The sequence below is a fragment of the Triticum dicoccoides genome, chromosome 7B (assembly GCF_002162155.2).
Source record: "Triticum dicoccoides isolate Atlit2015 ecotype Zavitan chromosome 7B, WEW_v2.0, whole genome shotgun sequence".
In the NCBI taxonomy this organism is placed as follows: Eukaryota; Viridiplantae; Streptophyta; class Magnoliopsida; order Poales; family Poaceae; genus Triticum; species Triticum dicoccoides.
In genome coordinates, this window is record NC_041393.1 from 178,066,177 (window position 1) to 178,138,265 (window position 72,089).

The following is a 72,089-nucleotide window of genomic DNA, read 5'->3' on the forward strand; positions in this document are numbered from 1 at the left end:
CCGGCACTGAATGGGCTATGGTACACTGGTGGATGAGCAGTCTACTTGTTTCTAGGGGAGGTGGGAGGGGTAGATGCAGCCATAGAAGCAGATCCAGCAAGGTGGACGCCGCTGGCAGTGAATGGGCTCTGGTACGCCGGTGGATTAACAGTCTAGGGTTTCGAGAGGGGAGGGGAGAAAGGCCGATGAAGTACGGATGGCGTGATGTAAGATGCTCTGGTGCTGTGGAGTTAGTCGTTTTTGCGGGAGGGGGAGAGGAAATGGGGGTGCCGTGTAGTGGGGGTAACCGGAAGTTAATAAAGCAGCCCTGACCTATTATGTAGATGAGGGCGGTATTGTAACTGTTGGTCTCCGTGCACCAAGGACAAAAGGGGAGTTTCGCATGCTAAAGACTAAGGTGGCGGAAATTTTAGAAGGAGGCGGGAGATTTTGGCGCCCGAGGGATCGTTCGTATCCAGATTCAACTAATTTTGGACCGTGCTAGCGGGAAGGTCATGCTAGACTGTGTACACGGGGCACGCGTCAGCAGTTAATAACTGGTGTGAATTCCACCCTAGAAAAAAAGACAATAACTCGGGATGATGCACCTATAACTTGGACGTTCACACGGGCGCGGTCAATTGTACGGGTGTAGTGGCGCATTCACAAAAAAGGGATCAAACGCTCAGCCTATGTATTTCTCGTGTAAATAGATAATTTAGTGCCATTGGTTATTTACTTTAAACATAATGCATTGACGTGTTAGTGTAGAGGCGCAAATAAAGAAATGGATATTGTAGTCCGCTACTTAAAAGTGTTACCTCGTATGATTACATAGCCTCCATTTCATAAATTGCATACCCGTTGAATTCATATATGAATATTACATATATTACTTCATAATAGAACCTTAAATCATCCAAGACTAATGAATATTAATGCAAGAGTAACAATGGTGCATGTACATGATAGCTACATTGGTTGTTTGAAGAAACATCACTGTAACTTTGGCATGCACAACTGAAAAGGTTTATTTAAATAGAAAAAATGTGATATGTGAGTGTCCAATCTTTATAGCGTTGAATCTATATTTGTACCTTTGGCCACAATACGAAGTAGATATTGATTTATGTTCAAGCGATGCACGTCCACGATCACTAGATAGTGATACGTGAATGAATTGTGCAATCTCTCTCACATGCATACATATCTCATTTCCCTGTGGGCATCGAAATCACACACGCACACTTCATGTATTTCTCTCCCTCCGTCAAGGTTAGAATTCGTCTCTCTACCCCGTCCTACAAGTCTCTCACATAGAAACACACACGCTCTCTTTGTCTAACACGCCCACCCCTTTAATTCCGCCCACCCACAGCCACTAATGTCTCATCGTATAATAATGTCTCTCACACATATGCCTAAGGTTCACTCGAGTTCCGGAACCATATGAATACATACAATGGGATTCCAGCAGAGCACCTTTTGTTTTGAGATTTCGCTCTCTCTCTCTCTCTCTCTCACACACACACACACGCGTGTTGGTGTACAAAAAGAGGGGTACACTTTTCGTACCCCTATAACTGTGCATGGGTAGTTCGAGCCACGGACGCCACCACGCCAAGCAAGGCAAGGGAGGTAAGCCAAGGTAAGACCGAAGCTCGGAAAGAGCAGAACGACGCCAAGACCAAGACCACAAAGAGCAAAGAGGACGAAGCGGACTCCCCCGGCAAGATCCTTGCCGGGGGCGGTTTGAGCAAACCCGGCAAGGCCCTTGCCGTGGCAGCTCACCCCACACCTACGGAGAGATTCACCCTTGAGTCCACTGCCCCCATGGGGCAAGGATTCGGGAGACATCCCCGTGGTGGCATGCAGATCTTTGTGAAGACATTCAAGATCAAATTCACAATATAGAAGATGACAACCCCTGGCTGGATCCCAGCCATGGAGGACCACAAGTCCCCCGGCAGGAGCCTTGCCGGGGATGATAGCAGGCGCCACAGCAAGACCCTTGCCGGGGCCCCGACAAGACACTTGCCGGGGCTACGACGAGGCCCTTGCTAAAGGTACTCGTAGAGCCACCGTCAGGCCCGCGCCAATTCCAACACCTCCACCGCCGTTCACATGCGACTGCTGACCCAACCAGTTGGGCAAGCACCTGCGTGGCGGCAAGCAGATCTTCCTGGAGGCCCACCGCTGCGCCACCTCAGCTACCTGCCTGCCTACATGGCACCACAGGCACCGCTGGCCAGGGCGCATGTCAACGCGATCAGCGACGGACAAGACTGGGCTCTCCCCCGCCCCCGATAAAGTAGGGACACCTAAGCACGACGCATTAAATGCGCCTTGTCACGTAATGCGAGGGATAAACTCGTATCACTGTGCCCTTTCCACCTCCTGTGTGCCACTATAGTGGCCCCTTTCCCTATAAAAGGAGGCCCAGGGAGACTAGGAGAGGGATTCGGCTTTTTGGAGCTCTTGACGCCCCATTGCTAGCTCAGGAACACAGATAAACAAATCACCAAGACAGGAGTAGGGTTTTACGCATCCTCGTGGCCCGAACCTGGATAAAGAACTCATGTGCTACCTGTTTGATCCGCCCTTCTCACAACCCCGCGCCTCGCAACCGTAGTAGGGATTCTCGTGATCCCATAGGTGCCGTCCTTGCACCGACATCTTTGGCGCGCTAGGTAGGGGGCGCAGTTGTGAGAATCGGCTCTAGCAGTTAGCCCGGCGCTCCTTTGCCTTTGTGACCCTGGGAGGAGAAAGGAGGCCAGAAGATCTACGATCGAGCGACGGCAGACGGAAGATAAGATGCACTGAACCCTTGTTCGTACAACCCTTCTTATTTGACGTTATTTTCCCTCAGAGATGTCACGTCTTTGTATGGGAACCCTGCACGCCAGGGGGCTCTCCCAGGATCGGCAATGCCCTTGTCCTGTTTTGGGAGTGGCAGAGTAACCTTCCACGACCAACAACGCCCTCGGTTCTGATTTGAGTCAAGCTCGATAGTCCGAGCGGCCGCGTTTGGAACGGAAAGGTGGCTCGTCCGGCAGCACGTGCACTCGGCAGGCCTTGGGGATCCGTCCCCAAAATGCCGCTAAAGGCTTCCACGCCGGCAAGCCTACCTGATCGACGAGGGACACACATAACAAGAAGAATTGAATGGGGGAATAACATGCATGAAAGTTCAGAGTACTTTAAAGTTATATTAAATCACGTCATAGTTGCGGTTCTAACTAAAGATAAAACCTGTCTTGATCGGGAACCCGCAGCGGCGAAGAGGAACGGGATGATTAATCCCGGCGCTGGCCTTACACCCTCTTGATTTCGTTGATGCCGTCGGTGATGGGCTTGATGCGCTCTTTGAGCACCGTGAGGTCAACACCATCCGGCAAGCTCTTCATCGAGGCCGTGAAGTCGAGGTTGGGATTCCAGTGCACCACCTTCGTGAGGACCTTGGTCACGACCCTCCGGCAAAGTCGCCGGGCCTCCTCGGCCAGCGTGGCCATTCTGTTGGACTGAAGATAGCCCAAGGCTCCAAGGACGTCCTTGAAGAACTGGGTCAGCTTGGTGTTGACGGTCCCGCCACGCTCGGGGGCGTACCTCACATTTGGCATCCCCATGGTGGCCAATTGCAAGGTGACCCTGCCGGCGACGACCTCCAGATGGCTGATCCACCTGTTTTCGCCCACCACATATTCCTGGTGGGAGGCAGCCTCATTTGCCCGCAGCTGCTTCTCCTCCTCGAGGCTCCTAGTCAGGGTCTCCTCCCAAGCCCTGCTCTCCGACAGCATCTTCTCGAGGCCCTCCAGCTTTAGCTTGAGGTCTCTGATGGAGTTCCGCGCATCAGAGAGCTCCCCAGTCCTACTGATGACCGCTCCATGCGCCTCGACCAAGGCACGGTTGAGCGTGTTCTTCTCGCCGGACAACCTGAGGGCCTGCTCCTTCGGTTCATCCCGCCCTGCTTCCAGCTCCTTCACCTTGCCGGCGTGGGCTAGAGCTTGGGCATCGAGTGCCTCCTTGTACCTCTGCTCCAGTTCGCGGGTCCGATGCACGACAAGGGCCTCGAGCTCCTCATCCTTTCCACGGAGCGTTGCAGTAAGCTTCGCCTCACGCGCGGAGAGGTCCTCCTCCTGGGAATCCAGGGCGGCTTGATGCTGGTTTCGAGCGGCTTCGGCTGCGGCAGCCAGGTTCGCCGCCTTCTCCTGGGCCTTCTCAATGTCGGCCATTTTCATGGTAAGCTCCACATCGCGCTTGGCCAATTCCTCCTGAAAGGCCCTCTGCTCCTCGTGAGTCCGATGGAACCAGGTCTGCGTCTCAACGACGCGCGCCTTAAAGTCCACCTCCGCGTTGTCCACTACTGCCATCCTGGACTTGACCTTGTCCAGGCGGGCACGGTAGAGCGCTTGGAGCTTCTGGAGGTCGGCCCCCATGGTGCGGAAGAGCTGCTCTTCTGCGGAACCATCACCACCAACGCCCGGCTCGTCAACCACCTCAAGCCCGGTGGCGGCAAGCACTTCGCCGTCAAAAGCCTCTCCCTCGGCGGGCGCTCGGCTTGATGCCCCCGGGAGATGGACGAAAAGACCGTCGCCCACCTTTAGATATTTGCTGGGGCCCGAGGTTGAGGAGGAGGGAGGCTGGTCACCCTCCACCGCCTCCTCAGCAAAGGTCTTGCCGGCCTCGCCAGCAGGCCCACTACTGGCATCCTCGGCAGGGGCCCCGCCAGACGCATCGGCGGCACCCTTGGCGGCCTCCTCGGCGGCAACCCTGCTGGCCCCCGTCACTGCTTCCTCCGCTGTGCCCCCAACAATAGTGTTTGCATCCTCCAAGTCCGAGGAGGGAGGGCCTGGGTAAAGAGAAAGCAGAGATGAAGCACGGACGACTCACCGGTGCCAGACTGTGGAGCAGAGGTCCCCTCCCTGCCAGCATCCGGCGTGGTGACAGGATCACCAGCGCCCAAGTTCTCCTCCTCCTCCATGGGGGTGGGCTCCGCGTCTGGTGCCCTTGCCGGGGACGCCCCCCGCGGCGGCGTAGTTGACGGGTTGGTGTGTTGGGAGTAGCCCTCTGCAGCTCCTCCTGCTGCCGCTCCCCTCCTGCGAACCCGGCAAGATCAGCGTCATGGCATCGAGCACCTACCACATGTCGAACAAGAAGAGATTGATGGACTTACGCTGGGGGCTGCACCGGGGGATGCTGTCCGGGCTGCTCAGTACCACCAGCGGTGTCTCCAACACCCCAGCCAGGGACTGACTGCTCACCAGGGTCCTCGGCATCTTCACCCTCTTGGCCAACGTCTCTGTCTCCCTACAAAAGCAGAAATGGATCAAGACAAGCGATTCGGTACGGGGAGGTGGAAATGATAGTAAGGAACGGAGTACTTACTCGTCCTCCATCTCCTCCTCGTCCGCCAGTTTCCTTTTCCTCTCTGGGCTGAGAGGCCCGAGGTCAAAAGGGAGCTCCACGTCATCATCCGAGTCGACACCTGCCGGAGGAGGCGAAGAAAGCGGCGGGGTTCGTGTGCACCCAGATGAGGAAGGGGCCGTCCCCTTTTTCTTCTCAGCAGCCTTCGTCAGCCCCTTCGCTGCCGTGGCCCTCGTGTGGCGCCCGGACCCCTCCAGGGTCAACTGAGACTGCACAGTCCTGCCGGGCCGAACCGGCTCGCCAGAGCCAGCTCGCCGTAGGACTCGCCCTCTTCCCCTGGTCGGCATCGAGCCCGCCGCCACGTCCTCCTCCTCCGACGAATCGTCGGCCGTATCCTCGACAATCGGAGCTCCAGCATCAGCGCTGCTGACCTTCCCGGTGGCCACCGCCCACGGGGTGAGATGCTCCTCCTCCGCAGCCGTCGCGGCCTTGTCTTCCACGCCCCCGGCGCTGCCAGCCTCCGTGGCAAGCTGTGCCTCCCTGGCCCTGATGGCGATGTAGTCCAGCTCTGCCTGGGTGGTATCCATGACAAGCCGCCGCTCGGCGTCGGCATCGACGTATACCTCGGACAAGGAGTCGAAGAATTGCTGCACATCTGCGTCCGTCAGCTCCTTCCAGCTCGGGACAGGGCCGTGTGCGTTGCAGTCCGGCATCATAGCAATGATTTCGGACCCACGTGAGTTATTGCACAACGGGACCACCCCCGTTGGCAACTGGAAGAACGACCCCCTGACGGCCTTGCCGACCTTCGCGGCAGCTCTTGCGGCCTTGCCGGTCCGTTCGACCTCACCATCGCAACCCACGCCAAGCTGGAAGAGCCACTGACAGAAGTGGGCATGCGCCATCACCGTGAAATTGTGATCGAGGCCAGGGTGGAGCCGCATAATATCGGCCCGGTTTGTAAAAAGCCAGGCCGGCCTCCCCTTATCATGCAACGGGGCGATCCGGCGGCGAATGAAGTCCGCCCCGATCATCTCCAGAGTGAGACCAGCCCGGGTCAGCCGAAGGATCCTGGTGGTGGCGACAGTCAGCCTCTCGTCGGTGGCATCAACATCACCCCAATCGCTGCCGCGAACCGGTGGCACTCGACGGACCTTGCAGAATTTCAGCGGGTCTTCGTCTTCAATCCAGCACCACCGGCTACGCCATTCATCCCACCTCTCCTTCATGGCTCCCTCCGGGTATGCCCCTTCGGATCTTGGGATCCAGGCGACGCATCTGGAGACGGCGCCCCCAGGCTGGATTCGAGGGGAGAAATAATGGCGGAAGAGCGTCGTGTTGGGCTGCACTCCGGCAAAACCCTCACAAAGATGCGCAAAGAGGGCCAGGCAGGCCACCTCATTCGGAGTATTGTCCAAGAGACGAAAACCGAAGGTGTGCATAATGTCGCAGAAGAAATCGGAAAAAGGGGGGCATAGCCCGCAGGAAAAGTAATCAACAAAAAAGGGATATCGATTTGGAGCAGGATCAGCGCAAGCGGCAGGACGACGCGCGTCGCCGGATGCCCCGAACTATCTCCCGCTGTCTTCACTCCCCATAAGGGCTTGAAGGAGGCCCGGAGCTCATGAACACCAATCGATGAGGGGAGAAAGAAGGCGGACTTCGTCCGGTCCCCCGGCGGCTCCACGGTCCCGGAGCTCTTGGCTACCCCCTTGCCCTTGGCGGATTTGGGCGCCATGGCGGCCAAGAAATCTAGAGGATTGAGGAAGAGGGGTGGCGAAACAGCAACGGCGGGCGGCGGCAAAAGCTTAGGAGGGAAGGAAGGGAGGAAACAGCGGCTCTGAGATCGGAAAAAGTACGAGGGAAGAGGAGAAAGTGAGGAGCACGCCCACTGTTATTCCTTCTTATGGGGGAAGACGTGGGCCGCCTCCTTTCACATTAACTGCGACATGACGCATGCGCGCAGAGCTCAGCCTCACGCATGCCGCCCACGTCACACACGCCTCCCCACGCCGAGCCACGCGCGGGAGGTGTGGGAAGCGCGGCGCGCGAAGGAACTTACCGCGGTAAAAACTACCCCGCCTGCCCGCGCACCGTTTTTGGGCCTAGACCAACGACGCGATTACGCTCACGTGTGGACCAGGACCGGGGGATCCTGTCGGTGCACGGGCAGTTCGAGCCACGGACGCCACCACGCCAAGCAAGACAAGGGAGGTAAGCCAAGGTAAGACCGAAGCTCGGAAAGAGCAGAACGACGCCAAGACCAAGACCAGAAAGAGCAAAGAGGACGAAGCGGACTCCCCCGGCAAGATCCTTGCCGGGGGCGGTTTTAGCAAACCCGGCAAGGCCCTTGCCGTGGCAGCTCACCCCACACCTACGGAGAGATTCACCCTTGAGTCCACTGCCCCCATGGGGCAAGGATTCGGGAGACATCCCCGTGGTGGCATGCAGATCTTTGTGAAGACATTCAAGATCAAATTCACACTATAGAAGATGACAACCCCTGGCGGGATCCCAGCCAAGGAGGACCACAAGACCCCCGGCAGGAGCCTTGCCGGGGATGATAGCAGGCGCCACGGCAAGACCCTTGCCGGGGGCCCGACAAGACTCTTGCCGGGGCTACGGCGAGGCCCTTGCTAAAGGCACCCGTAGAGCCACCGTCAGGCCCATGCCAATTCCAAAACCTCCACCGCCGTTCGCATGCGACTGCTGACCCAACCAGTTGGGCAAGCACCTGCGTGGCGGCAAGCAGATCTTCGTGGAGGCCCACCGCTGCGCCACCTCAGCTACCTGCCTGCCTACATGGCACCACAGGCACCGCCGGCCAGGGCGTGTGTCAACGCGATCGGCGATGGACAAGACTAGGCTCTCCCCCGCCCCCGATAAAGTAGGGACACCTAAGCACGACGCATTAAATGCGCCTTATCACTTAATGCGAGGGATAAACTCGTATCATTGTGCCCTTTCCACCTCCTGTGTGCCACTATAGCGGCCCCTTTCCCTATAAAAGGAGGCCCAGGGCGACCAGGAGAGGGATTCGGCTTTTTGGAGCTCTTGACGCCCCATTGCTAGCTCAGGAACACAGATAAACAAATCACCAAGACAGGAGTAGGGTTTTACGCATCCTCACGGCCCGAACCTGGATAAAGAACTCGTGTGCTACCTGTTTGATCCTCCCTTCTCACAACCCCGCGCCTCGCAACCGTAGTAGGGATTCTCGTGATCCCATAGGTGTCGTGCTCGCACCGATAGCGCGCACATTGTTTCTCTCTTCATTTTTTCCGGCACTTGCATGCACACCGTTTGTTTATCTTCATGATGCTTTAAGTATGCCTCACACAAATGCTATCTAGCTATTGATATCTACTACACAACCTTCTTCTTGTAGACGTTGTTGGGCCTGCAAGTGCACAGGTTTGTAGGACAGTAGCAAATTTCCCTCAAGTGGATGACCTAAGGTTTATCGATCCGTAGGAGGTGTAGGATGAAGATGGTCACTCTCAAACAACCCTGCAACCAAATAACAAAGAGTCTCTTGTGTCCCCAACACACCCAATACAATGGTAAATTGTATAGGTGCACTAGTTCGGCGAAGAGATGGTGATACAAGTGCAAAATAGATAGTAGATATAGGTATTTGTAATCTGAAATAATAAAAACAGCAAGGTAACAATTTTCTTTTCCATCATACTCACGAAAGATATTAAAAAGATGAAGCGTATGAGACAAACTTAACTCCATTTTTTTTGTAGTTCTCTTTTATAAACTACATTAGTGATAAACCAAGAAACAAAAAGATTCGATTGCAAGATCTAAAGATATACCTTCAAGCGCTAACCTCCCAGGCAATGGCGCCACAAAAGAGCTTGATGTCTACTACACAACCTTCTTCTTGTAGACGTTGTTGGGCCTGCAAGTGCACAGGTTTGTAGGACAGTAGCAAATTTCCCTCAAGTGGATGACCTAAGGTTTATCAATCCGTAGGAGGCGTAGGATGAAGATGGTCTCTCCCTGCAACCAAATAACAAAATAGATAGTGATATGTGCACTAGTTCGGCGAAGAGATGGTGATACAAGTGCAAAATAGATAGTAGATATAGGTATTTGTAATCTGAAATAATAAAAACAGCAAGGTAACGAGTGGTAAAAGTGAGCGCAAACGGTATTGCAATGATAGGAAACAAGGCCTAGGGTTCATACTTTCACTAGTGCAAGTTCTCTCAACAATAATAACATAGATAGATCATATAACAAGCCCTCAACATGCAACAAAGAGTCACTCCAAAGCCACTAATAGCGGAGAACAAAAGTAGATATTATGGTAGGGTACGAAACCACCTCAAAGTTATTCTTTCGGATCAATGTATAAAAGACTTCGTACTAGAATAACACATTAAGACACAAATCAACCAAAACCCTAATGTCACCTAGATACTCCATTGTCACCTCAAGTATCCGTGGGCATGATTATATGATATGCATCACACAATCTCAGATTCATCCAACCAACATAAAAGTACTTAAAAGAGTGCCCCAAAGCTACTACCGGAGAGTCAAGAACGTGTGCCAACCCCTATGCATAGGTTCCCAATGTCACGAAACCCGCAAGTTGATCACCAAGACATACATCGAGTGTTCTCATAAAAGACTCAATCCGATAACATAACTTCAAAGGGGAAACTCAATTCATCACAAGAGAATAGAGGGGGAGAAACATCATAAGATCCAACTACAATAGAAAAGCTCGGGATACATCAAGATCGTGCCATAGAGGGAACACGAGAGAGAACACGAGAGAGAGACAGAGAGATCAAACACATAGCTACTAGTGATGGGTTCCCCCCCCCCAAGGGTGAACTACTCCCTCCTCATCATGGATAGAGCCGGATGATGAAGATGGCCACCGGTGATGGGTTCCCCCTCCGGCAGGGTGCCGGGAAGGGCTCCCGAGAGGTTTTTGGTGGCTACAGAGGCTTGCAGCGGCGGAACTCCCGACCTATCTTCTCTTCTGGAAGTTTTAGGGTACGTAGGTATATATGGGTGCAAGGGGTATGTCGGTGGACCTCCGGGGTGCTCACGAGGCAGGGGCACGCGCCCAGGGGGGTAGGGCGCGCCCCCCACCCTCATGGGCAGCCCGGGACTCCCCTGACATGCACTCCAAGTCTATCAGGTTGCTTTCCTTCCAAAATTAACTTCTCCAGTTGATTTCGTTCCGTTTTGACTCCGTCTGATATTCCTTTTCCTCGAAACACTAAAATTGGCATAAAACAACAAATCTGGGATGGGCCTCCGGTTAATAGGTTAGTCCCAAAAATAATATAAAAGTGGAAAATAAAGCCCATAATCATTCAAAACACATAGTAATATAGCATGAATGCTTCATAAATTATAGATACGTTGGAGATGTATCAGCATCCCCAAGCTTAATTCCTACTCGTCCTCGAGTAGGTAAATGATAAAGAAAGAATTTATGAAGCGTGAATGCTAGAGGTGCACAAGTTTGATCAATGATAATTTCAATCACCTTTTCTAGCATGATAATAAGTCATACCAGTAGTTCATCTCATAAAACTTTTCATGAACTAGTAACAAGCAATTCACATGTTAAAGCATAGACCATAAACATTCTTGAAAACTAGCAAACTTCATTCTTAGTCATCAAAACAATTGCAATTCATCTTATTTTCAGGAATAGCAAACTCCACATACTCAACTATCATATAGTCTTCTACAATTGCTAACACTCACGCAATACTTGTGGTTATGAAGTTTTAGTCAGACACGGAGAAAGATTGGGGCTTATAATGTTGCCTCCAAATGTATTCACCTTTGGGTGATGTCAACAATAATAGTTCATGCTAACGTACAATAATAGTTCATGCTAACAATATATATCAGGATCACCCCACCACAAAGTGCTTGCCAAAGGATAAAATGAAAAAGGGAAAGGTGAAGACAAAGTAAAAGATAGGCCCTTCGCAGAGGGAAGCAGGGATTTGCAGAGGTGCCAGAGCTCAATTTTGAAATAGAGATAAATAATTTTGAGAGGTATGATCTCATTGTCAACATAACAACCAAGAGTTCCCAATATCTTCCATACTACATACACTATAGGCGGTTCCCACACAGAATGGTAAAAGTTTATACTCCCCCAACCACCAACAAGCATCAATCCATGGCTTGCTCGAAACAATGAGTGCCTCCAACTAACAACAATCCTGGGGGAGTTTTGTTTAATTATTTTGATTTGATTTTGATCTTTTTGATCATGGGACTGGGCATCCCGGTTACCGCCACTTTCTCGTGAATGAAGAGCGGAGTCCACTCCTCTTGAGAATAACCCACCTAGCATGGAAGACACTAACAGCCCCTAGTTGCTATATGAGCAATTCGGGCATACAAAACAGATTATAATTTGAAGGTTTTGAGTTTGGCACATGCAAATTTATTTGGAACGGCAGGTAAATACTGCATATAGGTAGGTATGGTGGACACTCATGGCAAGAACTGGGTTTAAGGATATTGGATGCACAAGCAGTATTCCCGCTTAGTACAGATATTTAGGCTAGCAAGGGGAGAAAGGCAAGCTCGATATGTTTGAATGATCCATGACAATATACTTTAACTGAAATGCGAGAAAACATAACCCATTACGTTGTCTTCCTTGTCCAACATCAACTCTTTAGCATGTCATACTTAATGAGTGCTCAGAATTATAAAAGATGTCTATGATAATATATTTATATGTGAAATCTCTCTTCCTTCAATATTCTTTCATGAATTGTTCAAATGACTAATACAATTGCTAACCGTCAATAAATTTACAACCTCTACTTCTTAGATGTGAAGTCATTACTCCCCATGGGATAAGCAAAAGAGACATATATAATTTCAGATTTATGACAATCAACTCATTCAACAATTTAATCATAGGATATAAGTGAAGCACATGAGTAAATGAAAAACTACTCCAAAAAGATATAAGTGAAGATCAATGAGTAGCTAAATAATTATGTAACTATGTGAAGACTCTCTCTCATAAAAGAATTTCAGATCTTGTTATTGTATTCAAGGAGCAAGAAAAACAAAATAAAATGACATTGCAAGGATAGCACAACTCATGCGAAGAAGCAAAAAGTTAGGCTCAACCGATACTAACCGATGATTGTTGAAGAAGAAAGGTGCGATGCCTACTGGGGCATCTCCAAGCTTAGATGCTTGAGACTTCTTGAAATATTATCTTGGGGTGCCTTGGGCATCCCCAAGCTTGAGCTTTTGTGTCTCCTTAATTCCTTTCATGTCACGGTTTCTCTTTTTATCAAAAGCTTCATTCACAACAAACTCAGCTAGAACTTGTGAGATAGGTTTGTATAAACCAATGCAAAACCATATCATCTTCTACTGTAACAAATCACTAACATTATTATTCAACATTGCGTACAAATGTCTCTGCATATTTAATACTCCTATCCTCAAATAGAATCAATAAACAAGCAAACGTATGCAAACAATGCAACTATAACTGCAATCTGCCAAAACAGTACAGTCTGTAAAGAATGCAAGAGTAACAATACTTCCCGGACTCCAAAAATTATAAGAAAAATACTAAGCTGTAAAATATTTATCACAGCTCATCATGCAAAAAGATTCAACATTATATCACTTTCTGACTTTTTTAGGGAATTTTTGCATCAGCGGTAAACTTTCTGTTTCCAAACAGCAACATGTATACTAGCAAAATAAGCATGGCAAAGGCTATCCTTGACTTTTTTATTGAAACTAAAGATGCAAAACATTATTCTAACTGACAGCAAGCAAAAACTAACAAAAGAAAATGACGCTCCAAGCAAAACACATATCATGTGGCGAATAAAAATATAGCTCCAAGTAAAGTTACCGATGAACGAAGACGAAAGAGGGGATGCTTTCCGGGGCATCCCCAATCTTAGGCTCTTGGTTGTCCTTGAATATTACCTTGGGGTGCCTTGGGCATCCCCAAGCTTAGTCTCTTGCCACTCCTTATTCCATAGTCCATTGAATCTTTACCCAAAACTTGAAAACTTCAACCACATAAAACATAACACAAAACTTGTAAGCTCCGTTATTATAAGAAAATAAATCACCACTTAGGTACTGTAATGAACTTATTATAAATTCATATTGGTGTTAAACCTACTTTATTCCAACTTATCTATGGTTCATACCACTTAATACTAGCCATAGATGCATCAAAATAAGCAAACAACACAATGAAAGCAGAATCTGTCAAAAACAGAACAGTCTGTAGTGATCTATATCAAACGTATACTTCTGGAACCCCAAAAATTATGAAATAAATTGATGGACCTGAGGAATTTGTCTAGTAATCATCTTAAAAACGAATCAACCTAAAATCACTCTTCAGTAAAAAATGGAAGCTATTCTTGTGAGCGCAAAAGTTTCTGTTTTCTACAGCAAGATCATATAAACATCACCCAAGTCTTCCCAAAGGTTCTACTTGGCACTTTATTGAAAAAGCTATAAAACATGATTACTACAGTTGCATAATCATGTGTACACACAAAAACAGTAAGGATAAATATTGGGTTGTCTCCCAACAAGCGCTTTTCTTTAATGCCTTTCTAGCTAGGCATGATGATGACAATGATGCTCACATAAAAGATAAGAATTGAAACATAATGGGAGCATCATGAAGAATATGACTAGCAAATTTAAGTCTAACCCACTTCCTAGGCATAGGGATTTTGTGAAGAAACAACTTATGGGAACAATAATCAACTATCATAGGAAGGTAACACAAGCATAGCTTCAAGATTTTAAGCACATAGGGAGGAAACTTGACATTATTGCAATTCCTACAAGCATATGTTCCTCCCTCATAATAATTTTCAGTAGCATCATGAATGAATTCAAAAATATAACTAGCACCTAAAACATTCTTTTCATGATCTCCAAGCATAGAAAATTTACTACTCTCCACATAAGCAAAATTCTTCTCATTCGGAATAGTGGGAGTATCATAAGAGACGTGAACACTAAAAATTGTTTCCACATTAAAAGAGTAATGTTCAGAAAAAGGGTAATCATAATCATGACAAAATTTGTAAATATAATCATAACTACTTTTTATATCATAAGTTTCATCACAATAATCATCATAAGTAGCAACTTCGTTCTCATCATAATCGATTGAAACCTCTCCCAAGATAGTGGAATCACTAAATAAAGTTGACACTCTTCCAAATCCACTTTCGTATTCATCACAATAACATTCAACATGCTCCAAAATAGTGGGATCACTACTTCCTAAAGTTGACACTTTTCCAAACCCACTTTCATCAATATAATCATCATAGCTAGCAGGCATTCTATCATCATAACAAATTTGCATATCAAAACTTGGGATGCTCAAAATATCATCTTCATTAAACGTAGCATCCTCAAGCTTGGTACAATCATTAATTTCAGCAAATATATTGTCAAATATTTCATCCTCATCAAACATAGCTTCCCCAAGCTTGGGCCCTTTCATATCATAAGCATAATCACTCTCATCATTAAAAATATGGATAGCACCAATAGTATAGCAATTATCATCATCACAAATAGTAGTAGGAGCAACATCATTTAGGAGGGATACCTTTTTACCTTTGTTGCTCCTTCTTTTCTTTTTCTTCTTCAAACTATGTGTAGGTTCAACCTTCCTCTTTGAGCTCCTTATTGATGAGATTGGCTGAATAGAAAGCTCCTCCTCGTTACCTGATTCATCATAAGAAATAATAGGAGGAGATTGGAAAGCCTTTTCGCTTTCATTAGTATTCTCATCATCTTCCATTTGCTTTCTTTTCTTTAGGTAATTGGCAATATAAGGATTTTCAATGCAATTCTTCGCACAATACATATAATTTTTCTCTAGATCAAAATCAAGAATTTCATCAAGACTAAATTTTGGAATACCGTCAGTTATACGTTTCATTTCTTCATAACCCAAAAGAAGGCTAAGCTCTTTATGATGCTCAAGGGTAATCAAATTATCACAATATTTGGACACGACTTGATCATGAAACAAATAGCATTGGAGCTTTAAATGACCATGTTCATTGCAAAGTTCACAAGGAACGCAAAAAATATTGAATCTTTCAGCACATTCATCTAGCTCTTCTGGCAACAATTTTGTTTCTAAGTACTTATGCATCTTGCAATAAATATCTTCTCTATTTGTTGTGTTCATGCAAACATGCACTCCACAAAAGTTGACATGCTCATAAGAGATATTTTCATCATAACTAGTGCAATCATCATTAGCATCATGGATATTCAAAGAATTCGTACTAACAACATTGCAATCATGCTCATCATTCAAAGATTTAGTGCCAAACAATTTAATGAATTCTTCTTCTAACACTTTGGCACAATTTTCTTTTCCATCATACTCACGAAAGATATTAAAAAGATGAAGCGTATGAGACAAACTTAACTCCATTTTTTGTAGTTCTCTTTTATAAACTACATTAGTGATAAACCAAGAAACAAAAAGATTTGATTGCAAGATCTAAAGATATACCTTCAAGCGCTAACCTCCCAGGCAACAGCGCCACAAAAGAGCTTGATGTCTACTACACAATCTTCTTCTTGTAGACGCTGTTGGGCCTGCAAGTGCACAGGTTTGTAGGACAGTAGCAAATTTCCCTCATGTGGATGACCTAAGGTTTATCAATTCGTAGGAGGCGTAGGATGAAGATGGTCTCTCTCAAACAACCCTGCAACCAAATAACAAAATGGATAGTGATATGTGCACTAGTTCGGCGAAGAGATGGTGATACAAGTGCAAAATAGATAGTAGATATAGGTATTTGTAATCTGAAATAATAAAAACAGCAAGGTAACAAGTGGTAAAAGTGAGCGTAAACGGTATTGCAATGATAGGAAACAAGGCCTAGGGTTCATACTTTCACTAGTGCAAGTTCTCTCAACAATAATAACATAGATAGATCATATAACAAGCCCTCAACATGCAACAAAGAGTCACTCCAAAGCCACTAATAGCGGAGAACAGAAGTAGATATTATGGTAGGGTACGGAACCACCTCAAAGTTATTCTTTCGGATCAATGTATAGAAGACTTCGTACTAGAATAACACATTAAGACACAAATCAACCAAAACCCTAATGTCACCTAGATACTCCATTGTCACCTCAAGTATCCATGGGCATGATTATATGATATGCATCACACAATCTCAGATTCATCCAACCAACATAAAAGTACTTCAAAGAGTGCCCCAAAGCAACTACCGGAGAGTCAAGAACGTGTGCCAACCCCTATGCATAGGTTCCCAATGTCACGAAACCCGCAAGTTGATCACCAAGACATACATCGAGTGTTCTCATAAAAGACTCAATCCGATAACAAAACTTCAAAGGGGAAACTCAATTCATCACAAGGGAGTAGAGGGGGAGAAACATCATAAGATCCAACTACAATAGAAAAGCTCGGGATACATCAAGATCGTGCCATAGAGGGAACACGAGAGAGAAGACGAGAGAGAGAGAGAGAGATCAAACACATAGCTACTGGAACATACCCTCAACCCCGAGGGTGAACTACTCCCTCCTCGTCGTGGATAGTGTCGGGATGATGAAGATGGACACCGGTGGGTTCCCCCTCCGGTAGGGTGCCGAGAAGGGCTCCCGAGAGGTTTTTGGTGGCTACAGAGGCTTGCGGCGGCGGAACTCCCGATCTATCTTGTCTTCTGGAAGTTTTAGGGTACGCAGGTATATATGGGTGCAAGGGGTACGTCGGTGGACCTCCGGGGTGCTCACGAGGCAGGGGGGCGCGCCCAGGGGGGTAGGGCGTGCCCCCCACCCTCGTGGGCAGCCCGGGACTCCCCTGACGTGCACTCCAAGTCTATCAGGTTGCTTTCCTTCCAAAATTAACTTCTCTAGTTGATTTCGTTCCGTTTTGACTCCGTCTGATATTCCTTTTCCTCGAAACACTGAAATAGGCATAAAACAACAAATCTGGGCTAGGCCTCCGGTTAATAGGTTAGTCCCAAAAATAATATAGAAGTGAAAAATAAAGCCCATAATCATTCAAAACACATAGTAATATAGCATGAATGCTTCATAAATTATAGATAGGTTGGAGACGTATCAGCTATCCCTTAATATAGCTAGATATGTGTCACACAAACTCCTTCTCCCTACTAGCAAGATGCCCATGCGTTGCACGGAACATCAAGATGCACTTATATGAGTAGTTTGTCTTGTGGGAGAAAAGGATGAACAAGGGAATGCCTTATTTGTAAATGCAGAGAGGGGTGTGGGTATCTTTTTGCAAAATTGCCATAGTTTCCTTCCTATCCGTCAGATATAAATCGGATGGCCTATGTTGCAAGATGGCAGGAACACCATCATCACCAACTCTGTTTTTTATAAGAGTAGAGATATGTAAGTGTCACTACCCCCCCCCCCACACCCACACACCCCAACACCGAAGGAGTAGGGTGACACCTCGATATTGATACTAATCTATCGACTGGCTTCTCTCTCAAACACACACCCACACACACACTACCCGACACCGAAGGAATAGGGTGGCACCTCGATCTTGATAGTAATCTATCTACTCCTCTTTCGAACACACACACACGCTAGTTGTTCCTCTGTGCCTACCGCGCACACTCACGATACGTCTTTCTCTCCCTCCCCTCCCCCCCAACAATAACAGCAGAAGGGTGACAACTCGATTTGATCATAATCTGTCAATTGGTTTCTCTCTCAAACATTGTGTCTCTATGCCTCGCTCAGTAGCCCCCTCGATATGTAGACTTCTCGCGCGCGCACAGATGTAGTGACGATGACGCTGAACCCAGTGTGCCTCGTTTTTACCGGCCTCATGTGATAGTTTACACCCTGTTTTCTATTAATTAACAAGGCAACCTTTTCTTTGTTACTACTAGTGAATCTGAAATCTTTCGGGCCAGACATAAACTATATCACTTCAACCCAATTATCGCAGTAACTATTTTAAAAGAAACTAGCTAGATGCCCATGCGTTGCATGGAACATCAAGATGCATTTGTATGAGTAGTTTATCTTGTGAGAGAAAAGGATGAACGAGGGAAGGCCTTATTTACGAACATGGTGAGGGGTGTGGGTATATTTTTGCAAAATTGCCATAGTTTTGTTCATATCCGTTAGATATAAATCAGACGGACTATATTGGAGGATGGCACGCACACCATCATCACCAACTCTGTTTTCTACTCCCTGCATTGCTAAATATTTGTCTTTTTGGAGATTTCAACAACTGACTACATACGGAGCAAAATGAGTGAATTTGCACTCCAAAATATGTCTTTTTGGAGATTTCAACAAGTGACTACATACGGAGCAAAATGAGTGAATCTGCACTCCTCAGTTCATTTGAAATCTGAAGAAGACAAATATTTAGTAACAGATGGAGTGTAAGAGTAGACATGGAGATATATCTCCAGCATGGTCTACAACAAAAATGTGCTGGAATGGTTAGCGTCGGATGCTTGCAACGCGATGACATGAGTTCGAATTTTGTCTTTAACTTTAGATTTTTATATTATATATTAATTATTTAATATATACTTCTTTCGCTATTGTACTGACAGTGGAACCCACAGAGTACTTAGAATACAAGATTAAGGATGGACTTGTTTCTTTTTAACTTTCTGTACGAAGTTGTAGCCACCCTGCAAGTCACGTGTACACTGTACATGCAATTAAATTTTTATAGAGGGACAATCATACACACAATTAACTCAAATGGATTGGATGTCACTCTATTATTTCCAGAGTAAGAGCATCCCCAACGGCAAACGGCAAATTTCCTCCTGCTTCCTTCCACGGAGGATGGCATCAAACGCCAGCGGCATACATTTTCACAACTCTAACCAACCAGATGAAATTCGTGCAAACACGGACTGATTTCATATAAGCATGAAGGATTTCATATAAAAAAGCCGGATCTTCATATAAACATGATGGATTTCGTTACATTTTCATGAACTAAGCAGTGCCAATCCGGCTCTCTTGGTATAATTTGTGACAGCCTGATTTTGCCCTCTCATATTTGCCTGGTTTTCAGACGAGTTGGTTTTGAATTTGGAGTTTTGAATCATTTCATTTGGATTTAACCACTTGGGTACTCCTTGATTTCCACCAAAGTGTTCCCTCTCCTCCTCAAAACCATCATTTCACCCCTGGTTCAAACCAAAATATGACTTGGAATATTTTTCTTAAATGAAAAATATTCATTTTGCCCTCCAAGAACCCTAGTCAGCCCTTTGTGCTCCAAAGCAACCCTATTTTTCCTTGCCCCAAAAATCCTGAGAAAAATCAAAATTATTCTTTGGACCTTAGGGCACCTTTCTGAGCAAAAATATTTCACCACTCTTTGGAATATTTTGGCTATAGAAAATAAATCCACTTCTGGGCAGAATTGGTAGTTTCTACAGCAACTACCTTTTTACTAGCTCCATTGTAGCTGGTTTTCCCTGTGCCTATTTACCTTAGTAAGTGTAAGTAAAACCCCAAAGCACAGTCCTTGACTCCCAGTGGTTTGATCACAGTAACTCTCCAAAGTTACTGTCCCGAAACTTACCAGCATTACAAATTTAACTCTACCGCACTTGGATCCTAGCCTAACCATGGTAACACCTCAGTTTACTAAGGACTACACGCCAGACACCTTGATTAGTGCTTAGGGTGGCCAGATGTCATGGTCCATGTGGTGACCGCGTTCGTCCGAGCGTGCTGGCATGCCAAACACGCGCTCTGTGTGCCGCCAGACGCTCTGTTGAGCGCGTGCTCGCTGCCCAGCCGGCCCAGGCATGCCACGCCTCGCCACAATCCTCGTCTCCACCCCCTTAACTCTCCATGGCGCTCGCCGATACCGGAGCTCGCCGCAGCGAGCACGGGCACGGTGCGGCTAACGACACAGTGCTCCGCGCACTGTGCTCGTCATGTTCCCCCTTGATCATGTGCTCGTCCGCACCCGCGCACAGTTCTTGTGTGACCTCGGTCGTCTTTCCCCTCTCTCACTGGCGCCGTTCGTCACCGGGTACCATGGAGAGGTGTCCTCCGACGGAGCCCGAGCCCTCCTTGCCGCCCACCTATATAAAGCCACCACCCTATCCTCTTGGAGCACTCGTAGCCACTCCCACACCCTCCTAGAGCCAGTAGAAGCCGCAGCCCAGCCGGGCAGGCCGCGGGCTGCCGTCTCGAAGACGAGCTCGCCGGCAATCCCCTCCAGATCGTCCCCGCAGCTCCAGTGCCTTCCAAGCCAAGGCGACCCTGCCGGGGCCTCCGCCACTCATCAGCGAGGCCATTCCACCCCGCTGGAGCCCCTGGAGCCGCCCCAAGCCACCGTCGTCTTCGTCTCCGGCAACCTCCACCCTCTACCTCTGCTGGAGAGGTCGATTCCGACGCCGTCCGGTCACCGCTAGCTACATTACGGGTACGGACAGGTGCACAATCTTCTCCTCTGTCGATCCCTCCCTCTTGTTGGACTCCACAAAGCCTCATCGCCGGCGTGTGCTCTAGCGAATCGCCGTCTGTCCCTGTTTCCCTCTCCCCTCCCTCTGGCCTGACTAGCGGGGCCCACTAGTCATCCACTCATTACGCGTGCGAAGCGGTATGAGTGGTGCCGCCCCGGGTGTTTACATCTTCGACGTCACCCCCCCCAGTTTTGTTATTTCAAATTCATTTAAATTCCAGGAACCTTCAAACAGAAACAACTTTTTATCTATAAGTCCAAATGCATTGATTCTTTTTGCATTGTGTTCTTTGACCAAAAATATAACCGCACCCAAAAGATGGGATTTTTGCTTGCTGTCTAGATTTTCTGGTAATTTTCAGAAGTTTTCTTGATGTTTTCTTTTTGTGGTTTTATTTGTTTTCAGAGGAGAAAGCTTGTCTTGAGGATCACCAGGAGCTTTGTGAACCTCATCAGCACTAAGGCAAGCCACATCAACATTTTCATAGTGCCACTTCAATATTTGTGATTTTACTACTTGAAATCATAATTATTCATGCATTTAAATTATTTAGATGGTAATTATATTCTGTCAAAATGTTTGTCATGTTAAAATGCTTGATTTACAAAGAGTGTGAAGTAAAATTTGTTGATGAGTTAAGAAGAACTTAGTGATGAGCAAAGAATAAATGATATGGTCATAGAGTTTAATAATTAGTTTAATTATTATTCTTGCATGAAGAAAAATGATGATATTGCTAGGAGTAATTCTAGTTTAAGTGAGGTTTGATCTTAACCAGAGAAGAATCTTGAGTTGATGCTGGCTCCGTGGGAGCGTGGTTGATTTTGTTATTTTCATGGTTACGTGATGCATGTGTTAGTGTGCATAGCATAGAATTATGACACCGGTCATTTTCATTTTAAGTTGAACCTGATAAATAACTCAACTTGAATATATTGTTGACCGGGTCATGGTGCCGTTGAAACGAGTCTTTCCCAGTGCAACCACATTTTCCGGTATAGGACGACCTCAATGCGTTTCAATGTCGTACCTACGGTCGGTGCCTCATTTTAGGGAAGGTTATGAGCGTGATGTACCCTGGCCCGGTAAGCAGGCATAACCTTGTGAGCCCGTTGTTAAGTTAAGTTTTGGTACCGGGTCCCAGAGTGGATCAGATCATGACGGTAGCCGAGGTGTCTGGAGGTAGACATGGGGCCACCCAGGACTAGCCCGGTGGGGACTGAGTCGGAGTGGCCGGGAGAGTGTCACGACAATGGGATGGTTTCGTTGGAATGTCGTTGGTCCACCCGAATGGGAGTGCGAGGCCATGGGTTCCGTAGTGTGGGTACAGTGTACTAACCTATGCAGAGTGTATTAATCTATCTATAGACGAGTCCAAGGTTACGGACACGCTCAAAAGTAGGGCACACCATGGGTCAACACTTAATAAATTTGAACACTAAGTTTGTAATGAAGATGGCAGTAAGGTTGTCATGTTGAGTTTGGCCATGATTTGGTCGGGTTGTGATCGCCGTAAGTATCACGGGCCACGAGTTGGTCGGGTTGTGATCGCCGTAAGAATCATGGGCCGCGAGTTGGTCGGGTGGTGATTGCCGTAAGGATCACGGGCTTTTTGTCGGGTTGTGATCGCCGTAAGGATCACGGGTTTGTTGTTGAGATCTGCACGTTGGTGATCTGGAAATGATCACGTTCGGTAAGCAAGTCCATGGGACGAGTATCAGTTGAGCATGTTCACAGCATGTTGGATATATTGTTGCATTGATGTTAAATGGTTAAATATCATGATATTGTTTGTCATTATGTTTATGCTTGTTGTGAGCTTGCAAGTACATTCCATGTACTGACCTGGCGTGTCATGCCAGTTTTCAGGAAAGTCTCGTTGGAAAGGAGTGCTGTCCGAGTCTAGATCGTGTTCACATCGGTGTCCCTGTGCTATGGAGTTCCTCTACGATGTTTGTTCCACTGCCGCGTAGTTGTCATGATCGAGGGCCCGTTATGTTCACTAAATAATGTACATGTTGTTCAGCCGCACCATGTGTGCCGCTTGGCCTCACTAGCTATTGTAATATAAACTGTGCTCTGCTAGCATGAATAAAGCGGTTGTTTTTCTGTACCAAGTTGTTTTGTATTGCCAGAAGACAAGGTCTCTGGGTTGGCAATGCAAGGTAAACCGGTCGCTCTGAGCTGGGGTGCCACAACGCTTGGTATCAGAGCCGCGCTGACTGTAGGCCATGCTAGACTAAGCTGAGTTAACTCGACGTTAGATACAAATTTTAGCTAAGTGCTAGTAATATTTGTAGCTGGTTGTTGCATTGTATGCACTGATTTTATTTTTATGCTAACTTGCAAATGGTTGTGAGTGTAGATGGCTCCGGTGCTGTATCCGTGCAAGTTGTAGCTGATGCCGTACACGTGGCCGCATCTCCTTCGTAACGTGTGGCGTCGGCTGTACCCTCACGGTGACGATCTAGTCTATCGTGTGTACTGGGAGCGCCTAGCTGACTCAGTGTACGAGTATCACGCCGTGGTTACTCTGCGCACCAGTTCTGATTTCGGCTCTAACACTCATATCTATCGAAGCGGCCGTGCTTCTACCGCTTCTCAGGCTGTCCAGTTTGCTGCATTCGAGGTACTTGTTGAGCTTCGCTACAATGAGGTCCGGATGCAGAGCCACACAGGTTTCCATTTCTACCCTTCTCTCCATGATAATGGTCGTCTATGTTTCCCTGTCATGGATCCGGAGTCTTATAGTGTAGCTAGCCACCTTTCTCGCTATATCACCGCTAGCTATCTTCTGATCTACGAGCTGGCTCGTGAGCTGAGTCATGCCCGTACAGCTTTAGCCTCTGCTCGCGCAGTCACTACTCCACCATCTGTAGGATTTACTCCTCATATTCCTGCCAGTTCTAGATCCCATGTTTCCCCGGTTACTCCTCCGAGTAGCTCGGTCACCGCAACTGTGAGTCCACTTAGTGCTCCTACTGAGCGGGTTTCACTCCTTGCCACTTCTGTAGCCCCGATGATTCACCCTCCACCTGTCCCTGAGGGAGAGCCCTCGAGGCAGCATCATCGTGTTGCGTTTAACCCGGAGGTCTCGGTTAACCCCGTCCGTTCAGGATCCAAGTCCATTGGAGAGGACCCCACAGCACCAGCAGAGCAGTAGAGCTCTCGAGTATTTGCAGTCGTCAGAATGGAGTATGGATGTAGTTGTATGAGTCATGATGTGTCGTTTCATGTATGAGGGTAGTTGGATCTGGCATGTTGTTATCATTCATGTATGAGTCTATGTATAACTATGTTGAACTTTATTCGCTGTGTTTTATTTGTCATTTCGGTTCTATTCGGGTTTTATTGCTGGCTTCTCCCCAGTTTATCTTGAATGCTTCTCATCTCGGTTGCGTTGAATTGGGAAAAGTCATATTAGGATGACGCGGGGAGGCTGCAGTATCAACGTTCGCGAGGGTTCTCCTATTCGGCGTTCCGCACGACAGGCAGGACAATCACCCAAGCCGTACGTTCCACCACCGCCTCCATCGCCAAATCTGCCCTCCACCGAGCAAATAATGTGTATGTTCTAGGAAAGAAGAAATAATGGTCTGATGGAAATATTCAGAAGTATTCAAGCAATGGTTGGACAGAATGGGAATCAGCCCGGCCACCACTCCAAGTTGTCAGATTTTCAACGGACTAAGACTCCCAGTTTCAGTCAGGCCATTGATCCCCTGGATGCAGATGATTGGCTAAGAACTATGGAAAAGAAGCTTGAGGTTGCTCTAACTGATGAAGAGGATAAGGTTCCATTTGTAACACATTATCTTGAAGGCGCTGCTGCTATATGGTGGGAAAATGAAAAAGCCATGGGGACTACTGAAGAAGAAATTACCTGGTCAAGATTCAAGGAGCAATTTCGGAAATATCACATCCCTACGGGAATTATGATGACTAAGCAACTTGAATTTCTCGCGCTCCTCCAAGGAAGTCAGTCCGTGGGAGAATATTTGCAGAAATTCAATCACCTGTCACGTTACTCTCAATATGACGTGGCCACTGAAGAAAGGAAGATGGACTGGTTTCTTGGTGGATTAAACCCGCAAATTCGTTGTGCTCTCAGTATGTTCGATTTCCCAGACTTCCAAACTCTGGTAAACAAGGCTTTCATTGCTGAAAGGGAACACAAGCTTGTATCAGATAATAAGCCTGCTCATAACAATCATAAGCGTAAATTTGAGCCAAGAAAGGAAATGCAGCTAGTGTACAAGGCTCGCACCTGGCAACCGAATCAGGTGGCATACAAGCCCAATTAGCAACAAAATGTTAACAAGACTACCACCCAAGTCAAAAATGACATACTCAACCCAGTCCTGGAGAATCGCCTGCGCAATAATTCTTGTTACAGTTGTGGACAAACCAGACATTATGCCAAACAGTGTCCCAAGAACAACCGAACTGATACAGTATTGAAGCCACAAGTCCATTATCTGGAGGCAGGCCCTAGTCAGCACAACATCACTAGATACGTTCATCACATTTCTGCCGATGAAGCCCAAGAAAATCCCGAAGTCGTCATTGGTATGTTCTCTGTTAATAACATACTTGCAGTAATTTTATTTGACTCTGGGGCTTCCCACTCTTTTATTTCTCGGGGTTTTGTTGCCCAAAACAAATTTCCCTGTTCGCTTTTGAGCAAGAATATGTTGGTACAAACCCCGTGATCTCTTATCAGAAGCAATCTAGTCTACCGCAATTTGGAAGTCAGTATCAATGGAGTCCGTTTTCCAACCTCTTTGATATTTACTGATTCTGATAAGTTGGATGTTATCTTGGGTATGGATTAGCTGACTCAGTAGCAAGTGTGCATAAATTGTGCGACCCGAGAAGTCAACTTGACCAGCCAGGAGGGGCAAACTACAAAATTTATTGCTCGGAGGAGCATACCCTCCAAGGAGATGGTCTTTACAGCTATAACTGAAATGGAATTAATTCGGGTGGTCAGCGAATTTCCTGATGTATTCCCTGAAGAACTACCAGGCATGCCACTTGATTGAGAGCTTGAGTTTGCAATAGATCTTGTGCCCGAAACAACACCAATACACAAGAAATATTATCGGATGCCGTCATCCGAATTAGTGGAGCTAAAGAAACAACTTGATGAAATGCTCCAAAAAGGGTATATCCGCCGCAGTTCCTCACCATGGGGATCACCTGCTATTTTCGTGGACAAGAAAGATGGCAGCCTCTGCATGTGTGTGGACTACCGTCAGTTGAATGATGTTACAATCAAAAACAAATACCCCCTGCCAAGAATTGATGATTTGTTTGATCTGCTCAATGGAGCCAAGGTGTTCTCAAAGATTGATTTGCAGACTGGATATTATCAGCTCAAAATTAAAAAGGACGATATTCCCAAGACCACGTTCATCAATTGCTACGGTCTCTATGAATATACAACCATGTCTTTTGGCCTTACCAACGCCCCCGCCTTTTTCATGCACATGATGAATAAAGTATTCATGGACTTCCTCGATAAGTTCGTGGTCGTCTTCATCAACGATATACTTATTTACTCAAGAAGTGAAGAAGAGCATAAGGAACACCTCCGAGCAGTGTTGCAACGACTTCGTGAGCATCAGTTATACGCCAAATTCAGTAAATGTGAGTTTTGGCTCAAGAAAGTTGGATTCCTCAGGCATGTGCTATCCGCTGAGGGTATAGCCGTGGACCCAAGCAAGGTAAAAGATGTGCTCGGCTGTTTGCCACCCGCCACCGTATCTCAGATCCGTAGTTTTCTTGGACTAGTCGGATACTACCGCCGCTTCATTGAAGGGTTTTCCAAAATTGCTAAACCCATGACAGAGCTGCTCAAAAAGGATAAGAAGTTTGAATGGACTTCGGACTGTGAGAAAAGTTTCACTGAGCTAAAGAAACGCTTGACAACTGCACCAGTATTAACACTTCCAGATATCTACCGCAACTTTGATGTGTACTGCGACGCTTCCAGGCAAGGTCTAGGATGCCTATGCCTCATGGCAGCTATGACCCCACGAAGGAAATTACCCCACACATGATTTGGAAATGGCCGCGGTAGTTCACGATTTAAAAATTTGGAGACACTATCTCATCGAAAAAAGGTGCCAAATTTTTACCGATCATAAAAGCCTCAAATATATATTTACTCAGCCGGATTTAAATCTCCGTCAACAAAGATGGCGTGAGTTGGTCAAGGATTATGACCTTGGAATAAATTACCATCCGGGCAAGGCCAACATGGTTGCAGATGCTCTCAGTCGAAAACCCGTCAGTTTAAATGCCATATTGGAATATTTGCCTCCCGAACTTAAAGAAGAGATTTCTCAGCTCAACCTGGCCATAGTTGAGGCTGGCCTCGCCAATATTCTGAAAATCACCCCTACTCTTGAGGAAGAGATCCGCAAAGCCCAGCCTTGTGATGCCGATCTATAGAAACATATCAAACTTTCCGATTTTTTGAAGGATCAGTGCGGTACACTCCAATTCAGGGGAAGGATTTGTGTGCCTAATCAAGCAGCGTTGAAGCAGAAAATCCTGTCGGAAGCCCACGAATCCTCGTATTCTATTCACCCTGGGGGTACAAAAATGTACGAAGACCTTCGATAAATATTCTGGTGGGATGGAATGAAGAAAGATATTGCTTATTTCGTAGCCTGTTCTGACATATGCAATAAGGTAAAGGCAGAACATCAGAAGCCAGCCGGACTTCTCCAACCGCTGCCCGTGTCACAATGGAAATGGGAAGATGTATGTATGGACTTCATCACGGGACTACCTAAGACCCGACGAGGTAATAATGCGATCTGGGTTATAGTGGATACATTGACCAAGGTAGTCCACTTCCTCCCAATCAAAACCTCATACCGAGCCGATGAGCTTGCACGGTTGTACGTATCCAGAATAGTCAGTTTGCATGGAGTTCCCTGAACCATCACTTTCGACTAAGGCTCACTTTTCACCTTCGCTTTTTGGTCCCGTCTCCATCAAGCCCTCGGAACGGAATTGAAATTCAGTACGGCTTATCATCCTCAGACAGATGGACAGACCGAATGGGTAAATCAAATACTCAAAGATATGCTCCGAGCCTGTGTTTTGGCCCAAGGCCCAAAATGGGAAGATTGCTTGTCGTACGCCGAGTTCTCATATAATAATAGCTTCTAGAATAGTTTAAAGATGTCACCTTATGAAGCTCTGTATGGCCGTAAGTGCCGCACTCCATTAAAGTGGTCTCAAACCAGTGATAGCCGAATTTTCAGAACGGATCTCATGCTGGAAGCCGAGAAACAAGTCAAGGAGATCCGAGACAGATTGCAATTGGCCAAATCACGCCAGAAAAGTTACTATGATGCAAGACACCAACAAATCGGCTTTGAACCCGGAGAACATGTTTATCTCCGAGTCACGCCTATGAAAGGTGTCAAGAGTTTTCAAACCCGTGGAAAGTTGGAGCCTAGATTTATTGGTCCATTCCTCGTTATGACACGAGTAGGTGTTGTGGCATACCAGTTGGAGTTGCCCCCTCAACTGTCAGATGCGCATAACGTGTTCCATGTTTCACAATTGTGACGGTGCATATCCCCGCCTGAGAAAAACACTGATTTGACAGAGATAGAGCTGGCAAAGGACTTAACCTATGAAGAGAGGCCGGTGAAATTTTTGGATGACGGTGCATATCCCCGCCTGAGAAAAACACTGATTTGACAGAGTTAGAGCTGGCAAAGGACTTAACCTATGAAGAGAGGCCGGTGAAAGTTTTGGATCAAATGGAAAGAGTCACTCGCAGTAAAGCATGAAAATTTTACAAAGTTCAATGGAAGCATCATACTGAATCAGAATCAACCTGGGAATCAAAAGAATTTCTAAGGGCATGTTATCCAGAATGGTTTTCCCAAGCAACCGAATCTCGAGGACGAGGTTCTTTCTAAGTGGGGGAGGTTTGTGACAACCTGATTTTGCCCTCTCATATTTTCCTGGTTTTCACATGAGTTGGTTTTGAATTTGGAGTTTTGAATCATTTCATTTGGACTTAACCACTTGGGTACCCCTTGATTTTCACCCAAGTGTTCTCTCTCCTCCTCAAAACCATCATTTCACCCCTGGTTCAAACCAAAATATGACTTGGAATATTTTTCTTAAATGAAAAATATTCATTTTGCCCTCCAAGAACCCTAGTCAGCCCTTTTTGCTCCAAAGAAACCCTATTTTTCCTTGCCCCAAAAATCCTGAGAAAAATCCCAATTATTCTTTGGACCTTAGGGCACCTCTGTGAGCAAAGATATTTCACCACTCTTTGGAATATTTTGGCTATAGAAAACAAATTCACTTCTAGGCAGAATTGGTAGTTTCTACAGCAACTACCTTTTTACTAGCTCCATTGTAGCTGGTTTTCCCTGTGCCTATTTACCTTAGTTAGTGTAAGAAAACCCCAAGGCTCAGCCCTTAACTCCCAGTGGTTTGACCATAGTAACTCTCCAAAGTTACAGTCCAGAAACTTACCAGCAGTACAAATTTAATTCTACTGCACCTGGATCCTAGCCTAACCGTGGTAACACCTCAATTTACTAAGGACAACATGCCAGACACCTTGATTAGTGCTTAGGGTGGCCTGATATCATGGTCCACACGGTGACCGCTTTCGTCCGAGCGTACTGGCATGCCAAACGCACGCTCTGCATGCTGCTAGATGCTCTGTTGAGCGCGTGCTCGCTGCCCAGCCGGCCCAGGCATGCCACCCCACGCCACAATCCTCGTCTCCACCCTCCTTAACTCTCCCTGGCGCTCGCCGACGCTGCAGCTCGCCGCAGCGAGCACGGGCACGGTCCGACCAACGACACAGTGCTCGTCCGCGCCCGCGCACAGTTCCTGCGTGACCTCCGTCGTCTTTCCCCTCTCTCACTGGCGCTGTTCGTCGCGGGGCGCCATGGACAGGTGTCCTCCGCCGGAGCCCGAGCCCTCCTCGCCGCCCGCCTATATAAATCCACCACCCCAGCCTCTTGTAGCACTCGTAGCCACTCCCACACCCTCCTAGAGCTAGTAGAATCCACAGCCCCGTCGGGCAGGCCACGGGCTACCGTCCCGAAGCCGAGCTCGCCGGCGATCCCCTCCGGACCGTCCCCGCAGCTCCGGCCCCTCCCAAGCCAAGGCGACCCTGCCGGGGCCTCCGCCACTCAGCAGTGAGGCCATTCCACCCCGCTGGAGCCCCTGGAGCCGCCCCAAGCCGCTGTCGTCTTCGTCTCCGACAACCTCCGCCCTCTGCCTCCGCTGGAGAGGTAGATTCCGACGCCGTCCAGTCAACGCTAGCTACACTACGAGATTTTTCCTTGTTGTCTAGATTTTCTGGTAATTTTCAGAAGGTTTCTTGATGTTTTCTTTTTGTGGTTTTATTTTTTTCAGAGGAGCAAGCTTGTCTTGAGGATCACCAGGAGCTTTGTGAACCTCATCAGCACTAAGGCAAGCCACAACAACATTTTCATAGTGCCACTTCAATATTTGTGATTTTCCTACTTGAACTCATAATTATTCATGCATTTAAATTATTTGTTTGGTAATTATATTCTGTCAAAATGTTTGTCATGTTAAAATACTTGATTTATAGAGAGTGTGAAGTAAATTTTGTTGATAAGTCAAGAAGAACTTAATGATGAGCAAAGAATAAATGATATGGTCATAGAGTTTAATTATTAGTTTAATTATTATTCTTGCATGAAGAAAAATGATGATATTGCTAGGAGTAATTCTGGTTTAAGTGAGGTTTGATCTTAACCAGAGAAGAATCTTGAGTTGATGATGGCTCCGCGGGAGCGTGGTTGATTTAGTTATTTTCATGGTTATGTGATGCATGTGTTGGTGTGCATAGCATGGCATTATGACACCGGTTGTTTTCATTTTAAGTTGAACCTGATAAATAACTCAACTTGAATATGTTGTTTACTGGGTCATGGTGCCACTAAAACGAGTCTTTCCCAGTGCAACCACATTTGCCGGTATGGGACGACCTTAATGCGTTTCATTGTCGTACCTCTGGTCGGTGCCTCGTTTTAGGGAAGGTTATGGGCATGCTATACCCTGGCCCGTTAAGCAGGAATAACCTTGTGAGCCTGTTGTTAAGTAAAGTTTTGGTACCGGGTCCTAGAGTGGATCGGATCACGATGGTTGTCGAGGTGTCTGGAGGTAGACACGGGGCCACCCAGGACTAGCCCAGTGGGGACTGAGTCGCAGTGGCCGGGAGAGTGTCACGACAATGAAATGGTTTCGTCAGAATGCCGTTGGTCCACCCGAATGGGAGGGCGAGGCAATGGGTTCCGTAGTGTGGGTACAGTGTACTAACCTCTGCAGAGTGTATTAATCTATCGATAGCCGAGTCCATGGTTACAAACACGCTCGAAAGTAGGGCACACCATGGGTCAACACTTAATAAATTTGCACACTAAGTTTATAATGAGGATGGCAGTAAGGCTGTCGTGTTGAGCTTGGCAACGATTTGGTTGGGTTGTGATCGCCGTAAGGATCACGGGCCACGATTTGGTTGGGTTGTGATCGCCGTAAGGATCACGGGCCACGAGTTGGTCGGGTGGTGATTGCCATAAGGATCACTGGTTTGTTGTTGAGATCTGCATGTTGGTGATCTGGAAATGATCACTTTAGGTAAGCAAGTCCATGGGACGAGTATCAGTTGAGCATGTTCACATCATGTTGGATATATTGTTGCATTGATGTTAAATGGTTAAATATCATGATATTGTTTGTCATTATGTTTATGCTTGTTGTGAGCTTGCAAGTACATTCCAAGTACTGACCTGGCGTGTCATGCCAGTTTTCAGGAAAGTCTCATTGGAAAGGAGTGTTGTCCGAGTCTAGATCGTGTCCACATTGGTGTCCCTGTGCTATGGAGTTCTGCTATGATGTTGTTCCGCTGCCGCGTAGTTGTCATGATCGAGGCCCCATTATGTTCACTAAATAATGTACATGTTGTTCAGCCGCACCGTGTGCGCCGCTTGGCCTCGCTAGCTGTTGTAATATAAATTGTGCTCCGCTAGCATGAATAAAGCGGGTGTTTTTATGTACCAAGTTGTTGTGTATTGCCAGAAGACAAGGTCTCTGGGTTGGCAATGCAAGGTAAACCGGTCACTCTGAGCCGGGGTACCACATAATTAATACTCCCTCCGTCCGGAAATACTTGTCCTAGAAATGGATGTATCTAGACTTATTTTAGTTATAGATACATACAATTTATCCATTCTTAGAACAAATATTTCCCGCCAGCTGGAGAGGGAGTACATAATCTAAATGGCCGCCCGCGGATCCCTTTGTCTTCCTCATGTCCATTAGACACTTACGGGGTCGACGAAGGTCCTGGGAAGAGACGAAGCAACAAAGAAACCACCTGAATGCATAGTCGTCGCCTCGGCGATGGCCTTCATGGGACCCAAGTGGCGGAGGCCTCCCATGTTCTACTTCTCCTCGATGATGGCAGCGGACACGGAGAAGCTGGCCACCTACTCGTCTCTCTCCATGCACCCGACTTCTGTCTCTGTCTGCATGGCGCTGCCGGAGGCACAGGAGGCGCGGCCGCTGGCACGGGAGGCGCGCCCACAGACACAGGAGGTGCAACCACTTGTGGCGCGGCATGACGCGGCAGTGACAACGCCCATACCGGCGTGCTCGCCGCCGTGCTGGCGTGGAGCAACTCACCACTCCTCATCGAGCTGCACTGGAGCGGCGAATTGCTGAACCACGCGCCTGCTTGGGGCGGCAACTGGCTCCGTCGGGCCAAGCAAGGTTGGTGAAGCACCGAGCGGCCTCGCCCATATTCGGAGGGCTCGGCTGGCCATCTAGCCGGGTAATATGCCAGAGAACGGCTCCTCGAAAGCAATCAGAAGAGTGGATAAAATGCTGAAGGAGGAGATGGGGGAGCGGCGGAGGGGTGCGATTCTTGCCCACTGTCTGTCAGGCCTCGTGTAAATAGAGGGCGAACGGTAGGAGTTTGGCCGGCGTCTGGACTCGTTTAAACTGAGGGCGGACGGGAGGAGCTCAGCCAGTGTTGCGTTTAATTCCGACCCTCTCATGAACGGATGTGTGGCCGGAGTAGGTTTCTCAGTTTGCATGTGGGTTTAACGGAGGGGTTTGATGGAGGCGAGGAGGCTTGTTCAGCCGGGCGTGCAGCGGGTGGTGCAGTACTATTTGATTTGACAGCGGGCGGCACAGTTCCCGATATGGCTTTAATGGAGACGAGGGAGGGAGTAATAGTTCCCGAAATGTTGAAAGGCCAATGCATCCTCCTTCAATTAATGCATGAGGGAAGTAATGGGAGGAGGACCGGGAAAAGAGGCTGCACGATGTGAATGGAACACAATTTGCCCTCACATGAAGGCGCCCCTCCATTCCAATGCACCTACCACATCCTACGCACGTAAGCATTTGCCTAAGCACCTACACTAAGCGCAAAAGAGATCACTCCAAACCCATGGCGACGATGCGCGCGAGCTGCCAGCGGCTGTGCCAGATGGTCCACGACGCCGGCCTATGGCATGGTGCCGAGGATCGTCTCCAGACGGTGTTGGAGACCGGCTGGTGGATGGCCGCCATCGATGCCAACTACGACTCTCAGTTGGACAAGATGATCGTTGCCAGGACCAACAAGTTCATCGTCCTCAAGAAGCTCGCGGACGACATCGCCGTACTCCTCTAGCCCGTGCGCGTGGGCTCCTCATTGCCTGCCACCCTAATTGGCCTCCATGGCCGGAACCTCTTTCAAGCACAGGTGGCCCTGCGACTGCCCGTCGACGCCATGAAGAATGTCCACCTGGAGGTCGCGCTTGCCACGAGGTGCTTCGCCCTACAAGAATTCGACGACCTACACATCCACTTGTACGAGCAAATCATGTACATAGGTATCTACAAGGCCAGTGAGGACGCTATGACGTTGGCCTTCCTCAACCGGCTAGAAGCCTTGGATGCCTTTGCTGAGAAGCACCTCGACCTCGCCACAAAAGGTGCTGCTCCTTAGCCGCCGGTCGGTGGCCCGGTGCACTAAGTTGAGGAGGAGGTTGTACATTGATGGATGCATCTTTCTTCTTGCCTTCTATAACCACCACTGCGATCGCATCATCGTGGCCTTAATTCTTATTGTGCTGTTGCATTCTCGTTCCAGTCAATACCGACATGTGTGATCCCTTTGCTTAATTATATGCATCACTGTAACTAGTACTCCATTCGTCAATTTATAAGTTGTGTTTACCTTTTCCATCAACTTCGTGCAACGCGCGGGCATGTTGCTAGAAACACTAGAACATGTCGGATAGAGTGTGACCAAACCGATGATGCGCCAACCTAGCTACTATGTACCCTGCTTATCTGGAGGAAATAGCCCCTCCCTAGCGTTTCCAATCGTTATTTCTATCTATCGATCGTGCCAAGGAGCAGAACCAAATGTTAGAATTTATAAATGTTTCACTACTCCTACTCCTATAAAAGACTCAGTTGGTGATGGTGGTGTGTCTGCCATCCGTCGTTTCTAACCATTAGATCTGCATCTAATGGCTGTGAGGTAAGTTGTGGCATTTTTGCAACAATAGCCCACTTCTCTGCTTCAATTTGCAAAAAAACCCTTATTATCTTGAAAGCAACCACATCCCTCCCTCACCTCATCAAAACAGCCTGGGAAATATATTTTGAGTGAAAAGTACTCCCTCTGTTCCTAAATATTTGTCTTTCTAGAGATTTCAATAAGTGACTACATACAGAGCAAAATGAGTGAGTCTACACTTCAAAATATGTCTATATAATCCGTATGTGACAGTGCTACATCTTGAGCTTGCGTTGGTTTTCCTTGAAGAGGAAAGGGTGATGCAACATGGTAGCGTAAGTATTTCCCTTAGTTTTTGAGAACCAAGGTATCAATCCAGTAGGAGGCTCTTCAACAAGTCCCACGAACCTACACAAACAAACAAAGAACTCGCAACCAACGCAATAAAGGGGTTGTCAATCCCTTCACCGCCACTTGCGAAGTGAGATCTAATAGAGATAATAAGGTAAGATAAATATATTTTTGGTATTTTATAATATAGATGCAGAAAATAAAAGATGCAAGTAAAAGTAGATTGGAAGCAAATATGATAAGAGATAGACCCGGGGGCCATAGGTTTCACTAGTAGCTTCTCTCAAGATAGCATAAGTATTACGGTGGGTGAACAAATTAATGTCGAGCAATTGATAGAAAAGCGAATAATTATGAGATTATCTAGGCATGATCATGTATATAGGCATCACGTCCGCAACAAGTAGACCGACTCCTGCCTGCATCTACTACTATTACTCCACACATCGACCGGTATCCAGCATGCATCTAGAGTACTAAGTTCATAAGAACAGAGTAACACATTAAGCAAGATGACATGATGTAGAGGGATAAACTCAAGCAATATGATATAAACCCCATCTTTTTATCCTCGATGGCAACAATACAATACGTGTTTTGCAACCCCTTCTGTCACTGGGTAAGAACACCGTAAGATTGAACCCAAAGCTAAGCACTTCTCCCATGGCAAGAAAGATCAATCTAGTAGGCCAAATCAAACGAATAATTCGAAGAGACTTGCAAAGATAACTCGATCATAAAAAAGAATTCAGAGAAGATTAAATTATTATCCATAGATAAACTAGATCATAAACCCACAATTCATCGGATCTCGACAAAAACACCGCAAAAAGAGATTACATCGAATAGATATCCAAAAGAGAAGGGGAGAACATTGTATTGAGATCCAAAAAGAGAGAAGAAGCTATCTAGCTAATAACTATGGACCCGAAGGTCTATGGTAAACTACTCACAACTCATCGAATGGGCTATGGTGTTGATGTAGAAGCCCTCCATGGTGGAATCCCCCTCTGGCAGAACGCCGGTGACGGCTCCAAGATGGGATCTCACGGATACAGAAGGTTACGGTGGCGGAAAAATTTCTTTGGCTTCTCCCTAGATGTTTTTGGGGTATGTAGGCTTATATAGGAGGAAGAAGTACGTCGGTGGCCGCCCGAGGGGCCCACGAGATAGGGGGGGCGTGCCCTACAGGGGGGCACCCTACCCTCTCGTGCCTACCTCGGCTGCTTCTTGACTTGCACTCCAAGTCCTCTGGATCACATTCTTTCCAAAAATCACGCTCCGGAAGGTTTCATTTCGTTTGGAATCTGTTTGATATTATTTTTCTTCGAAATACTAAAATAGGCAAAAATAAACAGCAATACGGCCTGGGCCTCCGGTTAGTAGGTTAGTCCCAAAAATGATAATAATGTGTAAAATAAAGCCCATAAACATCCAAACAGGTAATATAATAGCATGGAACAATAAAAAATTATAGATATGTTGGAGACGTATCAAGCATCCCCAAGCTTAATTCCTGCTCGTCCTCGAGTGGGTAAATGATAAAAACAGAATTTTTGATGTGGAATGCTACCTAGCATAATTCTCAATGTAATTTTCTTTAATGTGGCATGAATGTTCAGATCCAAATGATTCAAGATAAAAGTTTACAAAACATAAAATAATAATGCTTCAAAGCATACTAACAACTAATCATGTCCTATTAAAATAACATAGCCAAAGAAAGCTTATCCCTACAAAATCATATAGTTAGGCCATGCTTCATTTTCATTACACAAAATACTCCCATCATGCACAACCCCGATAACGAGCCGAGCAATTGGTTCATACTTTTTAACGCGCTTTAGCTTTTCTACTCTTACGCAATACATGAGCGCAAGCCATGGACATAGCACTATGGTGGCCTAATATGGTGGTGGTGAGGACAAAAAGTGGGAGAAGATAGTCTCAGGTCAACTAGGTGTATCAACGGGCTATGGAGATGCCCATCAATAGATATCAATGTGATTGAGTAGGGATTGCCATGCAACGGATGCACTAGAGCTATAAATATATGAAAGATCAACAAAAGAAACTAAGTGGGTGTGCATCCAACTTGGTTGCTCATGAAGACCTAGGGCATTTTGACGAAGCCCATCATTGGAATATACAAGCCAAGTTCTATAATGTAAAATTCCCACTAGTATATGAAAGTGACAACATATGTGACTCTCTATCATGAAGATCATGGTGCTATTTTTGAAGCACAAGTGTGGAAAAAGAGATAGTAGCAATTGCCCCTTCTCTCTTTTTCTCTCATTTTATTTTTTTCTTTTTTTTTCTTTTTTTTCTTTTTCTCCTTCTCTCTTTTTTCTTTTTGGTGGGCTTCTTTGGCCTCTTTTATTTCATGGGCGTCTTTGGCCTCTTTTATTTTTATAAAGTCCGAAGTCCCAACCCGACTTGTGGGGGATAGTCTTCATCATCCTTTCCTCACTGGGACGATGCCCTAATAAAGAAGTTCATCACACTTTTATGGATTTACAACTCAAGAATTACAACTCAAAACTAGAACAAAATATGACTCTATATGAATACCTCCGGCGGTGTACCGGGATATGCAATGAATCAAGAGTGACATGTATGAAAATTATGAAGGTGGCCTTGCCACAAATACGATGTCAACTACATGATCATGCAAAGAGCAATATGACAATGATGAAACCTGTCATAATAAACGGAACGGTGGAAAGTTACATGGCAATATATCTCAGAATGGCTATGGAAATGCCATATAGGTAGGTATGGTGGCTGTTTTGAGGAAGGTTAATAATGGGTTCATGATACCGGCGAAAATTGTGCGGCATAATAGAGCTAGCTAAGTGGAAGGATGAGTGTGCGTATATCCATGGACTCACTTTAGTCATAAAGAACTCATATACTTATTGCAAAAGCCTACTTAGCCCTCGAAGCAAAGTACTACTACGCATGCCCCAAGAGGGATAGATTGGTAGGAAAAAACTCCATCGCTCGTCCCAGACTGCCACTCACAAGGAAGACACTCAAAATAGCACCTCATGCTACAAATTTGTCACACAACTTTTACCATACGTGCATGCTACGGGACTTGCCAACTTCAACAACATTATTTCTTAATTTCATAATTATCCACTAGCATGACTGTCGTGGTGGGTGCACGGCAGATGCCAAGGGATGGCTAAAGAGAGCTGGAGGCTCGAGGGCGCTAGTGGGCTCCAGAGGCGAGGTTGATATGCACTAGCGCGGGACGCCGGACATACCTAGGCTCGGGGCTCTCCGGAGAGATAACACCCCAGGTCCTGCCGAGTTTAGTTGGATGATCGATAGTACAATGTCGCTCCTGGAGCTGTATGGAGGAGTATGGAAGCTGGCCGAGGCTTGGGCTGCTCCTTCTCCCCAGTGTTGCTATGTGGTGGCTAGTCCTATGCTTGCCTGTGTTTCTCTTACAGGCTTCTCGTGTCTATCTCGTATTGCATGTTCTGCCGTCTCCTGTGGGCGTGGGCTCCTGGGGGGTTTTATAGATCAACCCTCCCAGGGTTACAATGGTAATATGCCGAGTAGGTGGGTCCGTATTGTCGGTGTCCGAAGTACTGGGCAGGGTCCCGCTTGTGGGCTTGTGGTTCGCCGGGTTCCCCTAGGTGCGGGCCCTACGTGCCTAGGGGGACTGTGCGCCGTCTTGTCGATCGTCGGGGCATGGCCGAGTTGAGCCGTGTACAGTGTTCTCCGTCAGGCCGCCGCTTGCTGTCGTCAGTGGTGAGGGCGGGAACACTGTTGCCACTCCAGCCCTGGTCAGCGGGTAGGTAAGGGGCACTGTTACCACGCTCCGGCTGACCATAGGCATGGGCGGGAACACTGTTGTCTTGGTCATCAGTATTGAGGTCTCGTCACATCGTACGGCCTGGATGGGACGGGAGCTGACCTGTGGCTGGGTTGCCGTGGACGCCATGGGTGGGTTGGCTTGCTGGGGAACCCATGGCTGCGCCGGGTTGAATTGTCTCGTGCCAGCTGCTGCGGCCGGGTCGACGTAGCTTGCTGAGTCGAGGGTCTTGGCCGGGTTGCGGGACTGGCTGGGTCGAGCGACCCGGCCAGGCATGTGCCGGTTTGCGGGGCGATGCGGGCCCTGCTGTTTTTGAAAAGGATCTGGGTTCCATTGCCTGCCCGGGGTTCATCCCCCCGACAGTAGTCCCCGAAGCTGTGAAGGTCCGCCGTCTTTGGATGAGTGGGCCTTCGTAGTTTCCCCCTTGAGCAAGGCGGAATTTGCGAGCGCCGGGTTCGGCAACACCCACTATGTGCTGGTTTTCTCGAAAACCGGATCACGGCATCCCGGTCGTGGCACGAACCGAGGAGTCCGTCGAATCTTGAGGCGATCCCTCGGGCTTCGCGCAGGCGCCACGTGGTGCCCGAAAGTCAGAGGGTCTTGACAGGCCACGCGCATGACGGGACTGGGCGACGGGCCGGGGCCCGCCGCCGCGCCCCCTTGGCCCACACGCGTGGATTTATTGCGGCGTCTGGGGGCCGGTTGCACTTCCCCAAGCAGTTAGTGCATGTGTACGTGCGCACTCATTGCGGGGTAGTGGAATGGTCGTGGAGGTGGTGGGCGATACCCAGCCGCGAGCCGACGTGGTCGAGCGTGCGGGGGCCGATGGTGGTGGAGGCGGCGTCGTCTTGGAGGAGGCGCCGCGGGCGGTGGCGCTGGAACACCGCCGGCTACGGAGGAGGCACCACAGGCGGCGGTGCCTGAGGTGGTGACGCAGGGCATCCCGGCGTCCGGGTTGCTGACGACGCCGGGAGGAGCGTCGGAGGAGGTGCTGGCCATGTCGCAAGAGGCTAGCAGTGGGCGTGCCTTGGTGCTCCGCCTGGGAGGGCGCCGAGCCGCCGTGCCGCAGCCCGCGCGAAGCGGGGGCGTGGCCGTCTTCGAGCCTCAGACCCAGGAGGAGGCAGCACTGGACGCCATCAGTCGCCGTCTGCAAGGCTGGACAAAGCGGCTTGAGGCCTTCGCCCAGGCCGAGGTGGAGCAAACGCACGACTTGGAGAGCGCTGTCTTGGTAAGTTCTTCTTTCTTCCATTTTCTTGTGATTTCTTCTTTGTGGGGGCGCGCCAGCGCACCCACTAGGTGCAGCCCCCCGAGGTTTGGGCCAACTATGTAGTAGTTGGGTCAAATCTTAAGAGCGTTGGCCTTGTTCTGAATTTTGTCTGTTTTCAGCATCTTGACGCCTTCCGAGTTGCCGCCTTCAACCGGCTCCTGGGCAAGCATCTGGAGCTCAAGGAGCAACTTGCTGCCAAGGAGGAGGAGCTTCGCGTCGCCGTAGGTACTCTTGTGCTCTTTTCTAGTGGGGGCGCGCTAGCGCACCCACTGGGTGTAGCCCCCAAGATTTGGGCCAACTGTGTAATAGTTGGGCCAAATCTTAAGTCTTGTCTTTTTTCCTTCTGCTGAATTCTTCTACTTTGCAGCCGAGGTGCTGTCTTGGTGGACCCGGCTGGTCTGGGCTGGTCATCATTACGACCGGCTTGTTGCCGATACCGGCCTCCTTGGTGTAGAGGCGGCGCAGGCGAGGGCGGAGGCGGGCGCGACCCGATAGTCTCTTGACGAGGCCAACCGACTACATGAGCAGCTGGCTGGTCACAAGAGCCGCCTCGAGGCTGAGGTGGAGCTTCTTAAGGCGGAGGCCGCCAAGGTGGTGGAGACGCAGCAGGCGCTGGTCGAGGCAGACCAGCAGCGTGGCCAGCTGGTCGACAACAAGGGCTGGCTCCAGGCCGAGGTGGATCGTCTGCGGGAGCATGCCACCGCGGCTGAGGAGGCCCGTCAGGTCAAGACTCGCTGCCATGAGGCGGCCGAAGACAAGGACGCCGATCTGAAGACGGCCCTTGCTAAGGCGGCCAACTTGGAGAAGGCGCTCAGGGAGCGCGACCGCGTCTTGGAGCAGGAGCGACGTGGTATGTTGCTTGAGGCATAGCACCTAGAAGAGTCCTTCTCCAGTAAGTGCTGCTTCGCGTAGTTTGCCGGGTCGGGACCCGGTCCTTCCTTCCTCGTTGTTCTTCTAACTTGCTTCTTATTTTGCGACAGGGGCCTTCCCGAAGATGCAGCGGCTGGCGGAGGAAGCCGTCCGCTATCAGCGCGACCTGACCGACGTTGCTGGGTCCGGGACGGATCCGCTGACAGGCTGGACCTTCCCAGAGATCATCGCCGCTGCTGAGGCCCGCCTGCGGGTCTTGGGGACATAGATGGAGCGGCTGTCCCAGGCCGGCACCGCGATGACGACGGCCCTATGGCCGGACTCCATCCATCCGCGCAGCTTCTCGCGCCTGGCGCGCTGATTGGAGATGGGCCCGGGCCGCCTTAGCGACTGGCGCATTTCTGCTGCCCAGGCCTGTGCTGACATGGCGCTCCGGATCGCACTGTCTTGGCATCCGGATCTTCAACTGGACGCGCTGATGGTCCAGTGCACTAGTTCGGAGCAGTTGCTGTAGGAGCAAGCCGGCCGGATCACCTCCCGGGCCAGCTACATTGCCGAGTTCGCCTTCCACGACGAGTTCCATCCGGAGCGGACGGAAGATGGTGGGGTCGTGGATGGTAACGACTACGGCTTGCTTCTTCGCGACCCGGAGGGCATCTCGGAGGAGACGGGTGTCTACAGCGACGCGCAGGCCGAAGAGGACACTGGTGCCTCGCTGGAGCCGGAGGCCGGCAGGGGAGAGCCGTCTACGTCGCGACGCGGTGCTGGGGATGCCTAAGAAACTTTGTGTCGAAAACTTTGTTAAGTAGCAGGTCCACCCACCCACTAGGGGTTTTCAGGGTGTAATGAACTCGGGCCGTGGGCCTTTGCTTTAAACATTTGTGTGCAAATGTTGTGAGCGTTTGTTTGCTTTTTGCCTTCCACTTTTTCCAACTGATTTCATGTGTTTCTCCTCTCTGAAACCTCCCCCCCCTCGCGAGTCAGACGGCCGAGGCTCCGGTCCGTGACAAGGAGTTCGATTCTTTGAGAGGGGTGCACAGTAGTTGGGTCCTTAGAAGCGTTGAGCGCGAGGGTAACACCCACTGGGCCGGCTGGCGGCAATCCGGCTTGGCCGGTTGGTGAGCAGCCGGTCGTGCAGCTAACTTAGTTGATGAGCGACGGGTCGGGTTGATCGATCCAGCGGCCTTTGACTTAGTGTATGAATCACAGGGGAGCTTTGGCCCATTGTGCTTGCCCGCCGTTAGCCAGTGCTGGATCTGCGGTTTTAGGGCGAAGTGGGGGACCGTGGCATCCTAACTTTATCAGGAATCACCAAGTAAAGCGGCAGGGTGGCAACCAAGCCGGCCTGCCCCCGAGCCCCCACGTCGAGCGAGTCGAGCCGGCGCCTGGGTTCAGAAGAAAAGTGATGCAAAATATGGACGCAATAAATTGGTCGGCAAAAGGCAGCCCCTGAGTCTCGTTCGGGGACCCCGTAGCTTCATACGTTTACAAAAGGCGACGATACATACATTCGTGCGGGTAGCTGTAAAACGGGCGGAGGAGTTCCGTGTTCCACAGCCGGGTCATTTCTTCACCGGCGGTGTCCCTCTTGCGCTTCTTCGACTTGCACGCGTCGATGAGGTAGTAGGCGTTGCGGTCGCGCAAGGCCCTGCTCACGATGAATGGGCCCTCCCATGGAGAGGATAGCATGTGCTGGCCTGCCTCCTCTTGGACGAGTCGGAGAACGAGGTCGCCTTCACGGAATGCGAGAGGCTTGATCTTCTTGCTGTGGTAGTGCCTCAGGCCTTGCTGGTAGATAGCCGAACGGCTAAGTGCCAGAAGGCGCGCTTCTTCGAGCAGGTCGACGCCGTCTTCGCGTGCCTCTCTTGCTTCGGCTTCGGTGTACATCGCGACACACGGCGAGTCGAACTCGACGTCAGTTGGGATGACGGCTTCGGATCCATAGACGAGGAAGAACGGGGTGAACCCGGTCGACCGGTTTGGTGTGGTGCGTAGACTCCAGAGAACTACGGGCAACTCGTCAAGCCAACTTCCGGGTGAGCGGATGAGTGGCTCAACGAGTCGCGGCTTGATGCCAGACAGGATGAGTCCGTTGGCCCGCTCAACCTACCCGTTGGACTACGGATGTGCCATGGAGGCCAGGTCGAGGCGGATGCCGGAGACGGAGCAGTATTGTTCGAGCGCACCCTTAGCAAAGTTGGTGCCGTTGTCGGTGATGATGCTGTTCGGCATGCCGTAGCGCACCGCTATATCCTTGATGAACCGGACGGCTGTTGGCCCGTCCAGTTTCTTGATTGGTCTTGCCTCGATCTACTTGGTGAATTTGTCCACTTCCACCAGCAGGTGCTTCATGCCGCCTCGAGCGGTTTTGAAGGGTCCCACCATGTCGAGTCCCCAGACCGCAAAGGGCCAGGCGATCGATATGGTGCGGAGTGCTGACGATGGCTAGTGGCTGCGTTTGCTGAAGCGTTGGTACCCTTCGCACTTGAAAACAAGCGACTTGGCATCTTCGAGGGCCGTTGGCCAGTAGAAGCCATGGCGGAACGCCTTGGCCACCAGGGATCACGATGGGGCTTGGTGGCCGCACTCGCCCTGGTGAATGTCGAGGAGGATGTCGATGCCGTGATCCTGCACGACGCAGCGCTGGAACACGCCGGTAGAGCGGCGCTTGACGAGCTCGTTGTTGATGATGCTGTTGGTGGACGCCCGACGCTGAACTTGCCGAGCCTCGGTTTCATCCATGGGGAGAACCCCGTTCTCCAAAAATTCTAAAATCGGCAAGGCCCAAGATGGGGCCGCGACCACGGTGAAGACGGCCACCTGGGTGGGTTCTGAGTCGGCGGCCCCTGGGCCGGGTTGAGCAGCCCCCGGGTTGGGGACGGCGACAGCCGTGTCCGGTGTGATGGTGGCCGGGTTGAGCTGAGGAGCCCCCAGGCCGGGTTCAGCAGCCCCTGGGGCGGGTTGCGGTGCGGTCAGGTCTTCTGGAACGTGGATGGACTCGGAGTCCGGCGATGGCTTGATGGACGGCTTGCGCAGGTGCTCGAGGGAGACGCCGGGACGAGATGGCTTGACATGACGAGGCGATCTTGGCGAGCGTGTCGGCTGCCTCGTTCTCCACGCGCGGGACATGGAGGAACTCGCAGCCATCGAAGGATCCGGACAGCTTGCCATGTTGTAGTCGCGGGCATCCCACTCGCCGGAGCACTACTACACCACCAAGTCCGTGTCGCCAGAGCACAGGATGCGCCGGATGCCGAGTTCCTTGGCAAGCCAGAGGCCGTGCACAAGGGCTTCGTATTTGGCGATGTTGTTGGAGGCGATGAAGTGGATATAGAGCGCGTAGCGGAGTCAGTCGCCCTTTGGAGATGACAGTACGATGCCGGCCCCTAAGCCGAGTCGCATCTTGGACCCGTCAAAGTGCATGCGCCAATGCGTCGAGTCGGGAGGCGGCGGCAGGTACTGGGTCTCGGTCCAGTCGACGAGGAAATCCACCAGGGCCTGAGACTTGATCACGATGCGGGGCTCATAGAGGATGGTGTGGCCAGCTAGCTGGATCGCCCATTTGGCGACCCGACCAGAGGCGTCCCGGCACCCGATGATTTCTCTGATAGGCGCCGTGCTGACGACGGTGACGACGTGCTCTTGAAAGTACTGCTTCAGCTTCTTGGCGGTGAGGTACACGCCGTCACACATTTTCTGGTAGTGTGGGTAGTTTTGCTTGGAGGTGGAGAGCACCTCGCTCAGGTAGTAGACCGGGCGCTGGACGGCCTGGATCTTGCCCTTCTCTGGTCACTCGACCACCAACACCGTGCTGACCGCCCATGAGGTCGCGGCTATGTAGAGCAACAGCGGATCCTTCTCGGTCGGCGCGGCCAGGACTGGTGCGGTGGAGAGGATGCGCTTGAGGTCTTGGAAAGCTTTGTCCGCCTTGCCGTTCCACTCAAACGGGCTTGTCTTCTTCATCAGCTGGTACAGGGGAAACGCCTTCTCGCCCAGTTGGCTTAGAAACCGGCTGACCGAGGCCAGGCATCCAGTGAACTTCTGGACATCGCGCAGCCAAGCTGGCTTGCACATGCGCTCGATGGCTTTGATCTTCTCCGGGTTCAACATAATGCCGCGTTCCGAGACGAGGAAGCCAAGCAGCTTTCCGGCCGGGACGCTGAAGACGCACTTTTCCGTGTTGAGCTTGACCTTGTATTCACGGAGGTTGGCAAATGTTTCCTTCAAATCATTGAGGAGCATGAGGTGCTGCTTGGTCTTCACCATGATGTCGTCCATGTATACATGGATGTTGCGGCCGAGTTGCGGTAGCAGGCATTTCTGTAGGAAGCATTGGAAGGTAGCGCCAGCGTTCTTCAAGCCGAACGACATGGTGATGTAGCAGTACGCCCCAAAGGGCGTGATGATTGACGTCTTCAGGGCATCGGCCGGGTCCAGCTTGATCTGGTGGTAGCCGTAGTAGGCGTCCAGGTAGGACAGGAGCTCGCACCCGCCGGTCGAGTCGATGAATTGGTCGATACGCGGGAGAGTGAACTGATCTTCGGGACATGCCTTGTTGAGGCTGGTGTAGTCGATACACATGCACCAGGTTTTGTTCTTTTTCAGGACGAGGACTGGATTGGCCAGCCACTCAGGGTGAAACACTTCCATTATGAAGCCGGCCGTCAAAAGCTTGGTGACCTCTTCACCAATGGTTCTTCTCTTCTCTTCGGAAAATCGACGGAGGGGTTGACGGACAGGCTTGGCATCCTTGCGGACGTGGAGTCTGTGCTTGGCGTACTTCCTCGTGATACCCGGCATGTCTTTGGGGGTCCATGCGAAGATATCCCGATTCTCACGGAGGAAGTCGACGAGCTCGCATTCCTATTTGCTGTCAAGGCGGGCGCCTATGACAACGTACTTGCTGCAGTTGAGGTCTTCCGGGTTGAGCTTCACCTTATTGGTCTCCTTGGAGGGCTTGAAGGCGGCCTCGTCGGCCGGGTCCAGGGTCGGGATCGACGCAGCGGAGGACTCGCCGGCCAGGGCGATGATCCGGTTGAGCTGGCGCCGCTCCTCGGGAATGACCAGCGACTCGGCCAACTTGGCGCCGTCTCGGGCACACTCCTGAGACTTGCGGTAGTCACCGATGATGGTAATAAGGCCCTTGGGTCCCGGCATCTTCATCTTCAGGTACGCGTAGTGGGGAACCGCCATGAACTTGGCGAGTGCAGGCCGGCCCAGCAGCGCATGATAAGCGCTGGACAGGTCCACCACCTCGAACCAGACCGGTTCGCGTCGGAAGTGCCTACTATCGCCGAACAGGACATCGAGCCGGACCCGGACAATTTGCAAACATGAGAGGCCGGGTACGATGCCGTGGAAGACTGTCCGGGTTGGCTCCAGGTCCTCGGCCTTGAGGCCGAGCTTGGTCATCGTGTCGCGGTAGAGGATGTTGATGCTACTGCCGCGCGACGATGGTAGGGTTGAGGACGAGGGCGTATCCGCCCAGACTCGGCATGACTGCCGGGTGATCCTCCCGGGTCCAGGTGATCGGGCGATCCAACCAGTGCATGAAATCCGTCTTGGCCGGGACGACGGTGTTCACCTCCTACCGAAGGAGGCGCTCGCTGCGCTTGTCGTCGCCGAGGCTGGTGAAGAAGACATAGGCCATGTTCTGGTCCGGGTAGGCGTCGATCCGCATCGCGCTGCCGGCCGGAGGTGGAGGTGCAGGCGGAGGCGGCTGTCCTGCGCCTGGAGCCGGAGCCGGAGCCGGAGGAGGCGGGACGTCACCCCTCATGATGCGCTTGGTGATGTCGCACTGCCAAAGCGTGTGCGTCGAGGGTCTTGCGCTGCTGGGTGCTTGCATGGGGCGTCGAGCATCTCTTCAAAGCTCATGGCGGGTTGCCACGCCATCTTGCTGGTCTGTCGGAGCTTCGTTGCCGGGTCTGCCACAGGCTCGGCGGCCGCGACGAGCCGGTTGTCGTGACGTTGCGCCGGCTGGTCGGCCTTGCGCTTGTTGTTCTGGTGATGATGCTGCCGGGTGCTTTCGCAGGCCGGCTTCGGTAGAGGAACCGGCTTCGCCTTGCCGGCTTCGCCTTGCCGGCTTCATCCAGAGCCACCTGGATCTTCATGGCGGAGTCGGTGTTGGCGTACTTGTCCGCCGTCACCATGAGCGCGGCCATGGTAGCTGGCTCGGAGCATAGAAGCTTGTGCTTGAGGAGGGTGCCGTCTCGGCACCCGCTGACGAAGTATTGGATCGCCTAGACTTCATGGACACCCTCGCAACTGTTCCGGAGCTCGGTCCAGCGTGCGAGGTTTTCGCGTCCGGTCTCCGTCGGCCCCTGCACGCACATGGCGAGCTGGCTGGGGCGACCGGGCCGCTTGTACGTCCCCGTGAAGTTGCGGACAAAGGCTTCCTCAAAATCGACCCATGCATTGATGCTGCCCATCGGCAGGCTGTTCAACCATGTGCGGGCCGACCCCTGGAGCATGAGCGGTGCGTAGCGCATGGCGAGACGATGATTGGCACCAGTGATGCCGATGGCCGTGGTGTAGTTGGTGAGCCAGTCTTCTGGCTTCACAGTCCCATTGTACGTGGGGGTGTCGCGGGGGAGCACGAACCCCTTGGGGAAGGGCTCCTCCCAGATGCGTGGGCCAAAGCACGCCGGCCCGATAGCGCCGCTCTCCTCCACCTCCAGGGAGCGAGCAAGCTGATCGAGGCGGTGATGCGCGTCGGCGTCGTCGATGGCGCGCGGGCCGAGTCGACAGGCGGCCAGGGCCCGAGGGGCCAGGTCGGTTGGAGCCGAACACCGACCATGCTGGCCGAGTCGGCGCTGGGTCTCCGGGGCAGGCTCGTTGCCCAGAGCATCGGCGGCGACGTCGACCGGGTTGTGCCGGGTCCGGGCTTGGCCAGAGTGCGCCTCGCCGGGCGGCGAGGAAGCCGTGTGTAGGAGTTCGCCGGGTCCGCCAAGGCGGGCGGAGCTGGACCCCGCCGGCTTGGCGAGTTGGTTGAGGCGATCTTGCTGGGTGTTGGTGGCGTGGAGGAGCTACCGCAACCGCCCAATGTGCTCCTTGAGCTCCTCGCCTGCGAGTTGGTCGAGGCCGACTGCAGCTGCCTCCACAGCGCGCATGTTCCTGACTGGGGTCTCGTAGACGGCCCGGACGGCGCCGAAGGCCTGACAGATCGCTCCTCCCCGGGCACGAGTATCGGCGGCCCGGCTTGGCTTGGCCACGGCGGGCGTGAATCCATGGGCGGCATCATGCTCCATCTGAGTGGCCTCCAGGCGACGCCTGGTGGCGGCCAACATGTCGGACAGGTCCAGCATCTGCTGGCGCCTGTCCTCGAGATGGGTTCTGGCTTCAACAATGTTGGTGGCATCGACGTCAGTGCCGATGGGGATGCGGAGGCTTTGCATCGCGGCACGCAGCGGGTCGGATGGCTCGGTCCGTGCCGTGGCGGCCGCGGCTTCGGCGGCCCTCCTCGCCTTGCTCGACGAGGAAGAGGCGCCATCGCCGGTGACGAAGACCTCCGCATGGGCGTCCATCGCCCCGGCAGTGAATCCGCCGCCAAGGTAGAGAGGAGAGTCGGAGTAACTGAGCACCTCTCTGGGGTACTCGTCGACCACGAATGCATCGGAGATGCGCAACACGGTGAAGGAGGCGGCGAGTGCGCCGATGACGTCGTCCGCCAGGGCGACGGACTCATCGGAGTAGGAGAAGGGCCCCGTCTGAAGCATGCTCCCGGCCAGCTCCTCGAGCTGCCCCATGGTGGGTGCCAACTGTCGTGGTGGGTGCACGGCAGATGCCAAGGGATGGCTAAAGAGAGGAGGAGGCTCGAGGGCGCTGGTGGGCTCCAGAGGCGAGGTTGATATGCGTGGGCGCGGGACACCGGACATACCCAGGTTTTGGGCTCTCCAGAGAGATAACACCCCTAGTCCTGTCAAGTTTAGTTGGATGATCGATAGTACAATTTCGCTCCTGGAGCTGTATGGAGGAGGAGGAGGCTGGCCGAGGCTTGGGCTGCTCCTTCTCCCCGGTGTTGCTATGTGGTGGCTAGTCCTATGCTTGCATGTGTTTCTCTTACACATGTCTCGTGTCTATCTCATATTGCCTGTTCTGCCATCCCCTGTGTGCATGGGCTCCTGGGGGGTTTTATAGATCAACCCACCCAGGGTTACAATGGTAATATGCCGAGTCGGTGGGTCCGTATTGTCGGTGTCCAGAGTACCGGGCGGGGTCCCGCTTGTGGGCTTGTGGTTCGCCGGGTTCCCCTAGGTGCGGGCCCTGCATGCCTAGGGGGACTGTGTGCCGTCTTGTCGATCGTCAGGGCGTGGCCGAGTTGAGCCGTGTATAGTGTTCTCTGTCAGGCCACCGCTTGCTGTCGTCAGCGGTGAGGGCGGGAACACTCTTGCCACGTCATCCCTGGTCAGCGGGTAGGTACGGGGCACTGTTGCCACGCTCCGGCTGACCATAGGCATGGGCGGGAACATTGTTTTCTTGGTCATCCGTGATTGAGGTCTCGTCCCATCGTACGGCCTGGATGGGATGGGAGCTGACTCGTGGCTGGGTTGCCGTGGACGCCACGGGTTGGTTGGCTTGCTGGGGAAGCCATGGCTGCGCCGGGTTGAGTTGTCTCGCGCCAGCTGGTGCGGCCGGGTCGACGTACCTTGCCGAGTCGAGGGTCTTGGATGGGTTGCAAGCCTGGCCGGGTCGAGCGACCCGGCCAGGCGCGTGCCGGTTTGTGGGGTGATGCGGGCCCTCTTGTTTTTTGAAAAGGATCCGGGTTCCGTTGCCTGCCTGGGGTTCATCTCCCCGACAATGACCCTAACATTACTACCTTTATATCTCAAAACAATTATCAAGCATCAAATTGATCCTAGCATCCAATTCACTTTCTATGATAGTTTTTATTATACCCAACTTGGATGCTCATCATTCTAGGACCAAATTCATAACCAAAGCAAACACCATGTTGTTCTAAGAGACCGTCAAAAAATATAAGTGAAGCATGAGAGACTAGCAATTTCTTCAAAATTAATCCACCGCCATGCTCTAAAAGATATAAGTGAAGCACTAGAGCAAAAACTATCAAGCTCAAAAGATATAAGTGAAGCACATAGCATATTCTAGTAAATTCTAATCAAACAGGCTTCTCCCAAAAGGTGTGTACAGCAAGGATGATTGTGGTAAACTAACAAGCAAAGACTAATATAATACACGGCGCTCCAAGCAAAACACATATCATGCGGTGAATAAAAATATAGCTCCAAGTAAAGTTACCAATGAACGAAGACGAAAGAGGGGATGCCTTCCCGGGGCATCCCCAAGCTTTGGCTTTTGTCTATCCTTGAATATCTTGGGGTTCCATGGGCATCCCCAAGCTTAGGCTCTTGCCACCCTTAATTCCATAGTCCACAAAAGCTTTACCCAAAACTTGAAAACTTCCCAACACAAAACTCAATAGGAAATCTTATAAGCTCCGTTAGTGAAAGAAAACAAAACCACCACATAAGGTACTATAATTAACTCATTCTTTATTTATTTTGGTGTTAAACCTACTGTATTCCAAGTTCTCTTTGTTCATACCCTTACATACTAGCCATAGATGCATCGAAATAAGCAAACAACACACGAAAGGCAGAATCTGTCAAAAATAGAACAGTCTGTAGTAATCTGTAACTAATGCAAACTTATGGAACCTTAAAAATCCTCCCAAAATAGGAAGTCCTAAAGAAATTTGTTTATTGATCAGCAGCAAAAAGAATCAATGCAAAATCTCGTTCATGTGATTTATTGAATTTTTTCTCGTGAGCGCAAAGTTTCTGTTTTTCAGCAGAATCAAATCAACTCATATCATAGGTTATCCTATAGGTTCTACTTGGTACAAACACTAATTAAAATATAAAAACACATCAAAACAGAAAGTAGAAACCAAATTTATTACTAAACAGGAACAAAAAACAAAAAACATAAAGAAAAATTGGTTGCCTCCCAACTAGCGCTATCGTTTAACGTCCCTAGCTAGGCATAAAAGCGAAGATAGATCTAAGTACTGCCATGTTTGACACTTGGTTCATAGGTAGCTCGCATGATAGATTCATAAGGTAATTTGAATTTCTTTCTTGTAAAGTGCTCCATGCCTTTCTTTAATGGAAATTGGATTCTAATATTCCCTTCCTTCATATCAATAATCGCACCAATCGTTCTAAGGAAAGGTCTACCAAGAATAATTGGGCAAGAAAGATTGCAATTTATATCAAGAACGATAAAATCAACGGGCACCAAATTTATTTCTGCAACAATAAAGGCATCATTGATCCTTACTATTGGCTTTTTAATTGTGGAATCTGCAAGGTGCAAATTTAAAGAGTAATCATCAAGATCATGGAAACCTAGAATATCACATCAAGTTTTTGGAATCGTGGAAACACTAGCACCCAAATCACACAAAGCAAAACACTCATGATCTCTAATTCTAATCTTTATAGTAGGTTCCCACTCATCATTAAGTTTTCTAGGTACAGAAACTTCCAAATTAAGTTTTTCATCAAAAGATTGCATCAAGGCATCAACAATATGTTTGGTAAAAAGTTTATTTTGACTATAAGCATGTGGAGAATTAACAATGGATTGCCACAAGGAAATACAACTTTCTAAAGAACAATTATCATAATCAAATTCCTTGAAATCCGAGATAGTGGGTTCAATGCTATTTAAAGTCATGACCTCTCCAATCCCACTTTTACCAAATTTAGCATCAAGATCTAAGAACTCAGAATTTTTGGGACGCCTTCTAAATAAAGTTGACTCATCTCCGGTCCCATTATTATCAAGATTCATATTGCAAAAAAAAGATCTAATAGGGGACACATCAATAACTTTAAGATCTTCATCATTATTTTCATCTAACTTTTCTAGTTTGGCAGCCATCTTATTAACTAAGGTGGCTTGCTTATCAGAAATTTTGGCTATAGCATTTTCAAGCCGGGTAGTTTGAGCATTCACACCATACAATTCTTTGTCCAAATCATCGAGCTCCTTATTCATAAAACTCAAAAATCCTTTTTGTTCTTTAAGCTCTTTTCTGAAGAAATTATTATGCTCAAATTGCAAATTCATAAAGCTTCTATATTTGATTCAATCTCATCCATCCTTCTAAGAAGGAGGTCGGTACCCTTAGGCAAAGCCATAAGGACAAAAAGGCACTCAAACAGAAGAAGGCAAGCAAAAGAGAGGAGATTGGGAAATAGAGGGCGAATAAAATGGCAAGGGTGAAGTGGGGGAGAGGAAAACGAGAGGCAAATGGCAAATAATGTAAATGCGAGGGAGATGAGTTTGTGATGGGTACTTGGTATGTCTTGACTTGAGTGAACACCTCCCTGGCAACGGCGCCAGTAATCCTTCTTGCTATGTCTTGAGCTTGCGTTGGTTTTCCTTGAAGAGGAAAGGGTAATGCAGCACGGTAGCATAAGTATTTCCCTCAGTTTTTGAGAACCAAGGTATCAATCCAGTAGGAGTCTCCTCAACAAGTCCCACGAACCTACACAAACAAACAAAGAACTCGCAACCAACGCAATAAAGGGGTTGTCAATCCCTTCACGGCCACTTGCGAAGTGAGATCTAATAGAGATAATAAGATAAGATAAATATATTTTTGGTATTTTATAATATAGATGCATAAAATAAAAGATGCAAGTAAAAGTAGATTGGAAGCAAATATGATAAGAGATAGACCCGGGGGCCATAGGTTTCACTAGTGGCTTCCCTCAAGATAGCATAAGTATTACGGTGGGTGAACAAATTACTATCAAGCAATTGATAGAAAAGCGAATAATTATGAGATTATCTAGGCATGATCATGTATATAGGCATCACGTCCGCAACAAGTAGGCCGACTCCTGCCTGCATCTACTACTATTACTCCACACATCGACCTGTATCCAGCATGCATCTAGAGTATTAAGTTCATAAGAACAGAGTAACACATTAAGCAAGATGACATGATGTAGAGTCATAAACTCAAGCAATATGATATAAGCCCCATATTTTTATCCTCGATGGCAACAATACAATACGTGTCTTGCAACCCTTTCTGTCACTGGGTAAGAACACCGCAAGATTGAACCCAAAGCTAAGCACTTCCCCCATGGCAAGAAAGATCAATCTAGTAGGCCAAACCAAATCAATAATTCGAAGAGACTTGCAAAGATAACTCAATCATATAAAAGAATTCAAAGAAGATTCAATTTTTATCCATAGATAAATCTGATCATAAACCCACAATTCATCGGATCTTGACAAACACACCGCAAAAAGAGATTACATCGAATAGTTCTCCACAAGAGAGGGGAAGAACATTGTATTGAGAGCCAAAAAGAGAGAAGAAGCCATCTAGATAATAACTATGGACCCGTAGGTCTGTGGTAAACTACTCACAACTCATCGGAGAGGCAAGGATGTTGATGTAGAAGCCCTCCATGGTCGATTCCCCCTCCGGCAGAGTGTCGGCGAAGGCTCCAAGATGAGATCTTGCGGGTACAGAACGTTATGGTGGTGGAAATTGTGTTTCGTCTTACCCCTGGATGTTTTTGGGGTACGTAGGCTTATATAGGAGGAAGAAATACATCGGTGGACGCCCGAGGGGCCCACGAGACAGGGGGGCGCGCCCTACAGGGGGGGGGGCGCCCTCCTATCTCGTGGGAGCCTCGGGTGCTTCTTGACTTGCACTCCAAGTCCTCTGGATCATGTTCGATCCAAAAATCATGCTCCCGAAGGTTTCATTCCGTTTGGACTCCATTTGATATTCCTTTTCTTTGGAATACTGAAATAGGGAAAAAAATAGCAATACGGGCTGGGCCTCTGGTTAGTAGGTTAGTACCAAAAATGATATAAATGTGTAAAATAAATCCCATAAACATCCAAAAGGGGTAATATAATAGCATGGAACAATCAAAAATTATAGATACGTTGGAGACGTATCAAGCATCCCCAAGCTTTTTATCCTCGATGGCAACAATACAATATGTGTCTTGCAACCCCTTCTGTCACTGGGTAAGAACTCCGCAAGATTGAACCCAAAGCTAAGCACTTCTCCCATCGCAAGAAAGATCAATCTAGTAGGCCAAACCAAACCGATAATTTGAACAGACTTGCAAAGATAACTCGATCATAAAAAACAATTCATAGAAGATTCAATTATTATCCATAGATAAACTTGATCATAAACCCACAATTCATAGGATCTCGACAAAGACACCACAAAAAGAGATTACATCGAATAGATCTCCACAAGAGAGGGGGAGAACATTGTATTGAGATCCAAAAAGAGAGAAGAAGCCATCTAGCTAATAACTATGGACCCGAAGGTCTATGGTAAACTACTCACAACTCATCCGAAGGGCTATGGTGTTGATGTAGAAGCCCTCCATGGTGGAATCCCCCTCCGTCATAACGCCGGTGACGGCTCCAACATGGGATCTCGCGGATACAGAAGGTTATGATGGAGAAAATATTTCTTTGGCTGCTCCCTGGATATTTTTGGGGTATGTAGGCTTATATAGGAGGAAGAAGTATGTCGGTGGCTGCCCGAGGGGCCCATGAGACAAGGGGCGCGCCCTACAGGGGGGGCGCCCTACCCTCTCGTGGCCGCCTCGGCTGCTTCTTGACTTGCACTCCAAGTCCTCTGGATCACGTTCGTTCCAAAAATCACGCTTCCGATGGTGTCATTCCATTTGGACTCCGTTTGATATTCCTTTTCTTCAAAATACTGAAATAGGCACAAAAACAGCAATACGGGCAGGGCCTCCGGTTAGTAGGTTAGTCCGAAAAATGATAATAATGTGTAAAATAAAGCCCATAAACATCCAAAACAGGTAATATAATAGCATGGAACAATCAAAAATTATAGATACGTTGGAGACGTATTAGATAGTCCATTTGAAATCTCTAAAAACACAAATATTTAGGAACGGAGGGAGTAATATATTAGGAGTATATCAAAACAAGAGTGATTTCTTTCAAGTTTGTGAACAAGTACTAGTATTCTACCACTTTGGATCCGTCGCAACACACGTGCACATTGCTAGTAAAAGGAAAAGGCCTGCCACATTCGCGTTGCACCCCCCACCCCACGTCCGGGAATCGGGAGTACTCCATGGCCCGTCCGACACGACACATAGCTTAGGGAAGGCGTGCTGCCTAGCATTTTGACTTTCATGTGGGACCACCGTTGAGCAAACCGACTATTGGCAAACCGCACCCCGCCCGCCGCCGGGTTGGAAAACAGAAACGAGGGGAAGATCTAGCTGTAGAACGGAAGCTAAGAAATTTGGTGTCAGATGGGGCTCGTTGATAGAGGAGGAGCATTCTGTACTAGTACTACTCCTACTAGTACCAAGTTTGTACTATACAACTAGTACTACCAGTATACAACTAGTAGGTACGTGCACGGCACATCATCGTAGGAACAAAAAATGCGAAGATCTTGTTTTGGGTGATTTATCTTTTTTTCAGTCAACGTAGTATGAATAATATGATGAGGGGGGCACCCATGAAGCTTATGTGGCTTGGTTGCATGGCTACGAAAGGTTAGAGAAAAATAAATAGATAAGGTGTTTAGAGTGCACTCCACTAAATAGATATACTTTGGATCCATTGCAATGGGTCGGCACATCTATATCTATACCCCCTATATAGTGTGTGAAAAACTTTGAAAGTTGGTCATTGGATGAAGCCAATCTGACGGTACAAAGATGGCAAATCCGAGCACTACTGGCCGTTGGATATCATCTACATTCCACCAGATTCTACCACATGTAGAATCTAGAAGACTCCATGGTTGAACTTAATTCATGACTAACTTTGCCACAAGTAAGCTTAGGCAAAGTGTGGGGCTGTTTGGTTTGTGACTAAGATTGCCAAAGATTGCCACACGTAAGGTTAGGCAAGTTTGACTAACTTAGGTGAGTGTTTGGTTCAAGCCACACCTTAGGCAAGCCAGGCCTCACATGACACACGCACAAAAAATGTGGCAAGATTCCCTTAGGCTTGCCAACTTGTGGCTCTCATTTTGAAGAACCAAGGGGCTATTTGGTTCTAGGCCTAGCATTGCCACACTTTGCCACATATTTTTGCCAAGCTTGCCTAAGGTTAGTTCATCAAAATGAAAGCCACAAGTTGGCAAGCCTAAGGGAATCTTGCCACATTTTTTGTGTGTACGCCATGTGGGGTCCAAGTGTGGCTTGCCTAAGGTGTGGCTTGAACCAAACACTCATCTAAGTTAGTCAAACTTGCTTAGCTTTAGGTGTGGCAACATTTGGCAAAGTTAGTCACAAACCAAACAGCCCCTGTCCTTAGGCAATTTTGGCAACATTGTAGGATAGTGTGGCATTGCTAGGCCTAAAACCAAACAACCACTATGTCTGCCAAAAAAATGTGGCTAGCAAAATGGCCACCACAAGTTTGGCAAGATTTGGCAAGAAGTTGAGTCTATGACACGTGAACCATGTAGCTAGAAAAGTGTGGCAAGCCACAAGTGTAGCAATGAACCATACACATGCCTAAGATATTGTGGCACGCCGAAGCTTAGGCATGGCAACCTTAGGCTACAAACCAAACATCTATACCCCTATATAGTGTGTGAATAACTTTGAACGTTGGTCATTGGATGAAGCCAATCCGACGGTACAAAGATGGCAAATCCGAGCACTACTGGCTATTGGATATGATCTACATTCAACTAGATTTTGCCATATGTAGAATCTAGAAGACCCCACATGTAGAAGCATAATACACAAACCACTAGAATCTCATGTGTGTAATGCATGTGTACCTTACTAGTAGTTGGTAGTAGTAAGAAACAAATTCCGGGTTTGGCACGAGCTCGTACTGCAGGAGCACCACAAGGCCTGCCACAGGAGTTACATTTCCCTCTTGGGGCCCACGGGACCGAACTTCAGTGGCTTAGTGCCCGGCCTATGAGTCAATGACATGCGGACCTTAAATGTGGCTGTCCCACATGTCATTCTCATGGTGGTGGCATGGTTCGCGACTCACTAGTTCGACATGAACCGGCCGGTGGTGGCGTAGTCGTGGCGAGGGTGCCACAGCTGGGTGTCGGGGTGTTACAAGGCGTAGATGGCCACACCGGCGGGTACTACCTGTAGTACAGAAGTACTCTAGCTGATGATTGATGCCCGGGATAAAATGTGTCATAGTCGCTGGATGAAAATTCGATGGTATGGGAGTACGGATCGGAGCACATTAGCGGAGCAGGCAAACCGCGTCCAATCGGGTGTGGCTGTGGTAGAAATTGATGGTCGCTGTTGGGGATATAACTATTTGTGTAAGCCGCCCAGGAGGGGCGGGGACACTGTTATAAGCCGGCCGGGACTCTGTAGGCCACAGGGCGTCAACCCGTGTATATAAGGGGACGACCTGCTGGCTGCTTAGGGCAAGAAACAACTCATCGAGAAACGGGCATAGCGTATCTCGCTCCCTGGTCATCGAAACATCAATACCAACCCAACTAGACGTAGGCCTTACCTTCACTGTAAGGGGCCAAACTAGTATAAACCCTCTCGTGTTCTTTGTCCCGATTAACCCCTTCAAGCTTCCTAGTTGCGATGGCTCCATAACTAAGTCCTTTCACGAGGACATCTGATGTGACAATTCCACGACATTTGGCGCCCACCATGGGGCCACCGCATGGTGGATTTGAGTTCTTGAAGGGCAACTTCGAAGGTCTCAAGGGATACGTAGTGGGCCGGATGACCAAGAGTCGTCGCGGCAAGATCTACATCGACGATGAAGGCTGGGGCCCCAACGCCAGCTCAATTGAGTATGGGTACCGGGTCCCCTTCAAAGGGATCCACGTCTTCATCGGCCGGATTGGTGAGCCAGGGCCTGAGCCGGACAACTGCACCAACCTCATCGAGACGGCTCAATGTGCGAAACCTACCCGAGCTCAACCCGGAATGAAGCATGTCTTTGTGGGCTGCGTCCATGGAGAAGAGCTTTCTGAAGGACCTGAAGAATGTGGTGAGATGGCCGTCCACTCTGACGGTAATTCGTCCGCCGGTTCAACAGATTCTCTGTGTCAAGTTCAAGATGGTGTGCTCGGGGGCTGTTCCGATGGCTTCAGTATTCCGGACCCCTGTGAGTCGCCGAATTGGGCAGGAATCTTCATGGCTGGGACACAACCCGGTCAAAACTCTACAGCCGCTACTGCAATTACGTCCGGGATAGGAGCGGCCAGGGCAGGAGGCCCTGCGCACCCACCGGCTCAAGTGCTGATAGACCTCATGGACAAGCTTACGGCCCTGTTAACCGCCACGGTTATCCCTGCGAACAAAGATGAGCATGATGCGGAGGTGGCACGGGTACGTGAGGAGATAGCTCAGGCCAGGGAGGCCTTGGCGGCTGAGGATACTAGACTAGCTACGGAACGGGCGGCTCTCGACGCCCGGGCACGGTGGTTGCAGTCAGATGCTTACCAGCTCACGATGAGCTTAAACGCATCCAATGAGGTAATGAGGAGGAGACACCATAAGACCCAATCCCGGTTACCTCTGAATTACGACCCTCGGGTTCTTTTCGCTACACCCGGAGCTGGCCCAAGTAACACGCCAGATGCCAATCAGTTTATGACATCCGGAGCAGGAGGACCGGCTCAGCGTCGAGAGATGCCACCTCCTCATGTGAGCATGGCACCACCGCGTTATGTGCCGATACCGGAGGTTCACTTTTCCAACCCCATGGAGAATTTAATCGCAGCGTTAGCGCGTCTGGCGGCTCTTCCAGTGGACGGTGATGATCCGACAACAGTGGAGACCCGGAGGATCAGGGAACTTGTTCAGACAGCCCTGGCTCAGCAAAGAGACCTATTCTTATAGTCGGGATAGGATTCATTCAACTCCTCCGCCTTGGTTAGTACCGCCTCATCAGAACCGGAGCCTGAGCTACAGCAGGCACATGGAGTTTGAAGCTTTGTCAAGCAACGCCCAACGCCGTAACCAACATGGTGGTTATAACCCGGTGCAAGACCGAGTAGGTCAGGAGAACAAGCGGGCGGCTCAGCTGGCGGCTCAACAGGCGGCACATCAGGATATTCCAGTGTATCCAACGACTTCTATTGAGATGGAAAGAGCCACCAAAACAGGTGGTGTTCCTTTTTTGATACCGTCTTTGCGCAACGTGCGCCTGCCCAAGGACTTCAAGGGACCTCGAAAGGTGCCGAATTACACGGCCGGCTTACAGCCTGGAGCATGGATTGAGAGTTATGAGATGGCCATGGAGCTGTTGGAAGTCAGTGATGCGGCAATGGCTAAGTACTTCACCATGATGTTAGATGGAACGGCCCGGTCTTGGTTAAAGAGTTTACCACCCAATTCCATTGGTTCGTTGCAGGAGTTAAAAGCCCATTTCATCCAGAACTTCAAGGACACCTGTAAGCAATCTATGTCAATCGTGGACTTGACGAATTGTAAGCAGGGGGAGGGTGAATCCACCACCCGTTGGGTACGCCAGGTCATGGAGATAATTCATTCATCTAATAAGATGGATGCCGGTTCTGCAGTCCTCATGTTGGAGAAAAATTGCAGCTTTGAGCCGCTGAGGTAGAAACTGGGGCGCCTTAAGCATGACTGCAGGGATATGGGTACGCTGATGGCGGCTTTAGTCAAATATGCCAATTCTGATAGTACCAAGGATCCCGCGTCTGACGATGAGAAGACAGGGAAGGGAAAAAGGAACGGCAATGGAAAGGGTCAACAGCACAACCCGGTGAATCAAAGCGGCAATACGCGTAAGCCAGATGGCAACCCGGAGCTTGTAGCCAATGCTAATACACAGGGTAACAATCAGAGACGTAAGGGTAAGTGGCCTCGGTCCAGCGGGTCAGGCCCATCTCTTGAGCAGCTACTCAATGAGCCCTGCCCGGAACACGGCACCCGGGAGCACCCCGCTACACACCTGTGGAAAGATTGCGCGATCATGAAGGCATTTAAAAATTCCAATACCTTTGATGGTGATCATGGATCTGGCGACGGTTCAGGGGCTGGCGGCTTTCATGGCCCGGGCGGTGGTTCAAATTCCAGTTTTCAGGGACAGCCAGGTGGAAATAATCAGCAGCAATCTGGTCAGGGAGGACAACAGCAGCAGCAGTCGGATTATCAGAGCCATCCGAAACAGTTGAGTGGTGGGCAGTACCATGTGTTTACCACTAGCTTATGCAAACGTGACCAGAAGGTTCTTAAGAGGGCCGTAAATTCGGTTGAGCCGCCAATTCCTCGTTATTTGAGATGGTTAGAGCAACCCATCATATGGAGCAGAGAGGATCACCCTCCACGAGTCGATAATCCGGATCAGTTAGCCTTGGTGGTAGCACCCCAGGTTGGTGGATATAAATTCACTAAGGTACTCATGGACGGAGGTAGCAGCATCAATATCCTCTATTATGATACTTTCTAGCACATGGGGTTGACTGAGAAGAATCTGAGAACATCCAACGTTGTTTTCCATGGGGTGGTTCCAGGAAAGTTGGCTTACCCAGTTGGCAAGATTGAATTGGAGGTCACCTTTGGAGATGAGTATGATTCCAGGGCTGAGAAATTGACATTTGAAGTGGTCAAAATCAGGAGTCCATATCACGCTTTGTTTGGGTGACCGGCTTATGCTAAGTTCATGGCACGGCCGTGTTACGTTTACTTACAGCTCAAGATGCTGGGTTACAAGGGCACCATCACTGTGCATGGGAGTCGGAAGGTGGCCTTGGAATGTAAAGAAGGCGACGCGGCTTATGCTAAGACTGCCTGTGCCATGGAGGAGCTTAAATTTTATCAAGACAATGTTGACCCGGCGGATATGACCTCCCTCAAAAAACCAACTACTGAGCATGACCCGGCGTTGAAGTTTAAATCGGCCGCTGAGACAAAGCTTGTTGACTTTACCCCAGGAGACGCCTCTAAGCAGTTCAGTATCAGTGCCAATTTGGATCCTAAATAGGAAAGCGCGCTCATCGAGTTCATCCGTGAGAACCGGGACATCTTTGCATGGAAACCTTCTGACATGCCGGGTGTACCGAGGGAACTCGCTGAGCACACTCTCAATATTGATCCAAAGTATAAGCCGGTCATGCAGTTTCTCCGACGGTTCAACGAGGAGAGACGGAAATCTATTGGGGAAGAGGTCGTCAGGCTCTTAGCGGCCGGATTTATTGTTGAAGTTTTTCACCCGGAGTGGTTGGCTAACCCGGTGTTAGTGCTCAAGAAGAACGGCAGTTGGCGGATGTGTGTGGATTACACTGACTTAAACAAGGCTTGTCCGGCTGATCCCTTTGCTCTCCCCCGTATTGATCAAATCATTGATGCTACAACGGGTTGTGAATGTTTGAGCTTCTTGGATGCTTACTCTAGTTATCACCAGATCAAGATGGCAGTTAAGGACCAGGAGAAGTCAACTTTCATCACTCCGTTTGGGGCCTTCTGTTATGTATCTATGCCATTTGGGCTCAAGAGTGCACAGGCGACTTATCAGCGATGTGTACAGAACTGTTTGCACGATCAAATTGGGCATAATGTTCATGCTTATGTGGATGACGTCGTGGTAAAATCCAGAGAAAAGGAAACCTTGATATCTGACTTGAGAGAAACCTTTGACAATCTCCTGGTTTACAAGATGATGCTTAACCCGGCCAAGTGTGTGTACCTGCGGGCAAGCTCTTGGGTTTTCTGGTATCAAACAGAGGCATTGAAGCTAATCCGGAGAAAATCATGGCGATTACCTCTCTGGCTAAGCCGGCGTGTATCAATGATGTTCAGCGCCTGGCGGGTCGTGTTGCCGCTTTAAGCCGGTTCATAAGCCGATTAGGGGAGAAGGCCGTACCGCTATATCAGATGATGAAGAAAACAGACACCTTCGTCTGGAGTGGCGCTGCTAATACTGCCTTTGAAGATTTGAAGAGACAGTTGTCTGAGCCACCGGTTCTTGCGGCTCCCATTGATAGAGAGTCGTCGTTGTTGTACGTGGCAGCTAATTCATGAGCGGTCAGTGTGGCCATCATGGTGGAGCGTAAGGAAGCTGGCAAGGAGCATCCGGTTCAACGACCGGTTTATTATATCAGTGAGGTGCTCATTGAGTCTAAGCAAAGGTATCCACATTGGCAGAAACTTGTTTATGGTGTGTTCATGGCAAACCGGAAGCTGAAGCAGTACTTCCAAAGTCATCCTATAATGGTGGTAAGTTCAGCCCCTCTGGGAGACATCATTCAAAACAGGGAGGCCACAGGGCGGATCGCTAAGTGGGCTATTGAGCTTGGGCCCTATGGTTTGAAGTATATGCCTCATACTGCTATCAAATCTCAAGCCTTGATCGATTTTCTCAATGATTGGACAGAGTTGCAGGTACCTGAGGAGAAGTCGGATAATACGTATTGGACTATTCACTTTGATGGGTCCAGGCAGTTAGAAGGCTTAGGGGCTGGCGTTGTTTTAACTTCCCCTCGAGGTGACAAATTTTGCTATGTGCTCCGGCTCATGTTTCCTTGTACTAACAATGCAGCTGAATACGAGGCCTTGCTCCATGGTCTCCGGATGGCCAAGGAGATGAATTTGAGCCGGGTAACGTGCTTGGGCGACTCAGATCTCGTGGCTCAACAAGTCTCAGGCAAGTGGGATTCTAAAGATCCCCTTATGGAGGCTTACCGTCGGGAAGTAGATGTTGTGGCTGGACATTTCAAGGGTTATCAAGTGGAGAACATTGATCGAAGGAAGAATGAGGCGGCTGATGCTTTAAGCCGGCTGGGATCTCAACGTAAGCCGGTGCCACCTAACACCTTTCTTGATGTTTTGCATAACCCTTCTGTCAAGGTGCCTACCGAGGAAGAATTAGCGGTGCCACACCCGGAGGCACAGCTGGTGGCGGCTCTTCATGTCATCCCGGATTGGACCGTGCCATATTTGGCCTATATGACCCAGAGAGAGTTACCGGAGGATGAATCTTTGGCAAGACAAATTGTCAGACGATCCAAATCCATGACGATTGTTAATGGTGAGTTGCATCATTGCAGTGTGACAGGGGCGTTTCAACGCTGTGTGTCACCTGGAGAGGGACAAGAGATACTTCGTGAGATTCATGAAGGAGATTGTGGTCATCATGCCGGATCAAAATCTCTTGTGGCCAAGGCTTTCCGTCATGGTTTCTACTGGCTCATGGCTCATGCTGATGCGGAGGATCTGGTCAGTAAATGTGACGGTTATCAGAAGTTCTCACGACGTACTCATGTGTCGGCTCAAGAATTGAGGATGATTCTGATTGCCTGGCCATTCGTAGTCTGGGGGCTTGACATGGTTGGAACTTTCAAAAGGTCTAAGGATAAAAAGACACATCTCCTAGTGACGGTGGATAAGTTTACAAAGTGGGTTTAGGCGGAGCCAGTCAGTAAGTGTGATGCGGCCACAATGGTTCAGTTCATGAAAAAGGTGATCTTTCGCTTTGGTTTCCCGCATAGCATTATAACTGATAATGGTACTAACCTTTCCAAGGGAGCCATGGGAGAGTTCTATCAGCGAGAACATATCCGGCTTGATGTTTTGGCCATTGCTCATCCTCAATCCAATGGTCAAGCAGAAAGAGCTAATCAAGAGATACTGAAGGGTATTAAACCCCGGCTCTTAGTCCCCTTAGACACCGGGTTGTTGGGTGGAGGAGTTACCCTCTGTATTATGGAGCATCAACGCCACGCCTAACAGGTCTACGAGTTATACACCTTTTTTCATGGTATATGGAGCAGAGGCAGTTCTACCAAGTGACATCCGACATGACTCACCCCGTGTGGCGGCTTATGTTGAGGTGGACAACGAAAAGGCTCGTCAGGAGGCACTGGACTAGTTGGATGAGGAGCGAGACTTGGCAATGGCCCGCTCGGCGATTTACCAGCAAGACCTGCGTCGTTATCACAGCCACCGGGTCAAGAGCAGAACCTTTCAGGAAGGTGATTTGGTGCTCCGGCTCATTCAGGATCAATCTGACATGCACAAGCTATCTCCGCCTTGGGAAGGACCCTTTGTGGTCAGCAAGAATCTGAACAACAGGTCATATTACCTCATTGATATTCGAGAGCACAAAGACTCACGTAAGTCAGAGGAAGAGACCCGCCGGCCGTGGAACATAGCCCACCTTCGGCCTTACTATACTTAAGCCACCGGCTCTTAGGATGTATATACTTTTGACGATGTATATATTATATAAAGCAAGAAAGCAGGACCTCTGTCCTTTTTCCCCATAAAGAATGTTTTTATGTCTTCTTTATCAGGTGATGGACACTACCAACAGGGAGCGGATCATATCTGAATCCGGCTTTCCCTTTGGACCGGCTTATGATCATATCTGAATCTAGCCATGATCACTTGGGGGCTTCCTGTTGAAACATAGGTCGTATCCAAACCAAAGAGAACATAGCTGTCGATACCCGCTTGATCGGCATACTACCAAACCCACTTGGGGGCTTCTTGATAATATTTGAATCATAGCTTAACCCCTTTGGGTCTGACGTGGATCGTATACTATTGGGGATATAACTATTTGTGTAAGCCTCCTAGGAGGGGCCAGGTTATTCAAAGAGGATTCCCCAGAGAGAAGCCCAAGACCAAGGCATGAAGATGCCGGTTCATAGAAAGCTTAAGGCCCACAGGCGACTTAAGGCCCGTTGTAGTAAACTGCTGTAATAATATTACTTGTATCATAAGGTAGACTTAACTAGTCACCGAGCCGGACATTGTTTATAAGCCGGCCGGGACTCTGTAAGCCGCAGGGTGTCGACCCGTGTATATAAGGGGACGACCCGCTGGCGGCTTAGGGCAAGAAACAACTCATCGAGAGCCAGGCGTAGCGTATCTCGCTCCCTGGTCATCGAAACATCAATACCAACCCAACTAGACGTAGGCCTTACCTTCACCGTAAGGGGCCGAACTAGTATAAAACCTCTCGTGTCCTTTGTCCCGATTAACCCCTTCAAGCTTCCTAGTTGCGATGGCTCCACAACTAAGTCCTTTCACAAGGACAACTGACATGACAATTGCACGACAGTTGCCTCCCACCGTGGGGCCAGCGCACGGTGGATTTGAGTTCTTGAAGGGCAACTTCGAAGGGCTCAAGGGATACGTAGTAGGCCGGATGACCAAGAGTCGTCGCGGCAAGATCTACATCGACGACGAAGGATGGGGCGTCGACGCTGGCTCAATTGAGTACGGGTACCGGGTCCCCTTCTGAGGGATCCACGTCTTCTTCGGCCGGATTGGTGAGCCGAGGCCTGAGCCGGACAACTGCACCGACCTCGTCGAGATGGCTCAGCGTGCGAAACCCGCCCAAGCTCAACCCGACATGAAGCATGTCTTTGTGGGCTGTGTCCATGGAGAAGAGCTTTCTGGAGGACCCGAAGATGGTGGTGAGACGGCCGTCCACTCTGATGGTGATTCGTCTGCCGGTTCAACGGATTCTCTGTATCAAGTCCAAGATGGTGTGCTCGGGGTCTGTTCCGATGGCTTTAGTATTCCGGACCCCTGTGAGTCACCGAATTGGGCAGGAGTCTTTATGGCTGGGACTCAACCCGGACAAAACTCTATAGCCGCGGCTGCAATTACTTCTGGGTTAGGAGCGACCGGGGCAGGAGGCCCTGTGCGCCCGCCGGCTCAAGTGCTGATAGACCTCATGGATAAGCTTACAGCCCTGTTAACCGCCACGGTTATCCATACGAACAAAGATGAGCATGACGCGGAGGTAGCACGGGTACGTGAGGAGATAGCTCAGGGCAAGGAGGCCTTAGCAGCTGAGGATACTAGACTAGCTACGGAGCAGGCGGCTCTCGACGCCCGGGCACAGCGGTTGCAGTCGGAGGCTTACCAGCTCACGATGAGTTTAAACGCATCCAATGAGGTAATGAGGAGGCGACACCAGAAGACCCAATCCCAATTACCTCCGAATTACGACCCTAGGGTTCTTTTTGCTACACCCGGAGCCGGCCCAAGTAACCTGCCGGATGCAAATCAGTTTATGACATCCGGAGCAGGAGGACCGGCTCAGCGTCGGGAGATGCCACCTCCTCATATGAGCATGGCGCCGCCGCGTTATGTGCCGATACCGGAGGGTCACTTTTCCAACCCCATGGAGAATTTAATTGCAGTGTCAGCATGTCTGGCGGCTCTCCCAGTGGACGGTGATGATCCGATAGTGGTGGAGACACAGAGGATCAGGGAGCTTGTCCAGACGGCCCTGGCTCAGCAGGAGACCTATTCTTACAGCTGGGATAGGATTCATTCAACCCCTCCGCCTTGGGTAGCACCGCCTTGTCAGAACCGGAGCCCGAGTTACAGCAGGCACATGGAGTCTGGAGCTTTATCAAGCAACGCCCAACGCCGTGACCTGCATGGTGGCTATAACCCGGTGCGAGACCGAGTACGTCAGGAGGACGAACGGGCGGCTCAACTGGCGGCTCAGCTGGCGGCTCATCAAGATATCCCAGAATATCCAACAATTTCTATTGATATGGGAGTAGATACCAGAACCGGCAGAGTTCCTTGTTTGATACCGGCTTTGCGCAACGTGCGCCTCCCCAAGGACTTCAAGGGACCTCAAAAGGTGCTGACTTACATGACCGACTTACAGCCTGAAGCATGGATCGAGAGTTATGAGATGGCCATGGAGCTGTTGGAGGTGGGTGACGCGGCAATGGCTAAATATTTTACCATGATGTTAGATGGAACGGCCCGATCTTGGTTTAAAGGATGGCCACCCGATTCTATTGGTTCGTGGGAAGAGCTAAAAGCCCGTTTCATCCGGAACTTCAAGGACACCTGTAAGCAATCTATGACGGTTGTGGACTTGACAAATTGTAAGCAGGGGGAAGGTGAATCTACCACACATTGGGTACGTCGGGTCAAGGAGATAATTCATTCATCTGATAAGATGGATGCCGGCTCTGCAGTCCTTATACTAGAAAAAAGAATTGCAGCTTCAAGCAACTGAGGTAGAAGTTAGGGCGCCTTAAACGTGGCTGCAAGGATATGGGTACACTAATGGCAGCTCTGGTCAAGTACGCTGATTCTGATAGTACTAAAGATCCCGGGTCTGACGATGAAAAGACAGGGAAGGGAAAATGGAGCAACAGTAGAAAGGGCCAACAACACAACCCGGTGAACCAAAGTGCCAATAAGCGTAAGGTGGACGGCAACCCAGAACTTGTGGCCAACGTTAATACACAGGGTAACAATCAGAGAGATAAGGGCAAGTGGCCTCGATCCGGCGGGTTATACACCTTTCTTCATAGCTTTGTTAAGTGGAGGCAGCTTTGTTAAGTGATATCCGGCGCGATTCGCCCCGCCGGCCGTGGGATATAACTCATATTCAGCCTTGTTATATTTAAGCCACCGGCTCTTGAGATATATATGTTTTTGACAATGTATATATTATATAAAGTAATAAAGCAGGATCTCTTCCTTTTTTCACCCTCAAACAAGTATATATGTCTTTTTTGACAAGTGGTGGAAACAACCAATAGGGACTGGATCATATCGGAATCCGGCTTTACCTTTGGTCCGGCTTATGATCATATTTGAATCTAGCCATGATCACTTGGGGGCTTCCTGTTCAAACATAGGTCGTATTCGAACCAAAGAGAACATAGCTGTCGATACCCGCTTGATCGGCATACTGCCAAACCTACTTGGGGGCTTCTTGATCATATTTGAATCATAGCATAACCCCTTTAGGTCTGACGTGGATCGTATACGAATCAGCGTCATTAAACAAATCTTATGGTCACTTGGGGGCTTCCTGTTCAAACATAGGTCGTATTCGAACCAAAGAGAACATTGTTGTCGATACCCACTTGATCAGCATCGCCAAGCCACTGAGGGCCATATGATCGTATCCGAATCTTAGCTTAACCCCTTTGGAACGGTTTACTGATCGTATCCGAATCAGAAGCCTGTAAAGTATTTTGATTATCCTCAAACCTTGTGGAAAGCATTATGAGATGTTTTTTGTCTTGCCGGTTTAATATTCATCGCCCCAGGTCGTTAATTGCTGTGTGAATGTCATATGAGCCAGAAAGATTATCCAAGGATCGCAGGTATGCTATTATGCTTAGGTTTAACAAAATATGGTCATAAACCAGCCTGTATATCAAACGGTTGGTTTGTGTCCGGGTTATCAATACTTTCTGTGCAGAATAAGGCGAGCAGAATTTAAAACGCCAAACAAATAAAGCCAGAAATATACCGCCACGGCGGCTTACGGAAAGCGTTAAGCGATAAGAGCATGCATGAAGGCATGAAGAGCATTGGGAGTTCTTTATACCCTATTATAAGACTCCCCGAGTCTAAATTGATGAAGCATTGTTTTTTGGCCAAACACCTGGCGATTCACTCCTTCGGCGGGCTTGAGGGCTCCGGGTTATCCTTCTCCGCTTTTCCGTCGGTTGTTTTGTCCTGGAAAGTTGATGAGGCCCAATCAATGCCGCTCAAAGCTTCACACTCAGCTTCATCATCTATTAAACCGGCCGGGTCTACTTCAGGAACAAAAGTATGCTTACGAATTGGAGGGATCAGACTGATTTGATCATATGGAGCATTTGGGATTCTCTGGTTTTCACTGTCATAAGCCGGCGCATACTTGCTAAGGTCAGTGTCGTTTCTAATAAGGGTTGCCCCCGGACATATGGCTCTGACGCAGGCGGCGAAATCATGGTCATCAAATGCAATGCCATCTTCCTTCAGACTTGGGTACCCAAGGGCAAGGTCGGCCGGGTCTAGTTCTGGGAGCCATGCTTTAGCCAGGCTCAATGCGGCCACATCACCGGCTCTTGAGGACGCCCGCCTTAAGTCTTGGATCCACTGAGGAAGAAAGGCGAGGCTCTTCAAAATGTCTTGCAGAAGGCGGGGATGTGGTGTTGATAAGGCTACAACGGCCAAGGCGCATTGTGACCCAGAGTACAGTTGTTCCACTAAGGTGTAAACTGCTTTGAGCTTGATCTGCATGTTTTGCTTCAGATTGGTACTCCTGGGGCCTGTATGTGCATAAGCATAACCATCAGCCGGAAGTAATTAATGCAATAGTCATTATAAGGCTACAATGTTTAAATCTGTTTCACAATAACTTACCGAATATGGCTGAGACCATTTGAGATATTTGTTGTTTTAAGTCGGTCAGCTCGGTTGTTGCTTATGCAAGAGATGCTTCGGCTGTTTCGGCCCGAGTCACAAGGAAAGCCTTCTCATCAGCCCAAGTTTTCTTCTCTGACTCAAATTTCTTCTTTAGTTTCTCATTTTCAGAGACACTGGATTCAAATTTGGAGTTAGCCTTCTGTGTCTCAAGTTCTTGAGTTTCAAGACGACTCTTCAGGAATGCAAGCTCGGATTCAAACTGACTTATGTTAGCCTGCATTGACACCAGGTTATGGTAAGGATTATAAGGTAATATTAAAGTCTCAAGCACCTTACAAGTAAAGATACTTGACACTTGGGGGCTAATGTATGCTGAAGAATTGTAAACCTTCTATTGCCGGGTCACATATATTAAACTCTCAAGCACCTTACAAGTAAAGATACTTGACACTTGGGGGCTAATGTGTATTGCAAATTTAAAAGCCTTATATTATAACCGGGTTAAGTAAATTCTTTTTGAGCCGGATAAGTTAACAGGTAAAGCAGATTTCTAAAGTCTACAACATATTTGTTCAATAAGCAATAGACTTGGGGGCTGGTACAGTATGTAAGACTTAGGTAAACAGTATAAGTAATACCTCAGATTTGTGCTGTATTTGTTTCACCATGTCAATTTCCAGGTCATGGCTATTATGCACTTGATTCAGATAGCCCGAGATTATATCACCAATGCTTAAGTGAGTATAATCAGTAATGTCCTGCTTGGCCTGTCGGTGTTGGGCAAATTCTTCCTTGGCGGTACATTTGGCAAGGACGGTAGGCCGTCCTGGTTCAACAAACTGAGACTTCACAATCTCAACTACCAGTTCATTTGTTTTGACCGGGCTAGGAGTTTCCGGTTCACTTGTGTGGAGAGTATCTTCGGCAGGTGGATCAGAAGTTGGCATTGGAATATCAGAAGCTGGGTCTGGCGGTGGCTGATGGGCAAAGCTGTCTGGAGCAGATGCATTAATCACCGGTTCAGCTACGACCGGCTCTTCAGATGGCTTATTTTTCTTTGCCCGTTTACTGGGTTTCACTTGCATGCTGTTAACAAAAACAGAAGGATGAATACGCAAGCATGGGTAAAGTAAAAGTGCATAAGGTTACATTACCCGGGAGCAGTTTTGAAAGTCGGCATGTTTGACTGCATGAATTCACCGAAAGAAGGGGAAGTATCCTGATAATTGGAGTCGGACAAATTGAGAGGATGACGAATTAAGCCCGCTAAAGGTAAAACAGAACGTAAGTTGGAGATAACCTCAGTCCGACGCTTCCTGGTTATGTCAGGTAAGCCGGAGGAGAGTTCTGCATCCTTGTTGTTCCGGGTCTGCCTCCGGCTCTCAAGCTGTTGTTACTTCAAAAGAAATTGAGGATCTTGATAAGCAAGTGCATGTGAAAATCTTACTTTCCGGGTCACCCTTCGGATCTTTTGCTTTGGCAAAGGCTCTGTGTCGGAGGAGATTATTGTTACCTCTTCATTGGCTGCTCGACTGTTCCCCGTATCCTCCTGAAGGTATAAAATGTCAGACAGGTGATACCAAGGGACTTAAGAAAATTTAAAGATTACCTCTTCCTCATCCGAAGAGCTATCCTCCAATCTGAGTAAGTCGGAGGCGCTGGGTTTCTTCTTCTTTGAGGTTCCTACCTTGGTGGCTTTCCTTTCAGCTTTCTTGGTCATCCTGGCTTGTTTGGCAGCTTCATGGTCATATTTGGCTTTCCAGAAGTCATCACCGGCCTGTGGAAAAAGTTAAAGAATTATCAGTATCAAGAAAGGTATAATGTATCCATAAACATTTGTTATGATTGACAACTTACCTCAGGGGCCGGGTTATTCTTGCAAAATGGAAGTAAGCCGAAGGCGTTGCTCGTCACAGTGCCCTCCTTCAGCAGTGACTGGGTTGTAGCATCCACCACGTCATCTGGTAAGTTGACAGGGCTATCTCGTAGCGGATCATTCTTTTCTCCAGTATAAGTACACATTAAGCCGGGACGGCGGCTTAATGGAAGTATACGCCAAGTGACCCAGACTCGGACCAGATCGATGACGTTTAAACCATTTCCCAAGAGAGCTTTAATCTTCCTGATGGTGGAATTGAGAGGCATGCGTTCAAGGGTTGTCAGCTTGTCTGGTAGCGGATGGTTAGACTCAAGGCGCAGGGCGCGTAAGCCGGGCAGAGGTTTTTCATCACCCGGAGAAGTGTCCTGGCAGTAGAACCACGTCTGGTTCCAAGATTTTGGGTGGCTCGGCAACTCAGCATAAGGGAAAAGACAGTCTCTCCGTCGCTAGATTGAGATGCCGCCAAGCTTAAGACTGGGCCCGTTGGCATGTTCATTTTGTCGGTTCATGTAAAAAAGTTCCCTGAACAAAAGCAGACTTGGCTCTTCTGCCAGGTACACCTCACAGAAGACATGAAAATTACAAATATTTGACACGGAATTGGGTCCAATGTCTTGAGGTCTAAGGTCAAAGAAATTCAAAACCTCCCTGAAGAATTTTGAGCCGGGAGGAGCAAATCCACGACTCGTATGATCCGTAAAAATTATTACTTCCCTGCTTTGGGATGAGGCTTTTCTTCAGACGGGTCAGGGGCACGGTAAGACATGACATCCTTTTTTGGCTGATGCCCAGACTTCACAAATTCAGCTAGTTTTCTATTGGTAACTATGGATGGAACCCAATTGCAAGTTACAGGGGCCTTGGTAGCCTTAGGAGCCATCACAACAATTGGCCTATGAAAAAACAAGAAGATCCGGTTCAATTTTAACCCATGAGAAAGATCCTAATTATTCAAAGTGGCGGCTTAATAAGGGGCCTAATGATATAAGGATGACTGTGCAAACAATATTTAAGCCGCTACAAGTATCAACAACAGTTCAAAAATTATTCGGATCATTTATTTAAGCCGGACACCTCGACAGTTCTGTTTCAGGGCATTTACCAAAAGAGGTTTCCGGGTGATAAAAACAAGTTTTCACAGATAATAGTTATCACGCTGGATCAGAATATTGCTCTAAAAATATATTTTTCTAGACCTAAAAACAGGGCAGAGAAGTTCGTACACTCGAAGAGGGTTTCCAAACAAGGGAAATGAGATCTATTTCTATGCAAGGTCAACACAAACAAGTACCGCAGCAGTTCTACGTAGTTTTCACGATCTAAGCAGGG